This window comes from Mus musculus, chromosome 17, assembly GCF_000001635.26.
Source record: "Mus musculus strain C57BL/6J chromosome 17, GRCm38.p6 C57BL/6J".
Lineage (NCBI taxonomy): Eukaryota > Metazoa > Chordata > Mammalia > Rodentia > Muridae > Mus > Mus musculus.
This window is the reverse complement of record NC_000083.6, coordinates 4648529-4720617: the sequence shown is the minus strand read 5'-3', so window position 1 is coordinate 4720617 and position 72089 is coordinate 4648529. Positions and strand designations below refer to the sequence as shown.

At 40.2% G+C, this 72089-nt stretch overlaps 1 non-coding gene across 1 annotated transcript; it reads right to left on the bottom strand.

Annotated features, from left to right (window-relative positions):
- Positions 1 to 42491: 42491 nt before the first annotated feature.
- Positions 42492 to 42598, bottom strand: Gm23186. Its single transcript, XR_003952470.1, has one exon. It is a non-coding gene; the product is annotated as a U6 spliceosomal RNA (small nuclear RNA).
- Between the last annotated feature and the right edge of the window lie 29491 nt (positions 42599 to 72089).

The following is a 72089-nucleotide window of genomic DNA, read 5'->3' as shown; positions in this document are numbered from 1 at the left end:
CCCTAGCATACACAGGACCTTGTGATCACTGGAGAGCATGTGGGTGACAGAAGCAACAGAGCTTCTTGGACAGGGTCCCATAGGACCTTCATCCTCAGCCAGGAGGCAGAGCTGAGACCCAGACCCCTGGGCACCTTCCTTACCAGAGGAGAGTCACCTAAAGGGAGGGCTCTGACCCCAGGACTCAGGAGGTGGATTAGAGTTCCAGACTTCTGGACAACTGCCCTACAAGAGGAGAGCTTGCCTGCAGAGAGTGCTCTGACCACTGGACTCAGGTGAGAGTTGGATTCCCAGGAGTGCTGACAGAGGCGAACAGAATCACAGGAGGAACAAGCTCCAGCCAGAGACAGCTAGAATATTGACACCAGAGATTACCAGATGGCGAAAGGGAAATGTAAGAATCTTACTAAGAGAAACCAAGAACACTGGGCATCATCAGAGCATAGTACGCCCACCGCAGTGAGTCCTGGATACCCCAACACACCAGAAAAGCAAGATTCAGATTTAAAATCATATCTCATGATGGTGGTAGAAGGTTTTAAGAAGGGCATTAATAACTCACTTAAAGAAATACAGGAGAACACTGCTAAACAGGTAGAAAGCCTTAAAGAATTACAGGAGAACACTGCTAAACAGGTAGAAGTCCTTAAAGAGGAAACACAAAAATCCCTTAAAGAATTAAAGGAAAACACAACCAAACAGGTGATGGAATTGAACAAAACCATCCAAGATATATAAAGGGAAGTAGAAACAAAAAACAAACAAACAAACAAATAAACAACAACAACAACAACAACAAAAACAGAGGGAGACAACTCTGGATTAGAAACCCCAGGAAAGAAATAAAGAACCAAAGATGCAAGCATCAGCAACAGAATAAAAGAGATGGAAGAGAGAATCTCAGATGCAGAAGATGCTATAGAGAACATGGACACAAAGAAAATGCAAAATGCAAAAAGATCCTAACTCAAAACATCCAGGAAATCCAGGACACAATGAGAAGACCAAACCTTTGGATAATAGGAGTAGATGAGAATGAACATTTCAACTCAAAGGACCAGCAAATATCTTCAACAAAATTACGAAAGAAAACTGCCCAAACCTAAAGAAAGCGATGCCCATGAACATACAAGAAGCCTACAGAACTCCAATTAGATTGGACGAGAAAAGAAATTCCTCCCAACACATAATAATCAGAACAACAAATGCACTAAATAAATACAATATAAAAAGCAGTAAGGGAAAAAGGTCAAGTAACATATAAAGGTAGGCATACTAGAATTACTCCAGACTTCTCACCAGAGACTATGAAAGCCAGAAGATCCTGGACAGATGTTATACAGACACTAAGAGAACACAAATGCCAGCCCAGGCTACTGTACCCAGCAAAACTCTCAATTACCATAGATGAAGAAACCAAAGTATTCCATGACAAAACCAAATTCCCACAATATCTTTCCACAAATCCAGCCCTTCAAAGGATAATAAAGGGAAAACACCAACACAAAGATGGAAACTACACCCTAGAAAAAGCAAGAAAGTAATCCAACAAACCTAACAGAAGACAGCCACAACAGAAATCCCAACTTTAACAATAAAAATAACAGGAAGCAACAATTACTTTAATTTCTCTTAACATCAATGGACTCAATTCCCCAATAAAAAGAGATAGACTAACAGACTGGCTACACAAACAGGACCCAACATTTTGCTGCTTACAGGAAACCCACCTCAGGGAAAAAGACAGACACTACCTCAGAGTGAAAGGCTGGAAAACAATTTTCCAAGCAAATAGTCTGAAGAAAGAAGCTGGAGTAGGCATTCTAATATCAAATAAAATTGACTTCTAACCCAAAGTTATCAAAAAAGACGAGGGGCACTTCATACTCATCAAAGTTAAAATCTTCCAAGAGGAACTCTCAATTCTGAATATCTATGCTCCAAATGCAAGGGCAGCCACATTCATTAAAGAAACTTTAGTAAAGCTCAAAGCACACAGTGCACCTCACACAATAATAGTGGGAGACTTCAACACCCCACTCTCACCAATGGACAGATCCTAGAAACAGAAACTAAAGAGAGACACATGGACACTAACAGAATTTATGAAAGAAATGGATTTAACAGTTATCTACAGAACGTATTATCCTAAATCAAAAGGATATACATTTTTCTCAGCAAAACTGTCCCTATAATCAGTCACAAAACAGGCCTCAACAGATACAAAAATATTGAAATTATCCCATGCATCCTATCAGATCACCACGGACTAAGGCTGATCTTCAATAACAGCATAAATAATAGAAAGCCAACATTCACGTGGAAACTGAACAACACTCTACTCAATGATACCTTGGTAAGGGAAAAAATAAAGAAAGAAATTAAAGACTTTTTAGAGTTTAATGAAAATGAAGCCACAACATACCCAAACTTATGGGACACAATGAAAGCATTTCTAAGAGGAAAACTCATAGCCCCGAGTGCCTCCAAAAAGAAACTAGAGAGAGCATACACTAACAGTCTGACAACAAACATAGAAGCTCTAGAACGAAAGAAAGCAAATTCACCCAAGAGGAGTAGACTGCAGGAAATAATCAAACTTAGGGCTGAAATCAACCAAGTGGAAACAAAAAGAACTATTCAAAGAATCAACCAAACCAGGAGCTGGTTCTTTGAGAAAATCAACAAGATAGATAAACCCTTAGCTAGACTCACTAGAGGGCACAGGGACAGTATCCTAATTAACAAAATTAGAAATGAAAAAGGAGACATAACAAAAGAACCTGAGGAAATCAAAAACATCATCAGATCCTACTACAAAAGGCTATACTCAAAAAAAAAAAAAAAAGTGGAAAACCTAAATGAAATGGACAACTTCCTAGACAGATACCCGGCACCAAAGTTAAATCAGGATCAGGTTAATGATCTAAACAGTCCTATATCCCCTAAAGAAATAGAAGCAGTCATTAATAGTCTCCCAAGCAAAAAAATCCCAGGACCAGATGAGTTTAGTGCAGAGTTCTATCAGACCTTCAAAGAAGACCTAGTTCCAACTCTCCTCAAACTATTCCACAAAATAGAAACAGTAGGTACTCTACCCAATTCATTCTATGAAGCCACAATTACTCTGATACCTAAACCACGCAAAGATCCAACAAAGAAAGAAAACTTCAGACCAATTTCCCTTATGAATATCGATGCAAAAGTACTCAATAAAACCCTCACAAACTGAATCCAAGAACACATCAAAACAATCATCCATCCTGATCAAGTAGGTTTCATCCCAGGGATGCTGGGATGGTTTAATATATGGAAATCCATCAACGTAATCCAGTATATAAACAAACTCAAATACAAAAACCACATGATCATCTCATTAGATGCTGAGAAAGCATTTCACAAAAATCTAACACCCCTTCATGATAAAAGTCATGGAAAGATCAGGAATTCAAGGCCCATACCTAAACATGATAAAAGCAATATACAGCAAACCAGTAGCCAACATCAAACTAAATGGAGAGAAACTCAAAGCAAACCCACTAAAATCAGGGACTAGACAAGGCTGCCCACTTTCTCCCTACCTATTCATTATAGTACTTTAAGTACTAGCCAGAGCAATTCGACAACAAACGGAGATCAAGGGGATACAAATTGGAAAGGAAGAAGTCAAAATATCACTATTTGCAGCTGATATGATAGTATATATAAGTGACCCTAAAAATTCCATCAGAGAACTTCTAAACCTGATAAACAGCTTCAGTGCAGTAGCTGGATATAAAATTAACTCAAACAAGTCAATGGCCTTTCTCTACACAAGGATAAACAGGATGAGAAAGAAATTATAGAAACAACAACATTCACAATAGTAACAAATAATATAAAATACCTTGGTGTGACTCTAACTAAGGAAGTGAAAGATCTGTATGACAAGAACTTCAACTCTCTGAAGAAAGAAATTGAAGAAGATCTCAGAAGATGGAAAGATCTAGCATGCTCATGGATCGGCAAGATTATTATAGTAAAAATGCCTATCTTGCCAAAAGCAATCTACAGATTCAATGCAATCCCATCAAAATTCCAACTCAATTCTTCACTGAGTTAGAAAGGGTAATTTGCAAATTCATCTGGAATAACAAAAAACCTAAGATAGCAAAACTATTCTCAACAATAAAAGAACCTTTGGGGGAATCACCATGCCTGACCTCAAGCTGTACTACAGAGCAATTGTGATAAAAACTGCATGGTACTGGTATAGCGACAGGAAAGTAGACCAATGGAATAGAATTGAAGACCCAGAAATGAACCCACACACCTATGGTTACTTGATCTTTGACAAGGGAGCTAAAACCATCCAGTGGAAAAAAGACAGCATTTTCACCAAATGGTGCTGGCACAACTGGTGGTTATCATATAGAAGAATGCAAATTGATCCATTCTTATCTCCTTGTACAAAGCTGAAGTCTAAGTGGATCAAAGAACTTGACATAAAACCAGAAACACTGAAATTTATAGAGGAGAAAGTGGGGAAAACCCTCGAAGATATGGGCACAGGGGAAAATTTCCTAAACAGTACAGCAATGTAAGATCAAGAATCGACAAATGGGACCTCATAAAATTGCAAAGCTTCTATAAGGCAAAATATACTCTCAATAAGACAAAAAGGCCACCAAAAGATTGGGAAAGGATTTTTACCAATCCTAAATCTGACTAATATCCAATATATACAAAGAGCTATAGAAGCTGGACTCCAGAAATTAAAATAACCATTTTAAGAAATGGAGTACAGAGTTAAACAAAGGATTCTTAACTGAGGAATACCGAAGGGCTGAGAAGCACTTGAAGAAATTTTCAACATCCTTAGTCATCAGGGAAATGCAAATCAAAACAACCCTGAGATTCTACCTCACACCATTCAGATGGCTAGGATCAAAAATTCAGGTGACAGCAGATGCTGGCGAGGATGTGGAGAAAGAGGAACACTCCTCCATTGATGGTGGGATTGCAAGCTTGTACAACCACTCTGGAAATCAGTCTGGTGGTTCCTCAGAAAATTGGACATAGTACTTCTGGAAGATCCCACAATACCTCTCCTGGGCATATACCCAGAAGATGTTCCAACTAGTAATAAGGACACATGCTCCACTATGTTCACATCAGCTCTATTTATAATAGCCAGAAGCTGGAAAGGACCCAGGTGTCCCTCAGCTGAGGAATGGATACAGAAAATGTGGTACAATTACACAATGGAGTACTACTCAGCTATTAAAAACAATGAATTTATGAAATTCTTGGGCTAATGGATGTATCCTTAGTGAGGTAACCCAGTCACAAAAGAACTCACATGATATGTACTCACTGATAAGTGGATATTAGCCCAGAATCCTAGAATACCCACGATATAATTTGCAAAACACAAGAAAAACAAGAAGAAGGCAGACCAACACATGGATACTTCATTCCTTCTTAGAATAGGGAACAAAATACCCACGGAAGGAGTTACAGAGACAAAGTTTGGTGTTAAGATGAAAGGATGGACCATCCAGAGCCTGCCCCACTCAGGGATCCATCCTATAATCAGCCACCAAATGTAGACACTATTGTATATGCCAGCAAGATTATGCTCAAAGGACCCTGATATAGCTGTCTCTTGTGAGACAGTGCCTGGCAAATACAGAAGTGGATGCTCACAGTCATCTATTGGATGGAACACAGGGCCCCCAATGGAGGAGCTAGAGAAAGTACCCAAGGAGCTGAAGGGGTCTGCAACCCTATAGGTGGAACAACAATATGAACTAACCAGTACCCCCAGAGCTCATGTCTCTAGTTGCCTACTAGGCTATCTTTGGGAACAGAGGCCCCTTTGTCTTGCAAACTTTATATACCCCAGTACAGGGGAAAGCCAGGGCCAAGAAGTGGGAGTGGGTGGGTAGGGGAGCAGGGTGGGGGGAGGGTATAGGGGACTTTCGGGATAGCATTTGAAATGTAAATAAAGAAAACATCTAATAAAAAAATTTAAAAAAGAAAAAAATGAATCTGTCTCAAAACAATAAGGGAAGCAATTGAGTAAGATGTATCTTGAGCTCTGGTCTCTATACCTAGGCTTACATATGTTTATATGTGGATGTTTATATATGTATGTTTATATGTTGACACTTATTTGTCCCCCTGCCTCAAGCACCAAGAGTTTCATGGCTCTCACATGAGATCCACACCCCCAGGTTTGATGTAAGATGATGTCGATGGGATGTTCTGTGTGGTTCACTGATTGGCTTGTGAAGGTTGGTCCCCAGACTTGAGCTGTTACACATTTGTCAGGACCATACAGCGGGCTTTTCACTCACTGTTTGAACTCATCTTTCCAACATGGCAATTCCTATCACCCCCACTTTACAGGGACAGAAACTGAGGGCCTGGGATTTGAGGTAGCTTGACAGTTGGCTGTGATAGTTGGCAATTAGACTGGACTTAAAGTCACCTAGAAGATTAGTGAGGCATGCCTTTCAGTGTGCCTGGGATGGAGTTTTCAGAGTGGATTTACCGAGCGGGGAAGAATAGGAAGAAGCCAGCCAGTTGTTGGCATCCTGCTCTCTGCTTTTGTCTGCTGCACTGGGGCAGTTATTCTCTATCGCATGTTCCCAGTACCATTACATTTAAGTGTGCATGGCCAAGCAACCAGGGGCCTCTTAGGTTGTGTCTTGTCAGGTATCTTTTTAACAGTGATGGAAAAGGTAACTGATAACTGACTGTCTCACAGGTGAGGTTCCTAAGCCAGTCAGCCTGACTCTGGAGTTCTGACAACTAGGTAGCCTGAAAGTATGTGAGGCCAGTTCCTCTGAGAGCTGAACAGGGGCCAGGAATTGAGAAAGCTCTTCCCTAATGCATCTAGACGCACGTGGTTTAAAAGAGGGACCTTCCTGGCCAGATGCAATGATGTGAAGCTTTCAGAACAGTGGGTGGATCAAGAGGCTCAGGTTGGGTAAGAGAGAAGGAAACCTTTTTTATTTTTTAAGGTTCATTTAGTTTTTAAATTATATGTATATGTGCAGGTCTACATGTGGTTTATGAAGTCCTTGGCAGAAGTCATATGAGGATGTTGGATCCCCTGGAGCCAGAGTTACAGGTTGTTGTGAGTCAACCAACATAGGTGTTGAGTGACTGAATGGGGACAGAATTCCATTCCTCTGCAAGAATAATACATACTCTTAAGCTCTGAGCCACGTTGCTAGCCCCCCCCCAAAGGAAGTATTTTCACAATAAGAAAATTAAAGGGAAATAGTATAGTAAGGATAAAAGCAAAGATTAAAAATTGAAGGGAGAGAGTAGAAAGAGAATGAGAGAGAAGAAAATGGAAAAGAAATTCAATTAAGAAATGAACAGCCACGAGGGAATAATAGTGCATAGGACCCCACAGGTATTGAACTGTGCTGATGGTGAATGGACTGTCTCAGAGTGGACCCCCACATATTGCTAATGATTCCCATTTTTAGAGAGCATCTCCTGCTGGGCCAGCCATGATCATGATCGCGGTTTCCATCCAGGGATCCAGCCGTGCTTAACAGCAAGGGAAGGGACACTCTTAGTGTGGGGCAGGAAATGTTTCCTCTCAGACAGGAGCTGCAGCTGTGCTGTTCAGAGGAAGTGCTGGTCCAAGCACAATGCAGTGACCACTTCGGAATGTTGAATGTCTGAGGAAGAAGTGCTCATCAACAGTGATATAGAAGCCTTTCCATGACACACAGCTAGAGTCCAAAGATAGGTGGAAGTATAACCACATCAAGCATTTGAAGTATTTTGCAATAACAAGAAATGATCTCACCCAACCTAAACAGAAAACTATGTTTGTGAGACTTGGCTTTATATAAATTATTGGTACCTCTATGCAAGCTAAGCTCACTAAATTAAGAAAAGCACTGAACGTAAAGAAATTTCTACACTCAAAACCAAAGTTCTGAAACAGAATCTATAATAGATTTGTGATGATTACCTGTGGTCATTAATTTGGTTGCATAATACCTAGGGCATTCTTAAAGTACATGCTAGGGTATGTCTGAAGACATTCCAGAGTAGATTCTAGAGGGAAGGTGGTCCATCCTATGGGCTGTGGTTTTGGACTGAGTAAGAAGAGAAAAATAAGAAAGCTGGTAGAATGTTATCCTCATCACTTTTCTGATTCTTGGTCCATCAAGATATGAGCAAGCATCTCCTGTTCCTGTTACCATGGCCACAAGCCATTCCCAGTGACATGCCTTCCTCTCCATAATGAACTGAACCTTCAAGCTGAGAGCAATGAGACTCTTTGCTCCCTTAAGTTGCTTCTTGTCAGATATTATTTGGTTATAGCAATGAGAGAATATAAGGTTGTACTACTCTATCTTCTACTGATTTTTAATCTTTTTAAAATTAAATTTATTTATTTATTATGCTACAACCCAACACCAACCCTTCCTTTCCTCCCAGTATCCCTTCTGCAAGCTCTTCCCCCATTCCCCTTAGAAGGGGAAGCCCTCCACCTCTGGGTTGTCAACCCCCTATGCTCCTCCCTACCCTCCTCAGACTCCACACATGAAGTGGGATTAGGCACATCATCTCCCACTGAGGCCAGACAAGGTTGTTTGTTTAGGGGTGCAAGATCCATAGACAGACAGGTAAGCAACAGGCTCAGAGACAACCCCTGTTCCAGTTGTTGGGGGATCTACATGAAGAACAAGAAGCTCATCTGCCACATATGTTCGGGGGTCTAGGTCTAGCCTGTGCTTGCTCTTTGTTTGGTGATTCAATCTCTGGGGCCCCCCCAAGGGTCCAGGTTCATTGACTTGATTTCTTTTTTTGAGACACTATCTTCTTAAGCAGTTCAGGCTAACTTTGAATTTGCTATCTCCTCCTTCCACCTTCCAGAGTGGTTAGCTAACAAGCATGATGTACCACCACACTCAGCACTATGCATTTTAAAAGATGCTTGTTAATATGCTCATATCATTTCCTATCCATTTTCACCAGAATTAAACAAACATCCTGTTAGCGTATGATCCACTAGGCCAACCTTGTAATTGTATAGTTGGAAAATATTTTGTAAACCTCCGTCACCCGACCTGAGTAGCAAGAACCCAGAGAGGAAGGGGGAAAGATCAAACAAGATCAGGAGGGTTTAGTCTAGCTAGTTTTTTTCCTCTTAAAAGTTCAGATCAATATATGGTTGATACAGTCAAGCATCACACAATCAATTGAAAAATTAAGACCAAAGAAAAGAGACACCTTGTTGATCGCATATGGAAAGAGAGGCCTCATTATGTAGATGTGGCCTAAGTCTACCCGAGTAAATGCAGTAAAGAACAAATAGGAAAATTGAGGCAATTTCCTGAATTATTCAAGGAAAAAAATTCCTCTCTGCTTCAATTATTCATACAGTACTTTTCTTTGAAATGAGGAGAGAGAGGAAAATGGGGTGGGGTGGGGGGGAGTAAAGAAAGCAAGCTTGATTGCGTTAATTCGCCATTTCATTTTGTAGATTAAGGCACCTCTGTAGATGTTATTCCTTAACCCACCCTGTTTACTTCTTGACAAACTATTTCTTTCCCGTTGTGCATATGCAGTTTACCCACCCTACGATTTTCTCTAGTTAAACGATGGGAATTTGAACTGCTACTATTCTTTTTTCCCCACATAAGTAGGATGCATATAAAAAAGCTAATTTCCCAGTAATTCAACTTCCACAAACATTCCACCCACAGGGCAGTGAGTTAGAAGAAAATAGAATCCTTCCTAAAGATGTAAATCATAACCATCATCAAAAGATACAACATATACTACTGTTTATATAACTCACCTTCCCTCCCTGCTGCTAGGAATTATCAGTGTTTGGACCTAGAGTGGAAAGGGTTGAACATATAGCACAAAAGTCCCCAAAGTTTTTCTACCAGTTACCAGCATAGGTGACAAACAGGGAGAATCTGGCTAGGAGGAGCTAACTCTGGCTATATGTTGACTTAGGACCACATTCTGGAGGAAAGCAGTGCTAATAGAAAATGTGGAACCCATTTTCATGCGCTAGAAGGAAAGTGCTTTGAGAAAGGAATATACTGTGTAGACACATATAATATTGCTCTGTGGGTAAATGCCAACTTCATGTGCTAGTCATCTTCTCTTTTAAAATTTTATATATATATACACACATACACACATGTGTTTGTGATTTGTCTGTCTGTAGTATATATTGTATATTACACATAGAACATATGTAATATATACTATAAATTATATATTATATATAATATAGATGGGTGATTTGCATATATGTGTGTGTGTGTGTATGTGTACTCATGCCCCTATATAAGCTCAGCTCACTAAGTTGAGAAAAGCATCAAATGACAATGAAATGACATTTCTACACTCAAAAACCAATATTCTGAAGCAGAATCTATAACAGGTTTGTGATTTTTTTTTTTTTAGGTTTTTTTTTTTTTTTTTTTTTTTTTTTTTTTTTTTTTAGTTTTTTCGAGACAGGGTTTCTCTGTGTGGCCTTGGCTATCCTGGAACTCACTCTGTAAAACAGGCTGGCCTTGAACTCAGAAATTTCCCTGCCTCTGCCTCCCAAGTGCTGGGATCAAAGGCGTGCAATACCACGCCCGGCATGATGATTATTTCTGATCATCAATTTGACTGAGTAAAAAATACCTAGGCCATTAATAAGGTACATGTTAGGGTATGTCTGAGCACATTCCAGAGTAGATTCTGGAGGAAAGATGCTCCATTCTATGGGCTATGGTTTTGGATTGAGTAAGAAGAGAAAAGGAAGAAATGTAAGTTGGAACTCACCACACATATACACACACACATATATACATATGTGTACACACACACATACACACACGCGCACACACACACATATATATATATACATACACACATAATACATATATACACATGCATTCACATACATATATACATATGTATACACATACATACACACATACATATGTACATACATACCTACACACATGTATGCATATCTGTTTAATTTGCCTGTATGTATATGTCTCTGTACCATATGTGTGCAGTATCCATGGAGGCAGAAGATGACACCTGGAATTGGAATTTCAGATGGTTGGGAGCTGCCATATGGGTGCTGGGAACCAAACCCAGGACCTCTGCAGCAAGTTCTCTTAACCACTGGGCCATCTTTCCAGTCTCAGCGTGCCAGTTGTTTTAAGATCCACTCATGTGCTCCAGATAGTGAGGAGCAGTAGGAAGGATTCCTCTGAGAAACAGAACTTTGCAGGAGATTGTAATAGCAAACAGTTACATGGGCAGAAGGAAGAAAGACGTTAAGCAGATCATGAACTCTGCTCTTCCAGGGTAAGACGGTAAAAGCCCTGTTCAGTGGTTGCTCGTGGTGTTCCCAAGGGAGAGCATAAAACAGATTGAGCAGCAATCAACTGGGCTTAAAGTTCATCCAACTTGTGTCAGATAGGCTTCTTTCTTGGATCATTGCTATGTTTAGGCCCTTATATGACATGAGTCTCATGGCTATGTAATTTGCCCTGAGAGAAGAGACGGGTGGTATCTCAGACCTAGGCTTAGCTTGCTGGAGGTGGAGCATCTCAGAGAAAAGCTCAGAGTACTAACTGTAGTGTATCTCTGGCTGACAATGTGCAGTCCCCCCTCTTTGGCTCTTCTGGCTGATTAGAAGCCTGGGTCTTCCTTTGCAATGCCATTTCTAACTCAGTCATGCTGAACTGGATGGAGCCCCTAGTGAGAGGTGCCTGAGTATTAGTGTTTCTCCTACACCTTGTTTGAAAACTACTAAATTATACTATTGAATTAAACTATGAGATGCTTGAATCAGATACTATTCATCTTTATACACACATAATTTTGCGTATCAGGCTTTCAGAAAAGCACATGAGGAAAAGAATCTCTTAATTATCCCCGCTCTGAGCTAATAATGAGGGAAATGATAGGTTATGCTTTTTAAATAATTTTATGGTAACAACTATGGTTTTGTGCAAGTTTTTAGGATTATTGCATAACTATCACTTTGTGGAGTTTTGAGAAATTGGAATATCATGAAGTGTTTTAATAAAAACCTACCATCCTGATAACTGTTAACACAGTTCCTTTGTCAAGTGTGAAAGTCTTCTATTTGAGAATACTTGCTTCCAAGTGTTTTTTTGGGGGGTTGAGGGGGAGTGACAACAGCATTTTCTACACCTCAAGAGAAGGAGGAAATCAAGAGACTTATTTGCCAGGGAGTAGATACACCAAATTCTAGCAAACAGCACATAACTGATTAAAAATATAATCTCGACGTTGTATTTGTGTCTGGATTCAAAGTGTAGGATAAATAATGTTTCAGTGAAACATAGATATAACCTCTGGCAATCTGATGCAAAGCCCATGCTTTCTACATTCCTGGGCACAAATTCCTTCCTCCCTTTTGTAATATGCTATCTGGAAAAAAGTGAACGTCACTAGGACTATCAATTTGTAGGCTTTCCCAGTAAGCTGGAGCAGAGAAGATACATCTGAACCAGCGCAGCCTTACAACGTGTTTGGTAGGATGTCTGAGGCTGTGGAATTTTGGACTTAGTGACCGTCTTTGGCTGGGTTCCTCCTTATGACTCCATGGAAAGCTGTTACCACTTTGCCCCTCTGAGTTTAATTTGCTTTAGTCTTGAGGTGGAGATTATTTTATTTTATTTTTTAAGACTCATTTTATTTAGAGAACACTGTCGCTGTCTGCAGACACACCAGAAGAGGGCATTGTATCCCATTAGGGATGGTTGTAAGCACTATGTGGTTGCTGGGAATTGAACTCAGAACCTCTGGAAGAGTAGTCAGTGCTATTAACCACTGAGCCATCTCTCCAGCCCCTGCAGCTTTAGCTTTGATGTATGTAGATGATGATGTCAACCATCTGTTACATATGTGCAGAAAAAGATGTCCTGGCTCATGTGTTCAATGAACCCCGACATGTACCCCAACCTGTTGGTCAATTTGACATTTTATCTAACCAAGAGTTTCTAGAAGGAATAGTCCTATGGAGTTTTCTAATTTATTGTTTGGCCTCCTATTCTTTACTGCTGGCTACTACTTCTTGAGAAAGCAAGGGAATGGAATAGCAAGAAAGGAAAAGGAAGGAGACATAAAGAGAAAGGGAAAAAATGAGAAAGGAAAGAAGAGAAAAAACTTGCTCAGCTTTCAGAAACAAATACCTTCCCTCTCCTCCTCATTCCACCTCATGGCTTAATGAGTCTCGCCCAGGTCAGGTGATCCAGAGTACTTTATGTACAATAGGCCCAAACACAGAAAACGGCCATTGCCATTTATTTATTAGTATTGTTTAAGGATTTCATACATGCATATGATATGTTTTGATCAGCTCCAAGCCCCCATTCTGGGTTCCTTCTTCCAGCCTTTTCTAACTGGGCTCATTCATAGCACTTCTACAGAGCATCAAACTTCATTGTGCCAAAATTGGCAGTAGGTCACGTTTGCTCAGTGGCTACATTACAGATACATGCTTTTGCTCTCCAGCATGTGTTGCTCGTAGTGGTTTGAGAAACGTCCCCAGGCTACCGATTCTAAGCCACCAAAGCTAGGTCTGCCAAATAGGCAACAGGGACACAGAATAAAGGTGACCATTTCACTCTTGGACCATAGGCTCAGCACTGGCTATTTTATTATATGTATGGAAGGAAGTACTATCAGTGGTTAGGTTTTAGCATTTACTGCTTAAGGTAAAATGGAAAAATAGCTCTCAGATATTGGAAGAGTAAGTGAATAATAGCCGCCAGTTGGTTTTACAATGTGGTGGTGTTTGAATTTGATATACTGGCACTGAACTACTATCCAAAATTACATATTTATGCATTAGATGTACTCAACTTCTGGTACAGTTTCATTTTTAACCAAGTGCAGAAAAAAAGTAGCTGGTGACTCTGATTTTTGTCCTGAGGTTGGTCATGACAGTGATTGAGTGTGGCCCTGGGGCAAGTGGGGTTCATGGAAACACAGATAGAAACAAGCTGGAAAGAAGTCATTTACTGAGGCTAACTCCCCAAATCTCCTCAAACGCAAAGGCTTCATTCTGTCACTGTCAATCTCAACCAAGATAAACTGACCACCTACTATGCCTGCAAGGAACTATGATAGCATTTTTTGCAATTTGATACAGTAGGAGTTTTGAAGGCCAACTTGAGGTGATATTAATTATATACTCTTAACCAGAGTGTTTTATTTGTAGCTTTGAAGGTTATTGGTGTGTGTGTGTATGTGTGTGGTGTTTGGTTACATTTCATAATTTGGTGATGTTTCAAAGAGATATGTGAGAATAAATGTCAACTAAATTAGAAGATTTCTCAAATGAGTTCTCCTTGCCAGATGAGTTTTATATAGCAATCATTTGTGCAAAAGCTGCACGTTTTCCTCCAGAGATTTTTCTTCCATGCTACAACATGGTTCATGTCTGTGATCTCTGTACCCAGAAGGCTGATGCAACAGTAAGTGGTATCCTAAGTTTGATGCCAGCCGGAACTACATAGTGAGACATGGTTAAAACTAGAAAAAAAGTTCACTTCTACAACAGAAGCACTTCAGGACCTGAGGTGGGGGTGGGGGAAGAATAAATGAATGACAGTAACACCCAATCAATCCTGGAGACCGAACGACTCCAGTTTGGTTTATAAAGACTTCCTGTCTAGGAATCAACTAACATCCAATGGCATGTATGTATTGCAATGCTGCTAGATAGGTAGACAATAATCTAGCTATCTCCCCTCTTCCAGCTTGGTCTTTGTGGTGCTGGGGATGAAGCCCCAGGTTCCGAGTCTTCTAGAAAAGCTGAGCTTCTGCCCATGGTGCCTACGACCAAGTTACAGCTTCCCTTCCCTTCAACCTTTTCCCACTGCTGCCTCATTTAGCTTCAGCCCAACCCTCTGATTGGTTAGCTTTTGTGTGCTACAGCATGAGTGCTTGTGTGTACATACTTGTGTGTGCATGTACTTGAGTGTGAGGCTGCAAATGCACATGTGTGTAACATCGGGTGTCTTCCTCAATCACTCTCCACCTTATTTTTGTGAGACAGGATCCATCACTGAACCTGAAACTTGCCTAGTCAATTAGATTGGCTGTCTAGCAAGGCCACTGGCTCCCTAGTGCTCTGCCTGGTCTTTACACATATGTTCCAGGGCACTTAAGTCTTCAAGCTTGGTGACAAGCACTTTAATTAAAAAAAATTATTTGTATGTGAGTGTTTGCCGGCTTTTCTGTTTGTGTGCCACGCGTGTGTAGGTGTTTGTGTGCCACGCATGTGTAGGTGTTTGTGGATGCCTAGATAGGGCACCGGGTCCCCTGGAAGTGAAGTTACAGATAGTTGTAATTCTTTTGATGCGGGTGCTAGGAAACCTGAATCTTCTGCATGTCTTCAGCCCTGGAGATGAGAACTTTATTGACTGAGCCACCTCCCCAGCCCCTCATTCCTCTCCTGTTGAATGGGAGAGTGGTTGTCTGTCTGTGGTGGGTAATATATATCCAGCTTGGACCAAGATTAGCCAACAGGAGATAAGCATGGACTCCTTGTCAATGGTGATATGGATAGCAAAGCTATTGGCTACCAGGACACATGTTAGACTAGAGTTTGTGAGACATAAATAATATACAAGATGCTTATAAATATGGTGGCTATTTAATGAGAAATCCAACTGTATAATGATTGCTGAGATAGGGAAAAGAGAAAATAAACAAAATTAGTATATTACCATAAAATTAAAATACATAATAGTTTTAATTTCTCTTTCTGTCAAACTCACTAACATTCCAGTATAAATGTTTAAGTTTTTTCTTTTTTTTCTTCCCACTTTCTGGGAATAATAGTATAAAAATGAAATGGAAGATTTTTTTAAAAATAGGATAAAGAGGAGAATCTAAGATATTCCTTATTCTTCCTTTGATAAATTAAGGAGTCACTGAAAATATTTGAAGACCACAGGCCATATCTTTATTAACAAAAGTGTAGAAATTATGTGTGATATACATAGCAAATATTGTTTAATTAGGGGAATTTAAGATTCTACATTTAATACTCAAGGTCAGTAAATTTAAATCACAATAAAAGGAAATTAATTTAGTTCATTTAAATTATATGTATATGTATACAACCATGTGTGGACATGTGTGCCATTGCACATATATGAAGATAGAAGAACAGAGTTTGCTGCAAGAGTGTATATCTTAGGAATGTCAGAAGCTACACTTAGAGTCTCACCACCATGACTACCTATACCTAAGTTGAACAAAGGCAACCCCATAGACATACTAATGTGACTGGGGAAATGCGAAACTCTCATGGCTCTGACCTTAAATAAGGAACTACAGATACTGAAAGAATGTGGAGAGTGGAGAAATAGTCTTTCCTTCAGGGAAAGTTCACCAACTGGTTACCCCGTACCAAGTGGTAAGTCCTGAAGACATATGCACTAATAACATTATACAGATTAAGCAGCTTATATTTAGGAATAGATGTATATATCCAAGTACACCAACTGGTTACCCAGTACCAAATGATCGGTCCTGAAACATATATACCAGTAACATTATACAAACTGAGTAGGTTATATTTAGGAATATATATATATATATATATATGTATATATATATATATACATATACATATACATATACACATATTCATCATATATATCATATCATCATATACACCATATACATAATATAAATCATACACGTATATATCATATATACCATACATATCATATACATCATATATAAATCAAAAAATCATACAAATACACATATATCATGCCATATATCATATAAATCATACACATATGCATCATATATACCATATACATTATATAAATCATACAAATCATACACATATACATTATATATACCACATATATAATGTATACCATATAAATCATATATATACACATATACAGCATATCATCATATACATCATACACATGCACATACACATATATGCATGTAACAACAGTCGGAAAAAGTCTATGAGGTTGAAAAGGAGGAAGAAGGGTTAAAGGAAGGAAGGAAAGGGACAAATGATATAATTTCAAAATTATCACAGAATAAAATATTGCCTACTTTAAATCATGAAAGAACTCAAATGCCCATGTGAGAACAGGAGTTAATGTAAATAATATATATTCTGCTATACATTATTATGATGTCTTGATGCAATATATTACTTCGTGAATTGCCAATAGTGTTTTGGGGGTGTAAAACATTGTAATGGGACCAAATGCCCCAGGAACCTATTCCAAACTGTTTTCATAAACTCAGGATTTATTGTTCCCAGGCATATTTTTGAACCTTTAACATACTGTAATTATAAAATCTAGAATAATATAACATATAGTATCAGTTTTAAAAATGTAACCTTTTTGTTAGCAGCATATTACCATATTCCTCTGCTGACTGTGTTGGTTCAACATTATGCATGAGAATTATTCATGGGGCTGGATATAGCTTTAGTGCATTGTCTATCTGGGGTTTTGTTGAATGGACATGCATGGTTTTATTTACCCATTCTCCTACCGAGGGACATTGGAGTTGTTTGCATTTTTTGTTGTACATATAATGCTGAGCCCATTATGCCTGCCTGTACAGATGCATGTCTTTCCCTAGAGTATGATTCTGGACGAATAGCCCATCAGTCCCCTGGGGTCCATGCTGTTTTCTTTTAGAGGGTCTTCAAGGTTGAAACCATTTTCATAATAAGGTTGAGATATGATCTGCCTTTTTCTCTGTGCCTATATTTGCACCCACAGTGAAAGGCAATGACTGGTCACATCAAAGTGGAGCCTAGTGTAAATCAGCTGCAGAAACCATGCTGGTAGTTTTGAATCTTCACTGCCTTGTGCTGGCTAAATATCCTCAGAGTGAAAAACACGAGGAGTCATATCTTCAGCCCTTAAATGCTTCCTAGAACTCCTGGTGCAATAGTGGGAAAGGTGGCCAGAAGAATTACCGCTCATGTGTCATAGTAGTTCAAGTTACTGGCCAGCCCTTTCCCCAGATCTTCATGCTGTGAAGGACAATGGGCAGATGAAATACACTACGGTTACACAACACTCACAGGCACTCAGACAGCTAGTGGGCTGCCTCATAGTGTGTGTCTATAACAAAGTCTCTTAGTCCAGATGACTATAAATGATAGAAAGTTTATTTGTTCTCAGACTTGGAGCTTGAAAAATGTAAAAAACGGTTGCTGGCAGGTTTACTGTCTGGCAGGACTCTTGTCTTTGCATCCCAGATGGTGCCTTGAGAAAGAGTAAATGTTTGAGCATCCTCTGAATTCCTAACCTGGCTCAGGAGATCTCAGCTATCTGGACTTGCTTTCGCATGCCTTGTTTCCATCTCTCACAGGCTCCAGCTCCTTAAATGTCACATAGCCTGTTGAGTTTTACTATGTGAGTTCTGGGAGACCTGTCTAAAAAAATGATTAAGATGTACTTTCACCTCAGTGAGAATTGGCGGTGGATGTGACCAGTCATAAAACTCAAGCCTCAAAAAAAAAAAAAAAAAAAAGAAAGAAAGAAAGAAAGAAAGAAAAAGGAAAAAAAAAGTTAACAATTTAGTGAAATCAGTCACTCTAGAATTACTGAATAATTTTATGTTGGGCCAAATAGTAATGTTAACAGAACATTTTATATTGTATAACAAAGGTGCTCACATTTGGAAGAGCCATTGAAAAAGTAATTTCATAACTCAGTCTTTTCTTGGTGACAAATCTGTGATATTGCAAAATTATGCAAGGGCAAAAGATCTATTCCATATGTTAGGCTAAATTCTTTCAAATACTTTGACCAAAACATCATCAATACTATCCCTGTGGGCTGTAGAGGTAGCCTTTGCTTTGAAAAATCTGTTAACTGAAATTGTCATTTCAACATGTGAGAGATAACTTATTGGGATATTAATTGTAAATACTTTACAATTTCTCATTCCTGCTTTCTCCTATACTGAGTACTGGTAGATGCAAGACACGTAAAAGCTCTTTGCGATTTTTAATCATTAACGAAGTGAAAGGATTCAAAGACAGGATATTTCAGTTGCAATTGTTATGGGGAGAAACTGCAGGGGTGGGGCTACTGGGAGGTGTTCAAAGGGCCCTGGAGGCTGGTAAGACATTTATATTTCACACTAGGATGGGAAAACATTATTTCCTCATATTCTCATCAGAATTCTGTTTGTTAGACTCTAAAGTTTCCTAATCTGAATGTATGGACTGCTACCTCACCGCTCCGTTAGCATCTGTAGTGAGTCTGACCTTTACTGGCCTTTTTGGTGTGCTGGCTTTATCAATGGCCCATTCAAGACCTGTGCTCTGCTACCTCGCCCGGCGTGCTTCCTAGGCGGTTCTCCTTCTTTGCTTTACTGTTTGATCCATAGGTGTTCTTTAAACTCCTTAGCTTCTTGTAGTCTTTTCTTATATAATAACTTTCCTTTTAATCTTAATCACATTTTTGCTAAACTTTTTTTTTTGTAGTACAATCAATTTGTCAACATTTTCTTTTTGATTTGATTTTACATTGTCTAAGAGTTCTTTCTGCCCACTCCAGACATCCCTACTCCTCAGTTTTCTTTCTACAATGGTTAGGTTTGCTTCTTCACCCTCAGGCCTGCAAGCATCTTATACTGCATGTAGCACACAGTGTGAGGAGGGGATCAACATGCAGCCCCACTGTTATGATCAACTTCCCAGGGCTTTTTAATGTCCAGAGAGAGCATCGTTTCCCTGTTGGTCTGTATTGCCCTGCCTATCACATATGTATTTCTGCTAATGCCTGTGTCTAGGGAATCACGTGTCTATCCCTCCACATGTGCCTTTGCTTCTATCTTTTACTTGATAATAATTCTTATATGGTAAGGATTTATCCTACTTCATTCTTCAAGACTCTCTTTCCTGTTCTTAGCTTTTTGGTATAGAGGCAAAATCAGCTGATGCATAGAGTTCTCTGATAAAGCTCATTTGGTCTTTAATTTGTAACATTATTTGAGATAATCAAAGTAGTATAATTAATCTTAAAATCCTTGAGGTATTTCTTAATCCTTTGACAAATGCTTGTAATTTTCTATGTAAAGATCTCACATCTTTTGGTAAGTTTATTCCTTGGGATCTAAAGAATATTCACTCAGTGAGGTTTTATGCATTTATGTTGATTTTTATATCCAGTACTCTTTTTAAATATTTACTCTATTTTAATAATTCATCTGTAGATCCTTTAGAGTATCTATGTAGACTTTAACATCATTTGTGACTAAACTTCACATACTTCATTATTCTATTGAATTCCTGAGTCTTGTGGTATAACAAATAGAAGAATTGATCATTACTTTTGCATCACTTCTGACTTTTACTAAATGCTTATAAAGTCACACAATTAGGTATAGCTTTCAGTAAGCATGACTTCCAGGGATGCTTCACTTTTTTATACTGAACATGTTTTTCAACAATTAGCCTTGAATCATGTTGGTTTTGTCTTCATCTGTTACATGATGTATTTTTAGTAAGCATTTTTACTACAGAATGTATTAGTAGTTTGTATGACGACGAACCCATTAGTGAATTATTTGATATGGAACCTTCTTTGATAGTTTTTGTAGTCAAATGTATTTGAGCACCATCTTTAGGGTATTATTCACAAATATTTTTATTACGACTTCATGTATTTATCTCTTGACATTTTTAAACCATCACCTATTTAAGCCACTGCTGTATAGTCTTCTGATCCCACAGCACTTTGTCCGCTTTTGGTGCTCTGCTTTTAATCATGGGAATAAGTCACGTGCCTTCTTCCTTTTTCAGAATCAGAAACAGGTTGGGGATTTTCTTGTTGTTGCCAGTCTTAGGAGATTGGGGTGGATTTATTTGTAATAGAGTCTGGCTGTACAGTCATTCGGCTTCACTTTCCATCACCAGTTCAACCTCTTTACTTATTTATTTAACCTTTCTTTGTTTATTCTTGGGTCATTACTGGAAATTTATTTTCTTCCAGAAACTAGTGTCTTGTTCTTAGATATTATGTGAATGTGCTTTTGGTGCTGTTTGGTATCATGGAAGCGACTCCTAAGGGAGGGGGCTTTCATATCAGTTCCAACTTAGGGACCTCTGGACCCTGAGACTGAAGAGCATGATGTCTTTAGCAATGTGGCTCCCACCTCTGGGGAGCAATTAAGGGCATACAATACCATAGAGCAAGTATGGAAATGAGAGGACAACCAGCAGGAGACAATTCTTTCTTCTGCCATAAGGCTCCCAGGACATCAGGCTGGGTGGTAAACACTTTTACCTGTTGAGCCATCTCATTGGCTAGACCTGTATTTAATACTTAGATGCATATAAGCCAGCTTTGGATTTTATCTGTTATTTCTATTTTAAAATTTCTTTTCTTTTTTTGATTATAATTACATCATTTCTTCAATCCCTTTCTTCCCTCCAAATCCTCCCAAATCCACTTCCTTGCTTTCTTTCAAACTCTTGTCATTAAATGTTGTTACTCTCTCTGTCTGTCTGTCTCTCTGTCTGTCTCTGTGTCTCTATGTCTCTTTCTCTCTCTCTCTCTCTCTGTCTCTCTGTCTCTCTCTTACCTGCTAAGTCTATATAATGTTATTTATGTGTATGTTTTTCAGGGATGATCATCAGGTATTAATAACCTGATTGGTGTGTTCCTCCCTGAGAAAGACCATTTCCTCCACTCAGAGGGTTCCTTAGTTGCCTGTGGGTTATATGTAGTGTTGAAGCTTCACGGTCTTTTCCTCATCCATCTTAGCATGTTTTTTTTTTCTTTTATTGGATATTTTCTTTATTTACATTTCAAATATTAACCCCATTCCAGGTTTCTCCTCCAGAAACCTATCCCATTCCCCCTCCTGCTGCTTCTATGAGGGTGCTGCCTACCTACCACCCACTCCTGTCTTCACGCCCTGGCATTCCCCTACACTGGAGCATCAAACCTTCATGGGACCAAGGGTCACTCCTCCCATTGATGTCCAACAAGGCCATCCTCTGCTACATACGTATCTGTTGAGGCCTGTTTTGTGACAGATTATATGGTCAGTTTTGGAGAAGGTACCATGAGGTGCTGAGAAGAAGGTATATTCTTTTGTTTTAGGATGAAATGTTCTATAGATACCTGTTAAATCTATTTGGTCCATAACTTCTCTTAGTTTCACTGTGTCTCTGTTTAGCTTCTGTTTCCATGATCTGTCCATTGATGAGAGTGTGGTATTTCAGTCTCTTACTATTATTGTGTGAGGTGCAATGTATGCTTTGAGCTTTAGTAAAACTTCTTTTTTGAATTCGGGTGTCCTTGCATTTGCATAGATGTTTAGAATTGAGAATTCTTCTTGGTAGGTTTTTCCTTTGATGAGTATGAAATATCCTTCCTTATCTTTTTTGATAACTTTTGGTTGACAGCCTAATTTATTTGATATTAGAACTACTCCAGCTTGTTTATTGGGACTATTTTCTTGGAAATTTGTTTTCCAGCCCTTTACTCTGAGGTAGTATTTGTCTTTGTCACTGAGGTGTGTTTCCTGTATGCATCAAAATGCTGGGTCCTGTTTATGAATTCAGTCTGTTAATCTATGTCATTTTATTGGGGAATTGAGTCCATTGATATTAAGAGATTAAGGAAACATCATTGTTGCTTCCTGTTATTTTTGTTGTTAGAGGTGGAATTATGTTTGTATGGCTATCTTCTTTTTTGTTTGTTGAAAGAAGGTTACTTTCTTGATTTTTCTATGCTGTAGTTTCCCCTCTTGTTTTTGAGTTTTCCATCTATTATCCTTTGTAGAGCTGGATTTGTGGAAAGATATTGTGTAAATTTGGTTTTGTCATGGAATATCTTGGTTTCTAGATTAATGGTAATTGAGAATTTTGCTGGGAATAGTAGCCTGGGATGGTATTTGTGTTCTCTTAGGGTCTGTATGATGTCTGCCCAGGATCTTCTAGCTTTCATAGACTCTGTTGAGAAGTCTGGTGTATTTCTGATAGGTCTGGCTTTATATGTTATTTGATATTTTTCCCTTACTGCTTTTAATATTCTTTCTTTATTTTGTGCATTTGGTGTTTTAACTATTTGGTGTGACAGGAGGAATTTCTTCTCTGATCCAATCTTTGGAGTTCTGTAGGCTTCTTATATGTTTATGGGCATCTCTTTCTTTAGGTTAGGGAAGTTTTTTTCTATAGTTTTGTTGAAGATATTTACTGTCCCTTTAAGTTGGGAATCTTAGTTCTCTTCTATGCAAATTATCCTTAGGTTTGGTCTTCTCAATGTGTCCTGGATTTCCTGAATGTTTGGGTTAGGAGCTTTTTGCATTTTGTATTTTCTTTGACTGTTGTGTTAATATTTTCTAAGGTATCTTCTGCACCTGAGTTTCTCTCTTCTATCTCTTGTATTCTGTTGGTGATGCTTGCATCTATGACTCCTGATCTTTTTTCTAGGTGTTTTTTGTTTGTTTGTTTGTTTTTGTTCACCTGTTTGGTTGTGTTTTCCTGTAATTCTTTTTTTTTTTTGCATCTAAAATAATTTTTTTAATTAGGTATTTTCTTCATTTACATTTCAAATGCTATCCCAAAAGTCCCCCATACCCTCCCTACCGACTCCCCTCCCCCCCACTCCCACTTCTTGGCCCTAGCATTCCCCTGTACTGAGGCATATAAAGTTTGCAAGACCAAGGGGCTTCTCTTGCCAATGATGGCCATCTTCTGCTACTTATGCAGCTAGAGACATGAGCTAGAGACATAAGCTCCGGGGGTTACTGGTTAGTTCATATTGTTGTTCTACCTATAAGGTTGCAGACCCTTTTAGCTCCTTGGTTACTTTCTCTAGCTCCTCCATTGGGGGCCCTATATTCCATCCAATAGCTGACTGAGAGCATCCACATCTGTGTTTGCCAGGCACCATCATAACCTCTCAAGAGACAGCTATATCAGGGTCCTGGTGTCAGCGTTTGGAGACAAATTATGGGATGGATCACCGGGTGTTGCAATCTCTAGATGGTCCATCCTTTTGTCTCAGCTCCAAATTTGTCTTTGTAACTCCTTCCATGGGTGTTTTGTTCTCAATTCCAAGAAGGGGCAAAGTGTCCACACTTTGTTCTTCCTTCTTCTTGAGTTCCATGTGTTTTGCAAATTGTATCTTGTATCATGGGTATTCTAAGTTTCTGGGCTAATATCCACTTATCAGTGAGTACATATCATGTGAGTTCTTTTGTGATTGGGTTACCTCACTCAGGATGATACCCTCCAGGTCTATCCATTTGCCTAGGAATTTCATAAATTCATTCTTTTTAATAGCTGAGTAGTACTCCATTGTGTAAATGTACCACATTTTCTGTATCCATTCCTCTGTTGAGGGACATCTGGGTTCTTTCCAGTTTCTGGCTATTATAAATATGACTGCTATGAACATGGTGGAACATGTATCCTTATTACCAGTTGGAACATCTTCTGGGTATATGCCCAGGAGAGGTATTGTGGGATCCTCCAGTAGTACTAAGTCCAATTTTTTGAGGAACTGCCAGACTGATTTCCAGAGTGGTTGTATAAGCTTGCAATCCCACCAACAATGGAGGAGTGTTCCTCTTTCTCCATATCCTCGCCAGCATCTGCTGTCACCTGAATTTTTGATCTTAGCCATTCTGACTTGTGTGAGGTGGAATCTCAGGGTTGTTTTGATTTACATTTCCCTGATGATTAAGGATGCTGACCATTTATTCAGGTGCTTCTCAGCCATTTGATATTCCTCAGGTAAGAATTCATTTTTAGCTCTGAGCACATTTTTTAATTGGTTATTTGATTTTCTGGACTCCACCTTCTTGAACTCTTTATATATATTGGATATTAGTTCCCTATCTGATTTAGGATTGGTAAAGATCCTTTCCCAAACTGTTGGTGTCCGTTTTGTCTTATTGACAGTGTCATTTGCCTTACAGAAGCTTTGCAATTTTATGAAGTTCCTTTTGTCAATTCTCCATCTTACAGCACAAGCCATTGATGTTCTGTTCAGGAATTTTCCCACTGTGCCTATATCTTCGAGGCTTTTCCTGATTTTCTACTCTATAAGTTTCAGTGTCTCTGGTTTTATGTGGAGTTCCTTGATCCACTTAGGTTTGACCTTAATACAAGGAGATAAGAATGAATCAATTCGAATTCTTCTACATGATAACCGCCAGTAGTGCCAGTACCATTTGTTGAAAATGCTTTTTTCCACTGGATGGTTTTAGCTCTCTAGACAAAGATCAAGTGACCATAGGTGTGTGGGTTCATTTCTGAATCTTCAATTCTATTACATTGGTCTACTTGCCTGTCACTATACCAGTACCATGCAGTTTTTATCACAATTGCTCTGTAGTACAGCTTTAGGTCAGGCATGGTGATTCCACCATAGGTTCTTTTATCATTGAGAAGAGTTTTTGCTATCCTAGGTTTTTTGTTTTTCTAGATGAATTTTCAAATTGCCCTTTCTAATTGGTTTAAGAATTGAGTTGGAATTTTGATGGAGATTGCATTGAATCTGTAGATTGCTTTTGGCAAGATAGTCATTTTGACTATATTAATCCTGCAAATCCATGAGCATGGGAGATCTTTCCATCTTCTGAGATCTTCTTCAATTTCTTTCTTCAGAGACTTGATGTTCTTGTCATGCAGATCTTTCACTTCCTTAGAGTCACACACAAGGTATTTTATATTATTTGTGTCTATTGTGAAGGGTCATTGTCATCTACTCCTATTATCCGTAGGTTTTGTCTTCTCATTGTGTCCTGGATTTCCTGGATGTTTTGAGTTAGGATCTTTTTGCATTTTGCATTTTCTTGATTGTTGTGCCCATGTTCTCTATGGAATCTTCTGCACCTGAGATACTCTCTTCCATCTCTTGTATTCTGTTGCTGATGCTCGCATCTATGGTTCCAGATTTCTTTCCTAGGGTTTCTATCTCCAGTGTTGTCTCCTTTTGAGTTTTCTTTATTGTTTCTACTTCCCTTTTTAGGTCTTGTATGTTTTTGTTCAATTCCTTCACCTGTTTGGTTGTGTTTTCCTGTTTTTCTTTAAGGACTTCTACCTCTTTAGCAGTGTTCTCCTGTATTTAAGTGAGTTATTGAAGTCCTTCTTGATGTCCTCTACCATTATCATGAGATATGCTTTTAAATCCGAGTCTAGCTTTTTGGGTGTGTTGGTGTATCCAGGACTGGCTGAGGTGGGAGTGCTGGGTTCTGATGATGGTTAGTGGTCTTGGTTTCTGTTAGTAAGATTCTTAAGTTTGCCTTTCGCCATCTGGTAATCTCTGGAGTTAGTTGTCTCTGGTTAGAGCTTGTTCCTCCTGTGATTCTGTTAGCCTCTTTCATCAGACCTGGGAGACTAGCTCTCTCCTGAGTTTCAGTGGTCAGAGTACTCTCTGCAGGCAAGCTCTGCTCTTGCAGGGAAGGTGCACAGATATCTGGCATTCGGTCCTGCCTCCTGGCCGAAGATAAAGGCCCAAAACTGGGCCTGTCCCAGAACCTGTGTACCTTCTGTAGTCCGCACTCTCACCTGCACAGACTAGTCTCTGAGAGATCCAGGACCAGAGATGGCTCCCCCAGGTGGTCCAGCAAAGCCCTCTGGGGCAGGGTGGACACCTCTCCTCTGGCGGGGAAGGGCATGCCCGGATGTCTGGAGCCTGAAATGGGGTCTGCCCCAAAAGCTGTGTTGCTTCTGCCTGTCCCACTCTCTGTATCTCTTCTGTAGTCCACACTCTCACCTGTGCAGACTAGTCTCTGAGGGATGGGGAACCAAGATGGCTCCCCCAGGTGTTCTGGCCTTCCTGTAATTCTTTAGGGGATTTTTGTGTTTCCTCTTTAAAAGCATCTACCTATTTACCTGTGTTCTCCTGTATTTCTTTAAGGGAATTATTTATATCCTTCTTAAAGTCCTCTATCATCATCATGAGATGTGATTTTAAATCAGAGTCTTGCTTTTCCAGTTTGCTGGAGTATCCATGTCTTGCTGTGGTGGGAGAACTGGGTTCTGATGATGCCAATTAGCCTTGGTTTTAGTTTCTTATGTTCTTGCCCTTGCCTCCTGCCATATGGTTATCTCTGGTGTTAGCTGGCCTTGCTGTCTATGTGGCTCATCCCTCCTAAAAGCTTGTGTGTCAGCACTCCTGGGAGAAATTTGGGTATGGAGAGCTGTGGTATAGGGTGAGCTCTGGGTGCAGATGGAAACTGGAAGGATCCTGTCCCAGTTTGCTTCTTGGTTCCTGTGTCCTTAGGGCTCCTGGCATGTCCCTTTTGGGCAGAAGTGGCAGTCTTACCTGTGCTCACAGGTGTGTCACCACTCCTGGGATATCAGCTCTTTTCCAGTGGGATTTGGGTATGGAAAGCTGTGGCACAGGGTCAGCTCTGGGAGCGTATGTAAACTGGAAACCCATGTTAGTATGTCTATTGTTGTCCATATTCAGCTCATGCTTGGACAGTCATATTGCTGTGACTTAATTGGTGTGGCTCCTGACATTCCCAGGAGAGACTGTCTCACAGAAAACCCCATGATCCTCTGACCCTTACAATCATTTTGTAATGTTCTCTGGGCCTTAGGTGCAGGAGTTACCTTGTAGATATTTCTGTTGGGACTAGGATCCACAACTCTCTATTGTGATTGGCTGTGGTTTTCTCTAATAATCTCTACCACAAAGAGAATTTTCCTTGAGGAAGGGTGAGGAACCCATTTGTTTGTAAGTATAAGGACAAATATTTAGAATGTAGTTAGAATAGAAGAAGGAGGGTAACATAACTATAAGGATGTCTGAGAAAGTCATCAGCAATCATACTATTAACCATCTACCTTAAAAACTCAACCCAATAATACATTCAAGTCTGTGTATAAATATACATATGTAATTTATTTAAATTTTCTCATCTGGGATGACAATGCTCCCTGTAAGACCCAAGGACTATCTAATAAAAATCCTCAACCCTAGAGGTGAGAAGTCCTCTTGTGAGTTGTTGGTCAGAGTTGTTCAGCAGACTACTAAAACACACAGTCTATGCCCTTGATGGCTCCCCAGAGGTAGAAGATAAGTCCCAATTGCTGAAGACATGCACTTCAGTCTCAAGGTCCACAGGCCCCTAGGTAGGAACTGACATGAAAGCCTTTTCCCTGAGGACTAACTTTCATGGTACCAAACAGCACCATGCAAGCTTCCAAAAGAGGGAAGCAACAGACAGCCTATGTCTATGAACCACATAGATAACTGGAGTGGCATGATAACTATAAGAGTGCTGCAGTGCCATGCGTACCTTGGCTGGTGACTGACTGCTAAAGTGGAAACTTCTAGTTGTTTGGAAAGTTGGTTATATCAAATGATGTTTTGCTGGAGCATACAGTTGAAAAGATGTCTTGCTAAAGCAGACACATGAACGAACGTTCTCCTGAAGCAAACACGGGTGAAAGGATGTTTTTATATAGCAAACACATGAAAAGACCTGCAATCAAGGATTATAACTATGACCCTACAGACAGTGGGAGACGAGCACTGAACATTGGCTTGTTTTGTTCCACTATGCTCACGGTGCTTTGCTAACAACATGCATGCATTGGTTTGCCTCACATAGCATTTTTGAGCTTAACTTGTGGTAATGCTGCCATTTAGAAAAACTCACCCAAGAACTGCTCATGAGGTTCCTACAGCAGCTTGCCACTTCCACGGCCTTGTCTCAGGTCCATTGGCAAGTCTTGTGGTTTTTCCAGGATTGAACTATAGCTCCCTGGTGTCTGCCTGCCTAGAGGACTGGTCTGCAGCTGCTCAGTTGTATTTGGTGTTTGTTACGGGATTGAACCGACAAGAAAGAAGATCAAGCTTACCCTCAAAGAACTATTGCTGAACAGGTCCACTTCCCCACATCCTAATATCTTTTCTCTCCCACTAACTGTGGGGTGGTGGGCTAGAAGAAAGATTGAATCCTTATTAAAAGTAGGCTGCAAAAAATTTATGCCTACAGACAGCTCTCTAGTTGGACTTAAGACCCGGTCAGTAAGAGAGAGACCATCTTGGTACTGAAATCCTAAGCAATTATCCGGGGCTAGTAAAGTCACAGTTCTTGGAGAAGAACCTCCAACTACAACTTCAGTAAAGCAGCATGGTCCTTCACTACATTTGTTATCATTTTATGACTGTTCTTTAATTATAATCTTATTTTGGGCACATTTTCCCCTTCTTTAGATTTACTATTTTTCCAGAATTTCAAATTGAATATTCATTCAAATCTTTCTGGTTTCTGGTAACTGATTTTAATGTCATAAGTTTATCTTTAAATTATAGCTTAGCTCACCCATACATTTTAATAAGTAATAATTTCTTACTAATTTGGATTTTACTTAACTGTTCATTTTAATGTATCCAAACATACGTTTTGTTGTGTCTTTGTTGATTTCTAATCTAGTTGATATCACTGTCAGGGAGTTATGAGTGTGATTCATCTTTGAAATCCTGGTCTTGGGCCAATATTTGTAGACATTCCACATGTTCACAAAAAGGAGTTAGCCTTTTGTGGCATGTGATTCTCTTTGTTCCTACTAGATCAAGCTGGTCAATTTTGCTGTGCCAAACATATACATTCTAACTAGTACTAATTACCCTCTATAATTATCAATTTGTCTGTGCAAATTTCCCTATTTCTGCTTTACATGTTATAAAGTTATGCCATGCATGCTGATTTCATCATGCACTGGACTGTCCTTATTTCTTTGTATTAATGTTTTGTGACCTTTGTATTTTTTTGTCTGTTATCAGTGTAGAAATACCAGCTTCGTTTTGTGAAGTATTTGAGAAGCACAAATGTGTCTTGTCCTTGATTGGTATCCATCTGTATGATATCGCTCTAGGTATGTCTTTTGTTAGTAGTATGTGGCTAGATTAGAAAATGAACAGGATAGGTCAGAGAGGTAGTCCAGGAGTTATGAGCACTGGCTGCATTTCTAGACCCTGGCTTAACTTCCAGCACTGTATCAGGTGATTCACAACCACTGGTAACTCCAGCTCCAGAAAACCTAATACCCTCTTCTGGCCTTGGGTGTTCCCCACATTTGCACACACACACACACACACACACACACACACACACACACACACACACACACACACACACAGCATATGCAGATAAACAAAAATATATAAATATTTTAAAAAATAAAACCCCAGTAGCAGGACACTTTGGACACGTTCCCCACATGCTTGCTTGTGCACTGGGAATATTTCTCCCACCTTTTGTGTCCTGCTCAGCCATCCTTCCTTGTACCCCGTTTCCTGTTCCTCAATTGTATTGAAGTGGTGTGCTCTGTTTCTCTTTCTTGGATTTTCTTTTCTTCAGATGCTATAAAAGCTTCCAAGAAAATTTCTAGTGTTAATAATTAATCTTAAAGGTTCATATTTAGGTGCTGGAGAGATGGCCCAGAAGTCATACTTCTCAGAAGTAAGAAGAATACATTTTTCTCATACAGAGGGCCAGAAATTGGTTCTCAGAAGCCATATTGGGCAGGTCACAGCCACCTGTAATTTCAGGGAATCTGTTGCTTCTTCTGGACTATGAGGGGACTGCACACACATCACACACATACAGAGACAGACACATGTACTCACACACGCATGTACACACACACATACACATGCAGACACTCAGACACACATATCACATACATGCATGCACACACACATGCATTTCACCACACACCCACATCATACATGCATACATGCTCAAGTGATCATACAAAGTAAATCTTTACTAAGTTTCTTTCTTAATCATACTTTAATAAAAAACAAAGCCTGGAGCTATTAAGTGTTACCTTCTTCAAATAACACTTGTCTTAACTAATGTAGAGTTATCAGCTCTTATTTTTATAGGAACTGACTTAGTCAGTCACCAGTGAATTGAGCTGACCTTTTAAATAAAGTCCTATATCTCAACGTCTATATTTTCTTTTAAAATAAAATATGTTTTATAGATGAGCATGTGTGTATTTTTGTGAGTGGGTATTATGTGTCATGTGCCATGTGCAATGTAGGAGCCTGCAGAGGTCAGAAGAGGTTGTGAGTGTCCCTGGAGCTGGAGTTACAGGTGGTTGTGAGATCCCTGGCATGGGTGCTGGGAACTGAACCTAGGTCCTCTGCAAGAGCGGCAAGTACTCTTAACCACTGAGCCACCTCTCTAGCCCCAGATTCTCCATTTTCAACATTTACTTATTTTTTTTTATTGAACCTCTCCTCTTTTAAAACAAAGTACCTTTTTTTTTTTTTTTTAGAAAGCACTCCTTTAAAAGCAAAACACAGCCCTAGTTTTCACATGCTTTAAAATGTTTTTTATGTTGTTATTACTTTTAAATAATAATTTGGAGATGATTTGGGATTTTTTATACTGTTAGAATATCAAAGTCTGAGTAATGTATAACGAACATAACATGTAAATCTAAGTTTGAGTGACGGGGATGGCTAAGGTGTTGGGAGACTTAGTTGCTTTAAATCACCCAGTTCTTAACTTTTTTGGGTTAATTATTTTTCCATGTTGTAGTGAAAAGACAACTTTGTGGAGTTGGTTCTCTCCTTTCACTGTGGGTTCTAGGCATAGATTTCAGGCTACTGGGTTGGCACTTTTACCTGATGGCCCAAGGCTCTATTCTTGAGTCATGTATTGGCCCCTCTCCAACAGAGAGTTACAGGTTACCCACTTACCTCAGTCACATTCTTCTTTCTCTGGTAACTCTTCTTCAGACTCTTCATAGTCTGTCCTTAAAAAAATATAGGAGCAGGGACAGAGACTGGAAAATTCCAGGAGAGAGAGAGAGAGAGAGAGAGAGAGAGAGAGAGAGCTCCCTCCCTCCCTTTGGTCTCTTTACCTTCCTCTTGAAGATCTTGCCTCTAAGACTATAATACTCAGGTATGGATATGGAATTTACTTCTGTCCACCAGTGCTTCTTAGCATTTTAGCATCTAGTAAAGGGTATCTAACTCTGAAGCATTTCCAGTTGTCTTCTAGTAGCCGCTTCATAGACAGATGTTTGAGAACAGGAAGGACACTGCGTCTTTTAGAACCCCATCATGGGTCACTGCCCTCTGGGGACAGTGATGGAGTGAGGCACCACTATGTCAATCAAAAGAAGTCAGGCTTTCCATTCCTCTTGCGCATGTTCCAAGTGAAGTATTTGCTCAGACACCACCTTACCATGAGACTTCGCAGATGAAACATTCTTTGTCTTGTAGACATTCATATACACAACGTCAATATGTTTATTCACACTAATGGGTTGATGGTATGGTTCAGGCCTTGATAATGATTCTTAATGGTAAAGCTTCATGTCTGTAGCTGGCTTGCTACCAGGGCAACACGTTTTTAGCAATTACGTCATTTTTGTGGGCTTCCCTGTCTTGGTTTTGGGCTTACTTTAAGTTATCCAGTTCTTAACTTTTCTGGGTTAATTCTTTTTTTCCTTTCCTTATAATTGAATATATATTCTAATTTGTTCTGTTTGTGGGTATATGGTGTCCCTTATGTGGAAAAGACAAGATTTAAGTCTCTTTCGGAAAATTCAGGATAGTATCATAATCTGATGCTGAGAAGAGCTATCTGTCATGTCGGCACCAAAATTTCACTGCAGTCCCCTGGGAATGTAATGTAATAACAACAAGCGGCTTCTTAACTGTAATCAAGAAACAGTCCACATGTTATTTGAAGAAAAATGGAAATCCAGGAGGTAAACAAGTAGATTCTCCACATACTATAATCACACCTTCCTGTTAGTGTTATTGCTGTGGGCTAGCCTACATACAGAACTTGTTTGCTATTTGAGTCTCTATTTTTATAGTGCATAATTTTAGAAATAGAATTGGACCAGAAGCAAGTGATAAATATGTATATTTTGTTTAAGTTTTAAGGGGAAAAGTATAAAATAACAGATCTGGTTTTGGCTTATAAAATTTTGTTTAAAATTAAACGAACAGCCTCCCTTAATGTTAATAGTTATCATTTTAAATGATATTAATATCCTTCAAGGACTGGGGTATGGTCTGTTCTTGGGTTCTATTTAAAGTTTATGTTGCAATAGTTACTTTTTTTTTTTTTTTTTTTTTTGGTTGCTGTAATTAAATACTTTATAGAGTCAGGCCAAGGCACGAGAAGATCTGTCTTGACACTTGCTTTCAGTCGATTTTGTCCATGGTTGCTTGGCCTCGGGTGCTTAAGCAAAAACATCATGGCAGTAGGAATCGGTAGGAGAGGAGAGCGATTCACTTCCTGGTAGACCGGAAGTCAGGAGTGGGCAGGCTGTCAGAGGTAGGAAGGGGTCATGGACCGGGTATCAGTTCCTTCTTCTGGAGTTTCTAGGACCTCCCAAAAGAGCATCACCAGCAGGGAATCTAGACTTTAAGACAGGGACCCGTGGGAGACAGTTCAGATTCAAGCCGTATGCTATTATTTCCTCCAAACAGTTAATCATGGAAAAATACGTCAATTTAAATATTATCACAGTTGGGACCCAGACTTGGAGATATACCCCAAGTGCCACAGATAAATATCTACAGGCAGTTTGGGGCTCACTCACAGCCCTAGTTCTGTTAAGGTTAAGAGCAGTCTCATTGGCACAGCAGCAGGAGAATGAGCTCATGCCAACATTCTTTTAGGGAGATGGTTTGTCAATGCATGTCCAAATCCTTGAAATTCATGTAGTTGAATTCCTCACAGAACTTATCAGACGGCATTGCACAGTATTTATGTGTAAGGCTGTACAGCACCATATAAAATAGCAATAAATTGAAAGATATGAATGCTAAAATGAAATCAAGGAGCGATTAAATAGATTCAGCTGGTGGGATGAAATGCCACCATTAAAACCTTTATGCTTGCATATGGCTAGAAAAAATAGTCAAAGTCAAAGCCATACATAGGACGATATTCATATATGGGATATGGTTTATGACAGTGTTCTCTTATAGTGCTGAATGTACTGCACAGAGTTTACCAGTAAGTACCACAGGAAGCTCTGTAGTGTATCCCTGAGGAGTATGAGACCTGAAACTGAGCTTCGTGGCTTTAGATTATACCTCAAACATTTGCTACCAGGAGACATCTGACACAGTATTGAATACAGTTTACTCACCTTGATGATGGGACCAAAACCAACACTTTGCCATTGGGCTTTTGTAAGGATTGTAAGCACACGAGTTAACGTGCAGGGCACCACCTCTCTGCAGCTTGGCACACAGGAAACACTCTGTGGGTAGTAGTATTGTTTTTATGATCTAGGCACTATGCTACCAGATGGGTTAATAATAGGAAAACTCATAGACTAGAACAGCAGTTCTCAATCTATCACTTGCGACCCTGTGGGGGTAACATATCAGATATCCCACATATCGGATTTTTACATTATGATTCAAAACAGTAGCAAAATTACAATTATGAAGTAAAAATGAAAATAATTTTATGGTTGGGGACCGGCCACCACAATATGAAGAGCTGTGTTAGAGAGTCACAGCATTAGGAAGGTTGAGGACCATGGTCTAGAGGGTGGAAAACATTTTTTTTCTTCGAGACAGGGTTTCTCTGTATAGCCCTGGCTGTTCTGGAACTCACTTTGTAGACAGAGCTGGCCTTGAACTCAGAAATCTGACTGTCTCTCTCTCCCAAGTGCTGGGATTAAAGGCGTGCGCCACCACTGCCCGGCAAACATTTCTAATAATCAAATTTCTAATGAAAATCATGACACGTGGAATGAAAACCAACAAGGTATTCTTGGACTAACTGGGGAAGAATATAGTTAGATTGTTAGTCTTCTGTAGCAGAATACCAAAGGACACTGGCTATTTTATAATAAAAGAATTTCTTTTCCAAAATTGGGGAAGTCCAAGATTGGGGAGTTGACTTCTGGTAAGGGCCTTCAGACTGTGTCATGAGGGAAAGCAGAAGGGTAAAGTATATACCCGTGTAAGAAAAGGCAAGGGGTAGTGTGTGTCAGATTCACTTTAATACCAAGACTGACCCATGTCTGTGATAATGACACTAAGTATACATCCCTTGTGGTGTAATTACCTGTTAACAGCGCCTCCCATTGGGGATTAAGCTTATGAACACATGGACTTTAGGGACATATTCAGATCCTAGGACCCATAGAGCTGAATAATGCCTCCAATGGGAAGTTACAGTCATCTGGAAACATGAGTGATTTCAGGTGCACAGGGAATAACATCCTGGTGGAGACTACAGAACTGTTACTTTAGGTCTGTGAAGAGGGTCAGGGTGCAGGCATTCAGTGGTGAAGCGAAAATAGACTACTCTGAGTGGTGGCATTTACCTCCCCCACACCATACTATAAGGACCCATGGGTAGACAAAGGAAGAACAAGTGACATGTGGAGTCTTCAGAGATCTTTGGTCAGGGTGGGTGGAAGACAGTGCTGGTGGGACCAGGATGATGGAAGAAATGATTTGTGAAGGGAACAGACACTAGCCATTGTGGGGAAAGAAGGGAAAGAAAGGCATCATGGAGAGAGAGGGAAAGGTCTAGGTTGAGTTATGGAGAAGCTGAGTGGCCAGAGGTCTCCCTGGGTGGGGTCAAGGAAAAGACGGTAGGTCAGGATGCAATATCTCCTCCTCCTACCTTCATGTGGCATATGTAATATCTCTAATTAAAAATAAAGGACATTCCTGTGGGGATGGTGCTATGGTCTCAGCTGATGAACTGAGAGCTAGCTGATGAGCAGAGCCTCCCTAAACTTTGGACCTTTTTAAAGTCACACCACAGTAGCCTTGACTATATAAGCAACATGCATTGCTGAGGCTCTTTGTGTTTCTGTCCTTGCCTTGATCTAAAACTCTGTGCCAACCAGAATGATCATGTCATACTCTGTTGTCACTTCAGAGTGATTTTCTAGGACTTATTTCTACGATTGCTCATAGGAAGAAAAGAAGTTTGTGAGTATATGTTAGGATGGGAGAGAATGAAGAAAGGGGAGAGAGGGAGGCAGTGTGGTCAAAGACTTCATGGGGATCAGAATTAGTGCTTAGAAGCCTGGGGCAAGGAAGGATGGGGGAGGGTAAGGAGAATAGTGGGGAAGACCAAGATAGGTTGGGGGAGAGTAAGGACAGAATGAGGAGGGCAAGGAGAGAAGGGGAGAGCAAGGAAATATTACTATATATAAACCTGTTTTTCTGTACCCACATCTACAACAATAATGAATTTTATTTTACATTTATTCATGTTTTTTCAATAAGAGAAGTTTAATTATATTCTATGTAATCTCTAATTGGCAAGAACATTTAAAGGCTCATTTTAGAGAGATCTGTCTGAATGATATTAAAATAAAATACTTTAGCATTTAGTGAGTTAATCCTCCAATCTGAATGACGGATCTTTCAGTGCAGTGGCTGATGCTGAGAGCCGGGGTTTCACAAGGATGTCTTCCTGTGTCTTGGATGCTTGTTCTCCTCCATATGAACATGACCAGTTGGATTTTAGTGAGAGACCTGTGGTTTTTGAGGACTGAACTGAGATGCATCCCCAACAGGAGGAGCCATCATTTTCTGTCTTTATTTGTAAGAAACTTTAGATACTTACTCTGAACAGGATAGATTAGCTCCCCGTGGCTGCTATAACAATTGACTGCAAACAAGTGGCTTTACACAGCAGAAAATTTCTTGCTTCACTCATAGTCCTATAGGTTGGAAGTCTTCACTGATGTGTTCACAAGACTGCATGCCTTCAGGCTCTAGTGCAGAATCCTTTCTTTGCCTCGTTTAGCATCTGAAGGCTGCAGACATTTCTTTCTGCACAGCACATCTCTCTCATCTCTTCTTCCAGGGTCACATGGCCTCTTTGTCTTCATTCTCTGTGTGAGTTCTCTATCGCCCGAGCTTTTGTCCCTGCCGGCAAGAACACACTCAGGACAACCGGAATCTTCTGCGGCAAAGCTTTTATTGCTTACTTATCAGGAGGGAAGACCCCGAACCGGAAAAATGGTGCTGCTTATATAGCCCGCAGTGTGACGTTTCAGCACCTGATGTGGCGTGACAGCTCCTGATTCGTTGCTCGTCCATCACCCGGTTACTAGGCGCGAGATGGGCAGTGACTAGGCGTGAGTTCACTCTTGCACTTGCGCATAAGGCTTGTTTACTAGTTAGGCACAGTGGAAGCCAGCGCCATCTTATAATGGCGATTGCTCATGGCATGCACGTGATTGCTCGCGGCACGGCTCTCCACAGTTCTCTGCTTCATTCCTGCCACTTAATGTAGGACCCACCTTGACAATATAGGATAGTCTCATCTTCTCATCTTAACTTAAGCCCATTTACATAGACCATCATTTAATAAGGTCCCAGCCACAGATCTTAGGAATTAGGATGTGAATATATCTTTCTTTAATGTAGGAAGCACCATTCAACTCAAGATGATTGTTTGTTTTTTTTGTTTTTGTTTTTGTTTTTTATTGGATATTTTCTTCATTTACATTTCAAATGCTATCCCAAAAGTCCCCTATACCCTCCCCCCCCCCCACCGCCCTGCTCCCCTACCCACTCACTCCTACTTCTTGGCCCTGACTTTCCCCTGTACTGGGGCATATAAAGTTTGCTAGACCAAGGGTCCTCTCTTCCCAATGATGGCCAATTAGGCCATCTTCTGCTACATTTGCAGCTAGAGACATGAGCTCTAGGAGTACTGGTTAGTTCATATTGTTGTTCCACCTATAGGGTTGCAGACCCCTTCAGCTCTTGGGTACTTTCTCTAGCTTCTACATTAGGGGTACTGTGTTCTATCCTATAGATGACTGTGAGCATCTACTTCTGTATTTGCCAGGTACTGGCAAAGCCTCACATGAGACAGCTATATCAGGGTCCTTTCAGGAAAATCTTGCTGGCATATACAATAGTGTCTGCATTTGGTGGCTGATTATGGGATAGATTCCCCGGGTGGGGTAGTCTCTGGATGGTCCATCCTTTCATCTTAGCTCTAAACTTTGTCTCTGCAACTCCTTCCATGGATATTTTATTCCCTATTCTAGGGAGGAATGAAGTATCCACGAGTTGGTCTTCCTTCTTGATTTTCTTGTGTTTTGGAAGGTGCATCTTGGGTATTCTAGGTTTCTTGGCTAATATCCACTTATCAGTGAGTGCATATCAAGTGACTTCTTTTGTGATTGGGTTACCTCATTCAGGATGATATCCTCCAGATACATCCATTTGCCCAAGGATTTCATAATTTCATTGTTTTTAATAGCTGAGTAGTACTCCATTGTGTAATTATACCACATTTTCTGTATCCATTCCTCTGTTGAGGGACATCTGGGTTCTTTCCAGCTTCTGACTATTATAAATAGGGCTGCTATGAACATAGTGGAGCATGTGTCCTTATTACCAGTTGGAACATCTTCTGGGTATATGCCCAGGAGAGGTATTGCTGGATCTACTGGTAGGTAGTACTATGTCCAGTTTTCTAAGGAACCGCCAGACTGATTTCCAGAGTGGTTATACAAGCTTGCAATCCCACCAGCAATGGAAGAGTGTTCCTCTTTCTCCACATCCTTGCCAGCATCTGCTGTCAACTGAATTTTTGATGTTAGCCATTCTGACTGGTGTGAGGTAGATTCTCAAGGTTGTTTTGGTTTGCGTTTTCCTGGTGATTGAGGATGTTGAACAATTTTCTAGGTGCTTCTCAGCCCTTTGGTATTCCTCGGTTGAGAATTCTTTGTTTAGCTCTATACCCCCTTTTTAAAATGGGGTTATTTGAATTTCTGGAGTTCAGCTTCTTGAGCTCTTTGTATATATTGGATATTAGTCCCCTATCATATTTAGGATTGGTAAAAACTCCTTCCCAATCTGTTGGTGGCCTTTTGTCTTATTGGCAGTATCTTTTGCCCCACAGAAGCTTTGCAATTTTGTGAGGTCCCATTTGTCAATTCTTGATCTCACAGCACAGGCCATTGCTATTCTGTTTAGGAATTTTTCCCCTGTGCCAATATCTTCGAGGTTTTCCCCACTTTCTCCTCTTTAAATTTCAGTGTCTCTGGTTTTATGTGGAGGTCCTTGATCCACTTAGACTTGAGCTTTCTACAAGGAGATATGAGCTTTCTACAAGGAGAATGGATCAATTCACATTCTTCTACATGATAACTGCCAGTTGTGCCAGCACCATTTGTTGAAAATGCTGTCTTTTTTCCACTGGATGGTTTTAGTTCCATTGTCAAAGACCACGTGACCATAGGTGTGTGGGTTCATTTCTTGGTCAATTCTATTCCATTGATCTACCTGTCTGTCACTATACCAGTACCATGCAGTTTTTATCACAATTGCTCTGTAGTACAGCTTGAGGTCAGGTATGGTGATTCAACTAGAGGTTCTTTTATTGTTGAGAATAGTTTTTGCTATCCTAGGTTTTTTTGTTGTTCCAGATAAATTTGCAAATTGCCCTTTCTAACTCAGTGTAGAATTGAGTTGGAATTTTGATGGGGATTGCATTAAATGTGTAGATTGCTTTCGGCAAGATAGCCATTTTTACTATATTAATCCTGCCAATCCATGAGCATGAGGCATCTTTCCATCTTCTGAGATCTTCAATTTCTTTCTTCAGAGACTTGAAGTTCTTGTCATACAGATCTTCCACTTCCTTAGTTAGAGTCACACCAAGGTATTTTATATTATTTGTGACTATTGTGAAGGGTATTGTTTCTCTAATTTCTTTCTCATCTTGTTTATCCTTTGTGTAGAGAAAGGCCAGTGATTTGTTTGGGTTAATTTCATATCCAGCTACTGTGCTGATGCTGTTTATCAGGTTTAGGAGTTCTCTGGTGGAATTTTTAGGGTCACTTATATATACTATCATATCATCTGCAAATAGTGATATTTTGACTTCTTCCTTTCCAATTTGTATCCCCTTGATCTCCTTTTGTTGTCAAATTCCTCTGGCTATTATCTTTAAGTACTATATTGAATAGGTAGGGAGAAAGTGGGCAGCCTTGTCTAGTCCCTGATTTTAGTGGGATTGCTTCCAGCTTCTTTCCATTTACTTTGATGTTGGCTATTGGTTTGCTGTATATTGCTTTTATTATGTTTAGATATGGGCCTTGAATTTCTGATCTTTCCATGACTTTTATCATGAAGGGTTGTTAGATTTTGTAAAATGCTTTCTCAGCAAATAATGAGATGATCATGTGATTTTTGTCTTTGAATTTGTTTTTATAGTGGATTACGTTGATGCATTTCCGTATATTAAACCATCCCTGCATCCCTGGGATGAAGCCTACTTGGTAATGAAGGATGATCGATTTGATGTGGTCTTGGATTCGGTTAGGGAGAATTTTATTGAGTATTTTTGCATCGATATTCATAATGGAAATTGCTCTGAAGTTCTCTTTCTTTGTTGGATCTTTGCGTGGTTTAGGTATCAGAGTAATTGTGGCTTCATAGAATGAATTGGGTAGAGTACCTTCTGTTTCTATTTTGTGGAATAGTTTGAGGAGGGTTGGAATTAGGTCTTCTTTGAAGGTCTGGTAGAACACCCATCTGGTCCTTTGCTTTTTTTTTTTTTTTTTTTTTTTTTTTTTTTGGTTGGGAGACTATTGATTACTGCTTCTATTCCTTTAGAGGAAATGAGACTGTTAAGATCATTAATCAGATCCTGATTTAACTTTGGTACCTGGTATCTGTCTAGGAAGTTGTTCATTTCATCCAGGTTTTCCAGTTTTGTTGAGTATAGCCTTTTGTAGTAGGATGCTGTTTTGGATTTCCTCAGGTTCTGTTGTTATGTCTCCTTTTTCATTTCTGATTTTGTAAATTAAGTTACTGTCCTTGTGCCCTCTATTCTGTCTAGCTAAGGGTTTATGTATATTGTCGATTTTCTCAAAGAACCAGCTCCTGGTTTGGTTGTTTCTTTGTATAGTTCTTTTTGTTTCCACTTGGTTGATTTCTGCCCTAAGTTTGATTATTTTCTCCCATCTACTCCTCTTGGGTGAATTTTCTTCCTTTCATTCTAGAGCTTTTAGGTGTGTTGTCAAGCTGCTAATGTGTGCTCTCTCTAGTTTCTTTTTGGAGGCACTCAGGGCTATGAGTTTTCCTCTTAGGAGTGCCTTCATTGTGTCCCATAAGTTTGGGTATGTTGTGGCTTCATTTTCATTTAACTCTAAAAGGTCTTTAATTTCTTTCTTTATTTCTTCCTTGACCAAGGTATCGTTGAGTAGAGTGTTATTCAGCTTCCATGTGAATGTTGGCTTTCTATTATTTATGTTGTTATTGAAGATCAGCCTTAGTCCATGGTGATCTGATAGGATGCATGGGATAATTTCAATATTTTTGTATCTGTTGAGGCCTGTTTTGTGACCAATTATATGGTCAATTTTGGAGGAGGTACCATGAGGTGCTGAGAAGAAGGTATATCCTTTTGTTTTAGGATAAAATGTTCTATAGATATCTGTTAAGTCCATTTGTTTCATAACTTCTGTTAGTTTCACTGTGTCCCTGTTTAGTTTCTGTTTCCACGATCTGTCCATTGATGAAAGTGGTGTGTTGAAGTCTTCCACTATTATTCTGTGAGGTGCAATGTGTGCTTTGAGCTTTATTAAAGCTTCTTTAATGAATGTAGCTGCCCTTGCATTTGGAGCATAGATATTTAGAACTGAGAGTTCATCTTGGTAGATTTTACCTTTGATGAGTATGAAGTGCCCCTCCTTGTCTTTTTTGATAACTTTGTATTGGAAGTCAATTTTATTCGATATTAGAATGGCTACTCCAGCTTGTTTCTTTGGACCATTTGCTTGGAAAAATTTTTTTCCAGCCTTTCACTCTGAGGTAGTTTCTGTCCTTTTCCCTGAGGTGGGTTTCCTGTAAGCAACAAAATGTTGGGTCCTGTTTGTGTAGTCAGTCCGTTAGTCTATGTTTTTTTAATTGGGGAATTGAGTCCATTGATGTTAAGAGAAATCAAAGAAAAGTAATTGTTGCTTCCTGTCATTTTTGTTGTTAAAGTTGGGAATCTGTTCTTGTAGCTGTCTTCTGTTAGGTTTGTTGAAGGATTACTTTCTTGCTTTTTCTAGGGTGTAGTTTCCATCTTTGTGTTGGTGTTTTCCCTTTATTATCCTTTGAAGGGCTGGATTCCTGGAAAGATATTGTGGGAATTTGGTTTTGTCATGGAATACTTTGGTTTCTCCATCCATGGTAATTGAGAGTTTTGCTGTGTATAGTGGCCTGGGCTGGCATTTGTGTTCTCTTAGTGTCTGTATAACATCTGTCCAGATCTTTTGGCTTTCATAGTCTGTGGTGAGAAGTCTGGAGTATTTCTTTTTCTTTCTTTTTTTTTTTTTTTTTTTTTGGTTTTCAAGACAGGGTTTCTCTGTAGCCCTGGCTTTCCTGGAACTCACTTTGTAGACCAGGCTGGCCTCAAACTCAGAAATCCGCCTGCCTCTGCCTCCCAAGTGCTAGGATTAAAGGCATGCGCCACCATGCCCGGCTAAAAATATGGAAAGCTTCACGAATTTGCATTTCATCCTTGCACAGAGGCCATGCTAATATTCTCTGTATCTTTCCAATTTTAGTATATGTGTTGCTGAAGAGAGCACTCCCTTACTGCTTTTAATATTGTCTTTATTTAGTGCATTTGTTGTTTTGATTATTATGTGTCGGGAGGAAGTTCTTTTCTGGTCCAGTCTATTTGGAATTCTGTAGGCTTCTTGTATGTTCATGGACATCTCTTTCTTTAGGTATGGGGAGTTTTCTTCTATAATTTTGTTGAAGATATTTGTGGCCCTTTAAGTTGAAAATCTTCATTCTCATCTACTCCTATTATCCATAGGTTTGGTCTTCTCATTGTGTCCTGGATTTCCTGGATGTTTAGAGTTAGGATCTTTTTGCATTTTGCATTTTCTTTTATTGTTGTGTCCATGTTTCCTATGCAATCTTCTGCACCTGAGATTCTCTCTTCCATATCTTGTATTCTGTTGCTGATGCTCGTATCTATGGTTCCAGATTTCTTTCTTAGGGTTTCTATCTCTAGAGTTGTCTCCCTTTGGGTTTTCTTCATTGTTTCTACTTCTATTTTTAGATCTTGGATGATTTTGTTCAATTCCATCACCTGTTTGGTTGTGTTTTCCTGCAATTCTTTAAGGGATTTTTGTGTTCCTCTACCTGTTTAGCAGTGTTTGCCTGTAGTTCTTTAAGGACTTCTACCTGTTTAGCAGTGCTCTCTTATAATTCCTTGAGGGATTTTTGTGTTTCCTTTTTAAGGTCTTCTACTTGTTTAGCAGTATTCTCTTGTAATTCCTTGAGGGCGTTTTGTGCTTCCTCTTTATGGGTTTCTACCTCTTTAGCACTGTTCTCCTGTATTTCTTTAAGTGAGTTATTAATGCCTTTCTTTAAATCTTCTACCACCATCATGAGATATGATTTTAAATCTGCGTCTTGCTTTTCGGGTGTTCTGGGGTTTCCAGGACTCATTGTGGTGGGCGTACTGGGTTCTGATGATGCCCAGTGTTCTTGGTTTCTGTTAGTAAGATTCTTACGTTTGCCTTTTGCTATATGGAAATCTCTGGTGTTAATGATCAAGCTGTCTCTGGTTGGAGCTTGTTCCTCCTGTGATTCTGTTAGCCTCTGTCAGCACTCCTGGGAGTCCAACTCTCACCTGAGTCCCAGTGGTCCGAGCACTCTCTGTAGGCAAGCTCTCCTCTTTCAGGGCAGGTGTCCAGCAGTCTGGAACTCTGATCCACCTCCTGAGTTCTGGGGTCAGAACCCTCCCTGTAGGCTGACTATCCTCTGTCAAGGAATTTGCACAGGGGTCTATCTCAGCTCTGCCTTCTGGCTGAGGATGAAGGCCTGAGGGGACCCTGACCAAGAAGCTTTGCTGCTTCTATCATCCATGTGCTCTCAGGTGATCAGGGGGTCCTGGGTGTGCCAGGGGTCCTGCAGAGTGGAGAGTCCTCTGGTGCCCTAGATGCTCTCGACTGGGTTCATGCAGAAGATGGTGGGGCTGGCCCTGACCCGAATGGATCCCAGCCTCTGGTTGGGTGGGGTTCCTCTGTCCCTGTTCCTGCTGGCACAAGACCCTCTGAGATCCTTTGAAGCTGATGCTGTGTTCTATTCACCAGTGTTCCCAAGGTGATCCTGAGATCCTGCAGCATGGAGAGCACTCTGGAGACCTTAGCAGCCTCCGCTGGGCTCAGAAGGAAGATCAAGATGATTGTTTTTTGTTTTTTTTTTAAGATTTTATTTTCATTTTGTTTTAAATTATATGTATGTATGTATAGGTTTGTATAACCTGAGTGTACTTCCCACAGGGGCCAGAAGGAAGTGTCTGGTTCCCCTGGGTTGTGGACAGGCCATCTGAGCCACCTGATATGGGAGCTGGCAGCTAAACTAGGGTCCTTTGGAAGAGTGGGAAGTACTCTTAACTGCTGAGCTATCTTTCCACACTCCCATTACAAAGAAATTTTGATGAGTCTTTATGTAGAAAAACTTACTCTAGCTCATCCTGCAATGGTTTGGCTGTCCCCACCAAAACTCATGTTGAAATCAAGGAGTCCTTATTGTGCTAGAATAAACACTTGACAGTTCTATCTGGGGAGTGGTATCTTTAGGAGATCAATATGTTTAAATGAGACCATTACATGTTGAGCCTCATCCAGGAATCTGGCTTTGCTAGAAGAGGAGAGACCTGAGCTAGGTGCTGTGATATCACGATATCCTGCAGCCTCCATGTGATGCCCTATAATACCTAGAGACTCTAAGAAGTTTCCACTAGCAAGAATCCCTCATCAGAAACCAGAACTCTATTAGAGTTGCCAGTCTCTGTAACCATGAGCTGTGTAAATTCTACATTCATATTAAAGGAATTTGGCTGTGGTGTTCAGTCACAGCATCAGACAGTGTGTCAAGATAATTCACAACATTCTTGGGCATAAAAGATTAAGGCTTGATTATTCACACAAACTAGCCTTCTGTGTATTTGTTTAATGTTAAAGAAGTCCACTTAGTGAATTGATCCTTTTACTGAAGTGACACACATTAGCTGAAGAACTAGGAATGCACCAACCTGCAGATAGGTGGAGAGTCTGGACTTACGTAGCTCGGTGTTGGCCTTGGATGGGCTTCCTGTGTGAGGGAGGAGATGTGGTGTTAAGAATTTGTCATGGAGAACATTGTAGCCCCCATCTCCGAGCAGAACTTAGCAGAGGAAGGTAGGAAGAAGCCTGGACCAGGGCCAGATCTCCCTGGGACTTCTGAGGGGGGAGAGAAAAGATAGAAGGATGATGGGAGGTGACCAGGGAAGAGATCCTTCACTAAAGCCCACCAGTGGCTTACTTAATCCATCACAGAAGAAGGTCAGCCTGCCAGGACTATTTCCGGATTCTCTGCCACTGTTGTCCCCAAGCCCCAGGAGTTAACGGACAGGAAACAGCTAGGCAGACAATTGCATCTTAAAGTGCTCTTCTCCTAACAATTGTAGGTTTAAAAGGCATTTGCCTTGTAGAGTTAGCTTTTTAATTTTATTTTTTATTTTTAGCTTGTAAGCCCTCAGTTCACAAATGCCAGGGCTACAGTGAAAATTAATGTGAAGGTCTCCAAGATCATGGGGTGGGGGTCATTTTCCATCATCACATGACCCAGCTTGTTGAAGTAGCTTAGCCTTGGATTCCCCAGGGTTCCTGAAAGTGGAGGATTTTAAAGGTCAGTTGCATGAGAGAGGATCCTGCATGCTCCAACTAGAAAGAGGTTCATTGCTTTTTACCTGCTTTAGGTGCACTGGCTTTCCTGATTGCCATTAAGGGGGGAGAGCAGGGGATGGGAACTAAGGTGTCTGAGCATTTTCTGTGGGCCTGTGTTTCCTCATTTACTGCTCTCAGTCAATGAGAGTAGTAAACCAGGCTCTGGATAAGGACTCTGAGAAGTAAAGGCACACAAGGATGCCCCTCATTGCAGGCTGATTCTCATGTTGATGCTGAAGCCCCTCGAGAAGCTCCTGAAGCCCTTCTCTTTCCTCTCACACATTTTTCCATGGTTTGCTTCCCTAATTCCCACCCCAAGTTCATTTCTCCCTCCCCTTTACTGAGTCTGCTTCAGGCACCATGAATCTCTCTCCTTTGGGTTCTAGTTTCTCTACTGCCCTTCCTTCTGGAATGTTGTACTCTCATTTTAGTCTATATGCTTCTTAACACCTTCCTGGTCTTGGTCTGATGATATCTCTTCTATGGTCCTTCTCTGATAGTTCCTTCTTGGAACTATCACATGTTTCCTCATCACGCATTGCATTTTCTTCATAGCCTGCACCGGCTCTCTGATATGTTTACCCAGTAAGCAAATTCCTTATTTTTCACTGTACCTTCTGGCAGGGTTTATAGTGAGCCATACATACATACATACATATGTACATGTATGTATGTATGTATATATGTATGTACGTATGTATGTATGTATTATGTATATATCTTGATGGGTGATCTTAGAGTATGTCTCAGATAATCCTCACATAGTGTGTGTATGTATGCATGTAAATATATATATACACACACACACACACACACACATACGTATGTGTAGTAAAAACAAATCAATGAATGGATTCATTACCTTCTTAGTGACATTTAGACATTTTGGCAGCACCTTATGGTTAGCTGTGGTGCTTTTATATTCAGAATTCAGAAAGTGTCTCATAACACACATCTTCTATAATGTCTAGATCTTCCGAAGGGAAGCAGAAGTATACCACCTTGGAAAACAAGGCGATCAGGCAATCCAAATTGCACGCCTCTCACCTCAACTGCTGCTTGACTCCCACTCAAGCTGAATATTTATATCAATGATCAGTGGTCATCTTCCCATTTTAAGCTTTCTTGTCTCTTTCACCTAGCAGAATTAGGCATTGCTTTCTGTATGCATCCAGCATGCTCTGTCTACACTTACCTCATTTGTTTTTATAGTGCTCAGGAGAGGACCTGACCCTGAGTGCTCTATATCTGCTTACTGAAGGAGGGTGGCAATCCACAGGTGTCTGGGCTAGCTGGCTTGCTTGACTCTGTCACTAAAGCTATATCACAGGGATGCATTTCAGATTGCCTTTCCCCAAACCCCAGTCAGTATAGTGGAGAAGCCAAGGAGCCTGGGATTTCAGAAATCGTGATGGGTGATCTCAGAGTGTGTCACGGATAATCCTCACATGAATAATTGAGAGTTGACTGTGCCCTCATCAATTTGTCATGGAGGTCAGCCTTGTTTCATTAGAATGTAACTTCCTGCAGGTACAGCTTTTGTTCATTTATGTCTGAATTAATTTTTTTTAAAAGTACAGCATCAAAAATAGTATGGGTGTTCAGAATGGGGAGGGTGAATTCATCAAGTGTATCCGGTTCCCAAGTGACCAAAGGCGAAGCTGGTGTTCAGGAAACCCATTTGCTCTCATTAATAAAACAATCTTATCCATATTAAAGTAACAGTAGATGGAAGATGGGAAAGGATCTATTAGTGTGGTCCAGCTGTGGACCTCTAAGATCGTTCCTTCCTTCACAGAGCTCATGAATAATAAAATAAATCGCTGTGACACTGGGGAATAAGCTGTAAAGTGTCACCAAATGCCAGGAACAAAATCCACCCAAAGTGCTCTTTTTCTTCCTGAGGACAAGCCTAAAAGAACTTTTCTGATTACCTGACAGTCCATTTAATCCCCAGGAAACATTCCTTTGTTAGAGTTTCAAGGAGAATTACTTGAAATAATCCTTTGTACAATGTGCCTGGTTCTATTTTAGTTTTAAAATCGTGTCCCCTTTCTTTTTGAATTTGTTTAAAAAAAAAAAAAAAGACGACATCTAATCAATGGCCGAGTAGAGGTGGTTTGGCCGAGTCTGGGTTTCTTTCTCTTCAGGATAAAGTTACCTTTTGTGCAGAGGTCCTTTAAAAAGAGACTTGAAAGATTCCAAGAGCTGAGCAAGAATAATAAAAAGGCCTGAGTGTTATAATTAAACTGCGTAGACTTAACCATCTCTCTTGAGTATTATTGAAGAGAAGTAAGTTTTTTGACTAGTTCCATGTATGATGCTCACAGTGACCTAGATTTTAGGAGCAATGGACATTTCTTAGATACATGCTTGGAAGAATTTCCAGCCTCCAGTCAAGAGGAGATGTGGTCCTCCAAGTATTAGGCCTTGTTAGCCACATGTCAACAGGACTGTGGAGATGAATGTTTAAGGCAAGAATTTGATGTTCTGGGAGCCATTTAAATTTGCCCATGCTCATGCCTACCATACATCAAACATAATGAGAAAACACATCAAGGGGATTTCAGCCTCGAAAATCAGGTGATGTGTAGGTTTACACATGGGCTCTGCCAAGTATAGAGTCAAGAGCCTTTGAGTGAGTGTGTTGGTGGCCAACCTTGCCTGGTTCTAGAGTGTGAGTGATAAACATTTGTTCAACTCAAGCTCATTAGGCCCAGGGACCTAATTGTACAGCTCCCTCATGTTTCTAATTAAAGAACTTACTATCTTTTTTTAATCTCCCTCCCATTTTCCTCTCTTTCTACTCCTGGTGATGACTAAAGAAGTTGGGGGTTGGAGAAGGGGTGGGCAAGTAGAACTTCAGTGCAATTCCATCAACCCAGTTCCTTTTTTCTGACCAGTGTTTCAATCCCAAATCCCAATGTCTAAATGAATGAATGAATGAACAGTCAACTCAGATACCACAATCCAATTCACTGTGTAGACAGCTTTTTCTTTTTCTCCTTTCTGAAATGGATTGCTTGAGTATTATTTTTTTCTTCCCAGTGATTGTTTTTGATATTTTAACAGCAATGTAAGAGTCAATCATGGCATCAATTTTTTTTTGAATATTGAAAATGTTTTCATAATCATTGAGTGGCCAGCAGGAAGGATGATCCTTGAACTATTAAGGTTAAAAAGTTGCCCGCACTTTCACTTGCTTAGAAAATGGCACTTTTCTTTAAAGCTATTTTTTTTAATTCCATTTACCTTATTTTGGGGTACAATGGTAGATTCGAGAGTACATTTTAAAACAAACGTTTAGTTAAAAATAATATCCAATTTGGCCTTAACTAGAGCATGGCAGGAATAACAAAAGACAGTTAATGTGATCTGAGCTCAGAGCTTGTGTGAAGTTGCCAGCACATTATCTTTGTATCTTTAACCACGAGGACTTCGCTTGCAGAAATGGCTCTTGACAAAGTTAAGTGGTCCTATACATTGTTTGGGAAATTGCCCTTATTTTGTGCACTTCTTGTTCCAGTAATGGAACCCATGAGCAGTAGATAATTGTAGCAGCCTCATCTATCAAATAATATTAGAAGTCAACAGCTATAATCTGAGCCACTTGCTTTCCACAGCTTTTCTCTATATTTTCTGTTCAAATTGTCAGTTGTTACCTCTAAGTGTCCCCATTCCCTATGGTTGATAGAAGCAGAAAGATTTAAGTAAATCAGGAGGTGAGCAGTGGGCCACAGCTGGCATGCCTCAGCAGATGATAGCAGCTCCCTGAAAAGGGAAAAATCATGGTTCTTTGTGCTGCATTGTATGCTACTATTATTGGTGCGGTAGCTGGGTGGAAGGATGTTTTTTAGAGATAGTCTGGGCAGTTAAAAACTGAGTTTTAGAGAGTCAGAAATAAACCTCTCATTACAGGAGAATAAACACACACAGCATTTCAGTATTCTGACCTACTTCCCTTCATCTTGCATACCCCTGAATTGGAAGTGGGGGCAGGGTTCCTATAAAAATCTTGGTTGTAGGTCCTTCTTCCATATAAAATGACTTTCCAAGTTAGGTTTGTCAACTTGACGCAAACCCGAGCTACCTGAGCAGAGAGTATTGACTGAGGGATTGCCCATATCACATTAGACCAAGGGCATGTCTGTGGGGGATTGCCTTGATTATTAATTAAATGTAGGCGGGGCCAGCTCACAATGGGATATACCATTCCCTGGCATACAGGGCATCCTGGGCTGTATAAGGAAGTGAGCAGAACCCATTGAGCAAGCCAGCAAACATGGTTCTTCTATGCCTCCTGCTGTTCTTCCTTAGCTGCGAGTCCTCTAACCAGAAGCTGCATGGAATAATAGGAAGGAGTCCCACCTTCAGTTTCCTGCTTAGGGTTCCTGACCTGGCTGCCCTCGGTGATGGCCTGTGACCTGGCAGTATAAGAAGATAAAGTAAACCATTTCCTTCCATAAGTTGCTCTTGGTCAGTGTTTTATAACAGCAATGAAAATAGGACACGGAACTATCCTATGCCCTGTAAACTTAGTTATTGATGTAAAATATTCATGGTATAGAAGAAAATGTCAGTTCTGCTGGAATCACTGTGGTAAACATCTTTGGGTTGTTTTCTGTAGAAAAACAGGTCAGAAAAATTTCCCAAACAATAAAGCAAACGCTTGAACATATCTTACTTAGAGGTAGATAATTTTAATGTATATAAAATATATAAAATTAAATACTAAATGTATAAAATGTATGTATCTATATTTTATACATGAATGATATATAGTGAATTAATATGTTTGTTTATGATTATATGTAATATGTAAAATTATATGGTTATATCATGTATGTTACATAATATCTTGATTTTTCCTTCCCCTAATATATTTCTATGTTCATAAGTATTCATTTATAACAGGACAGTTGATTAGCTACAATATATCCCATTAATTACATTTTCTACTATTGGACAAGTAGAAGATTTAAAAATTTTTACGTTGTAAATAATGCTTTAATGACTTATCTTGGTAGCTAAGATCTGATCAATGTTTGTGATAATGTTTTAAATTAAAACTATGAGGAGGCTTTATTTTTGGTTGAAATGCCTTGCATTTTCAGAAGGCAGAAAGGGAAGAAGAAATGTCTCCTCCAATAAGCCCTGTGAGAAAGTCACTTTTCATTCTTTCTGCCAGCACCAACTCTGCCAATCCTTTTTCGATTGGTACAGCCCCAGAGAGGAGGCTGAGGCAAACAAAAGAGTGGGGCACTATGAGTCCTTGGCGCCTTTGGTGGCAGCACTGTGGGGGAGCAGCTTAGGAAGAAGCATGGCGCCCGTTTGGGTAGCAGGTCACTTGTAGCTGGGGAAAGGCACAGGGCACTTGGATGAGCAGATGGTCCAGCCAGCATCTGACAGTGAGGTTGCATGGGTAAGTAGGGCTTAGATGTTTCATCTTAGCACTGTGATGAGCTACCACAGAATCTACAGTGTGCTGTTCATTCTAATGGGTTGAAACTTGCTTTTCTGTCATGCTTTTCTGCTATGGACTAATTATGAGTGGAGTTTTCCCAATGGAATTGTAAATACTTTGGGGATAGAACAATGGAGATCCACAGGGGACAGTAGGGTCAAGGTAGAGAGAGGAGACAGATAAATGCCCCCTCCTCCAACACTGAAAGCACTCACTGTGTGCTTCTGTTTTTATACATGATTTCACTTAAGAGAGATCCAGGACTACTAACACTATGCCCACCTCATTTGAAGTCACCCATTTAAACATGCAGTGCAAGTGATCAAAAGTCTATTATGTATGTTTGCATGTATTTATTTTTAGAGATACTTTTTCAGGGGGCATTGAAGTGACTGATAGTTTCCCAACTTGACTATTAGATCTCCCAACACAAACTGTTCTGAGGCAGGTTTGTCATTACAAGCCATGGGTGCCTAGAAAATGGGAAAAGGCAGTTGGCATCCCTATGCATTCTAGCAGCTGGTGGGCAGTAATTTATTCTCAGGGACTGGTCCTTCCATGGCTTCTTGCACTGCACTTTGCCTAAGCAGAAGGCTGGATGAAAAAAAAAAAAAAGCTGCTGGAGGCTCTTTGTGGTGCCCAGTGGTAAAGCATTTTACTTAACTGGAAATTTCCTGTACTGGGAACTCTGGGGCCCAGTGGCAGCTGTGCAGTTAAGCCTCTGATCGCTGTAGCATCCTCTTCCTGGCTAATGGAAAAGCTGTGTTTCTGTTTCTGTTATTGGATGAGGGCACTGGGCCAGGGCATGGGTACATTTCTCTCACAATCTGTGCTTCGTTCTGAATGCCCTTTGCTCCTAGTGATACGCCTTTTCCTATATGGCATCTTAACAAGTGTGTTTACATGGTTCAACAGTCATTCAGTACACTTACAAATGAAGGAAGGGTGATAATTTATGCGGTTATATGATGAAAAACTAACAATTAATTAATTAGAGAGGTGTCATGTGGTTCTTTGATGTCTGTTGTCTACACAAAAGATATTCAATAGCAGGGATTCAAAATGGCAGTCATATTTGAAATTGTACTATTTCAGGTGGATATTGATGCAGGCAACCCAGGTGTTCGGCCAGAATGAGGGGGGGGGCGGGGAGATATCTGGTCACCCTGGAAACCACCTTAAGATTGAGTGGAAAACTGGAAGGAGGATCATCTGAATCTTCCTCTGTGTGGATAATACAGGAGAGTAGGTTAAGGTAGAGAGATCAACTGTGAATATGTGTATCACTGTTAGCACACTGTTCTCCAAACTAGATCTAAACTGCTGGAGAGGGGCTGGAGACATGGCTCACTGGGGAAAATGTTTGCCACACAAGTTTAAGGACCCAAGTTTCGATCCCTGTTAGCCCCATGAAAGCAAAGTCTGGAAGCAGGTACCTATAACTTGAGTGCTGTGTGTGTGTGGGGGGTGCGGTTGAGGCAAACAGATTCTAGAGCTTTGCTGGTCAACTAGTTTACCTCAGATGGTGAGGTACGTGCTCATTGAGAGACCCTGTCTCATAAAATAAAGTGGAAAAGTGATTGAGGAAGACATCCTGATGTAGCCTGTGGCCCACAACTGCATGCATGTGTGCACACATGTGCACATGCACTCTCTCTCTCACACACATATCACATCACACACACCATACACACCACATACGCACATACCACGCATACACACACACATACCACACCCACCCATACACATATCATTTATACACTCAAACATACACACTCACACATACCCCACACACATAAACACACATGTACTCCACACATCAAATAGGTACATACACACACACCACACACATAGTCACACACACACATACCACACACACACACACATCACACACATACTCATACACATATACACACCACATACACACTCACACACACACCCATATACATACACACACGTATGCACACCACACACATATACACATAGTACATACCACACATACATAAACATACCACATACACACTCATACACACACACACACACACACACACACACACACACACAGTACCAGGGAATACTTGTTTAATGACCATAGATTTGGGCATTAGGATTTTCACAATAAATAGAGATTAAAAGTTGACACGATGAAAATTCTAACATTAATGTGCTAATACCTAAGCAATTTGGCACAGGGATAAACAAATTTAAGCAAATCTTGAGTACTAAGATAATTTATTCAGGGCTGAAGAGATGGCTCAGTGGTTAAGAGCACTGACTGCTCTTCCAGAGGTCCTGAATTCAAATCCCAGCAATCACATGGTGGCTCACAACCATTTGTAATGGGATACAAAGCACAGTTCTAATGTGTGTCTGAAGGCAGTTACAATGTACTCATATAAATAAAAATAAATAAATCTTAAAAGGAAAAAAGAGGTGATTTATTCCTGGACTACTAGGCACCCAAGCCTCTCTCACCAACACTGCAAGGCATTTATAATTAATCTCATTTTATAGATGAGTGAACAAAGACTCAGCCAGGTTAAATGAAACAGCTAATAAGTGGTAAAGGTGAGACACAAGCAGGCCAATGGAACACCCCAGGCCAGTGTGCTAAAGCCCCCCAGCCACACCAGCCCCTTCTCTGGAAGTGTGCTCTTATTTCTGGAGCAGAGAGAGATCTGACTCACCGAATTTAAAGTATGACTGCGTTGATTACAGATAGTGATATTTAATGCTGTTCACTTCATTCCTTTAGAGTGGGGGTGAGGGTGGGCTGGGGAGCGGGAGGGGAACTCCATTCATGTGCATTTGATTGCTTTGCCCTTTTTGTGTCTGTTTTGTGCATGGAGGTTTATATCCATGTGTTGATTTTCTTCATTATCTGAGTCTTACACACCTAATGGTCCTTATTAGTATGCTTAGTGACCTTTAAATTTTTATTTATTTATTTATTTATTTATTTATTTATTTATTTATTTATTTTTGCAATAAGAAGGCACCCTACACAGTTCACCTTAGTAGCTTTCGCTTGGTTAAATGCCCCCAGTGACCATACCACAGCCGTTCATACTCGTGTATGTGGATGCTATTCTTGCTATTACTGCTGGAGTGACAGTGTCTCTGAGGTATTTGAATGATGCAACCTGTTCAAGTTTAATGCTATCTATTATGAACTCGCTGCCTGCTGTTAATAACTGGAAGGAATTGATTTTGTTTTTGGCTCTCTTATCTCAAGCCCATACATTTTGCTTACGCTATTGACTATTCTGATCATTTCATGCACCATCTCTTTAGAAGATGTATAAATCAATGTCAGCCATGAAACTTAAGTTGTTTATTAGCCTGCCATGTAGGTTTACACCTTCGAGGGATCCATCTAATGTGGTTGGTGTCAGGCATCGCCAACAATTGTTGACCAGGTTTGATGAAGAAGGACAGCCTTGGAGCATGTCACTTCTGGGGTAGGAAAGTTCATTCAATTATTTATTTGGGTCACATGTTATACTTGACTGGATGCACTATATAATGATGTTAATTAACTTCTTCAGGGTGTTAAATTAGTTTGGGACTGCTGTGATTACAGCGTGGCATAAACAGGACCCTCTGTGCTAGGAGATGCTTTGGGGTTTTGCACACCAGAAGGATATTTTGTACTGGATTAGTGCAAATGAAACGGTATTGCTTACATTTGAGTGGAACTCGATAGGAGACCCATACGGGCTTCAGATCAATTTCACACTTAAATCACGAAATCAAAAAACAAGCACAGGAGCCTAAGAGCCTGTCCATCATCTCACACAATTACCGAGTTCTTTCTGCACTACCCGAAGAGCATCAAATTGCACCTCTAATCCAATAAAATGTGTTTTCTACAATTAAGGCAATTATGAAATATGCCCTGCAAAATCCATTCTTGAGGTTCAGATTCAATATGTTTTTTTGTGCATAAAGAAAAATTTGAATTCATTTATACTGTATTTCCTCCCTGTTTTTTGCAGTGTGTGTGTGTGTGTGTGTGTGTGTGTGTGTGTGTAGGTGCACACAGGTGTGCATGTATGTGTACACATATGTGAGGTGAGAGGTTTCTTATTGTAGGGTTGTATGGGACCATAGAACTGATAGTGAATTTCTGGGGTAATGCGTGTGTCCACTAGTATTCAGAGGCTGCTTCTTCTTATGTGTATGGTAGATTTATTTGGGCAGGTCACCCTTAGTACACGAGTCCTTGGACTTACCTGCAACCTCAAAAATCTGCCTAGAAGTCAAAATTTAATTTTAGAAGAAAAAATGCTAAAGCATCTTTAAGAATTTGTCTTAGGCATTTTTGATTCAATTCAATCAAATATAAGTTCAAGAAAAAATTGTGTTTTAAATTATACATTTATGGCAAGAGATGTCCTGTAGAGGATTTGAGTTGTCCTCTGTCTTCAGATGCCCATCCTGCACAACAGACTGTGTCTTGAAATATGACACATTTAGAGAAAAGGATTTTAAAACATGATAGCTTTAGACTGGGATGGATCGAATTCAACAATAAATCATGAGAAGAACATAAGAAAGAAACCATGAGAAGATGGAAGGCTTCTATTGCTGGAAAGTACCATATAGGTTGCTAGGAGAGAAAAGTTATCAATTGTTTTGATCAGGTGTGGGGTCTGAATGTACTACTACCAACCTACCAGGTAAGATGTGCCCACTGGTGTAATCGTGGCTTGCTTGTTACGGGTGTAACCCACTGCTTTCTGTGGGTCCGTGTTCCAGAAGTAAAACATGGGGGGCTTGACTGTGTTTATCCCAGTGCCTCCCCGCAGTGGGTGCTGGGCTTCAGGGAAGAACTCGGGGGTAGGAAAGTGCAGTCTGAGATGTGAGAAAGCTGAAGTCGGTATTCCCTGGCTCTGCTGGAGACGCACAGAGAAGTCAGGAATAAAGTATTGGGGGGTCCACTGGCCAACAACAAGGCCAGGACTAGGCACTTCCAAACTCCTGGATATTCAGGTACTGCGGAGTCTTGAGGAGTTGAGAGCAGATTCTGTGGCCTATGGGCTGAGGACAGTGACCAGCCTGGGCCAGGAGAAATGGGGAACTCTGTCTTAGCTCAGTGGCAGTGATGGTGATTGACTTTAGCTTGGCAGTGGTTATGGTTGCGAGCATGGGTGGGCCTTCTACAGGAGATTTAGGTAACAGCTCTATAGGCGAAGGCCTGCTCTGTGTTCCCTATGGCGGTAGTAGATGAAAGAGACAGTCCTTGGTTCTAAACTGTTTATTGGTTATTCATTGTGGGAAAAGGATGTGTACAGTACCAACTTCTTAGTCTGAAACTGAGACTAAATACCTTTTACAGGAAGGAATGTCTGGGAAGAAGAGCTTATTGGCTAAACCCTTAGGGCCTCTAGGTACCTCATTAGCATGGATAACTCTGTTCTGGGCCAATTTGACCACAGGTCATGTTTCCATAAGTAGGAAGTGTGACTCATGTTCCAACCCAGGAATTTGGCAGGGAGCAGGGAGGCAGTCACTGTCTCAGGTGTGTACCCACCGAATTTCCCAGGGTCTCAGACATGCTCCATCCACCAAGCTTCCTGGCATGGTCAAATAACCCCCCAAAGGCCCTTTTCATTGAACTTTGGGGCTCATATTTCAGCATGAGTGTGGAGGGACACATATTTAACCAGAACATCATGTTGTATTAATATTCAATATTGTGATGTTCACATCTGCCTTGTATGATGCTACAAATGTTTATTCCCTCTAATTTTCTATGATATTCAGGAAGAGTATACATAGTTTACTATCATGTGATATTAGGTAATAAATAGAAATTGCTATTAATTTTTTTGGCAGTGATAATTGTGTTGTCATATACTCTACAGTTCTTACAGTTTGTCAATGGTTCTGCTTACTTATTACAATATTTACACCGAGAACCTATTGAAGGTAGTGGCTCTCTTCACATTTGCAAAGAATTTCAGAATTTTCACTCATGTTTTAAGTGGCCAAACTGATAACAATCCTGTCTCTATACCATAGAAGATGGGTTCCATTCATCCCTTTTCACAATAGGCACCTCCAAGGCCACACGGTCAACCAGGAGACCACCAGGCTGCTCCTGGAGAATGGTCACCCTTCTGATATATCATAGGTGTTCCAACAAGGGCTGAGTGAGCAAATGCATGCAATACCAGTGTGTACTACAGAGATCTCATTTACTTAGCTACCATTACAGATGCCAACACAGTCTTTCAAAGGCAGGAGAATATTCCCCCATATCTTAAAATGTAGGTGCCATGGCGTTTGGAACCATTTCTTGCTCAGCTTTAAATTTGCTACAATGCTCAGCAAGCACAGACATTCATTTATAGTCAACTTTCCAAATATGCTAAATCAAACTGCTCGGCATCCTTCGCTGCGAGAAAAAAAAAATTCTGTTTTGTTTCACAATTTGGATACCAAATTGTCTATGCAGAAGAAATTGAAGCCATGGGAGAAGTCATTCCTACCAAGCCAAAATTCAATGATTCTAACAGCCCGTACTGTGATATCTGCTTACATTCTAGTATGTTTTTGAATGAAAATATGTTGTTCAGTGGATGCTTCCAGGTTCAAATGCTTTCCTGGGGAATATAGCGTTGAGCCAAGCTTACAGTGGGGGATACTTATATCACTGTGTTTATTACCATGCATTTGACTTCACTTTTAGCAGGATTTGTTATTTAAGACTAGGATTAAAATGCATTATAATTTCATAATAAAATATGCCTCTAAAACCATTAGGACTTTAAAAGTACTTCACTCCTGTCTAACTCTCTTTCTACCATTCTGGTTAAAGTCTCACACAAGGCAATGGACTTTTGAAATGGCTCTGTACAATGCATACTAATTATGAAATCTGAAGAGCTGTCAACTCTGAAACGCCAAGTGCAGGTAATCATACACTAACATTTAATCTTGGCTAAGATGATCTTGTGTACCCCAGATCTTGGCTCATTCATGATTCCCACATTTAGATGACTCGATTCAATCTCTGTGTCTCGGCGGTCTTGCTTTGCCTATCCTCTCGACATTATACTTAATGGGGAGCAGAATGGGAGAGTTAGACGGGCTCGACTGGGGACTAGATTGGGCTGTTGGATCACTCCTTAGCTAGTGGGATGTTTGTTAGGGGATTACTGAGCCCAATTGAGCCACTATTCTGCCATCTGTTAATGTGACTAATCATAGCCACATCCCAGCATTGCCATAAGAGTGCAGTTGAAACAAATAACATCTGAAATATGCTTAGCTCAGGCCTTGGCACAAAGCTTAACAAATAAATGGCAAGCATGATTTTTGTTGGAGATGATCAAGCCTGAAACCATCAAAGTTTATTTCATTTAATGAATATCTGTTGCTCTACAGCTTAGAATATAACATACATAGCTCATTGTGTCTTCCTTTTTGGAAATGTCTCTACACAGCAAAGTTATGGCTAAGAGTTATCTTAGAATAGTCTGAGCCACATCACAGGCACAAACTCTGACTGAGCTCATCCAATGTCTAACTTGGCATTTCTTGGTTAAATATTGTAGACTGCCCATACATCTTTAACTTCTTTTCCTTTCCACATTCAGTTCAAATGGTGGTAAAGAAATATCAATAGACACATCCAAGGGACCAAGAGAAGATGAGTAGAGACATCAGCAAATAAGAGAATATTTCTTGACATTTGCAGTATGAACACAAGTGAATGAACTGAACAAAGACAAGCCCTTTAAATCATATAGAGATTGTCAGAATTTATGTTACTTTATAATTAACTCTGCTCTAACTTTAATTTTTTTCAAGGTCCATTTTTTAACTTCCCTTGTAGCCAACCACCCACCAGAGGTAGTGGGCAAGAAAGAACACAGGGGAAGTGGACCTGTTTAGAAAGGTTCTTTGGAGCAACTCCCATCTGTGTTGTCTAAAAATTGGCAGTTCAGTTCACAGGCCGGCAGGTAGCAGCTTGATCCACACACAAACACTTCACAGGTACCCCAGCAGTCCAGTTCTGTAGAGTCGGGTTAGCAACAGCAGAGACACAACCTAGTGAGACAGCCAGGCCTCAGCTTTGGCTCGAGTCAGCATGAGGGACCAACAGGAACACCAGGAGAAGTTCTCGGTTGTGACTCTCTCAGGGAAGTGAAGATTATCAAAGACTGGAGACCCAAAAGCATTACACAGCTAGTTCCAAATATCACATGTTCTCAACACGGGTCTTACCTCAGCATGTGCAGCCAATCAGCCCAAGTCCCCAGAGTCCTGACAAATGGAGCTCAACTAGGAAATGTGATACACTGCATGTTGTTAGCAAAGAATCCTTCATCGTGTGTCATTTCGAGTGTTTACTTTAGCAGAACATTGTCTCTCCTGTGTCTATTTCAGTGAAACATTCCTTCATGTGCCTGCTTTAGTCTTTCACCTGTGTCCACTTCAGAAAAACACTCCTTTACATGTTTACCCCAGCAAAACACCATCCAACACAACCAATCCTCCAAAGAACCCTTAGGTTTCCATTTCACTGTGGTGACTGACAGAACAATGACTTTGAGATTTAGCTTACTATGGAAGTCAGGGAGAGGCAAGACTCCAGACTGAGAAAAGACAATGTATATGTATGTGTATGTGTATGTGTGTTTGTGTGTGTGTGTATGTATATGCGTATGCGTATGCGTATGCGTATGCGTATGCGTATGCGTATGCGTATGCGTATGCGTATGCGTATGCGTATGCGTATGCGTATGCGTATGTGTATGTATATGTATATGTATATGTATATGTATACGTATATGTATATGTGTATATATACACAAACTTGAAGATTTAGTAATAATTACAGTAAGGAGCAGGGAGGGATGGAGAACCTAATGGCTCAAAGTAAATGTCTCTGTCTTCTATTCCTTGTTTCCTACTTTCAGAGGCAAGGGAGATGCATATTGAACCAGTACACGTAAAGTTGAACCTTGAGTGGTCTCCATGATAATGTGTATCCACCATCTGTTTTGAAGAATTTAGTCCCACATACATCTAACCAGGACAGAAATTGTGGATTATCCTCTAAATGAACAATCCAATTTTGCATATTCTGATGAAAGAATTAATTCATCTTGTTATTCCAGTACCTAAAATCATACTTAGCAAGTCCAACTCTGGCAACTGGGGCTCCCATCATCCAAGAACATGCACTCATTTATGGGTAGGTAAGAAACACTAAAGCCAACATAGAGGGAGAAGGAACCTTAGAGAAAACAGAGCAAGACAAGAAACTGAAGAAAATGCTACAAAACAGGTCTTGATTTTAATTAATTCAGAGAGAGGGAGCACTAGTGTGTACAGGAAAGAAGTTCAAGATACTATGAAAAGGAGCAGTCACCAAGGGTAGCTGCTGTTGGAAATGAAATTCCACCATGAAAATTGAAAGAGAAAGATTGAAGAAATTTTCTTTAAATAGAAAAAAAAATCACAGAATTTTCTATCACCCCAAAATATTGAAAACAAAACAGGAACCCCGCCCCCTTAGCTCCGAAAAGAAGATAAAACAGGTAAGAGTGAGAATGTTCCTGAAAGTCTAATGCATGACCATAAGTCCTCAGAAGAACACAGATGGAAGAGAGAAAGATATTGATGGACTAAGTTTGGAAAAATTTCTCCAACTGTCATCCACTCATCGTTTTATTTAAAGGATTTATCAAGCACAAATGATTAAGGAAACTATTTTAATACAGTTAAGATGTACCAGAATATAAGGGTAAGAGATCCTAGATATTTCCAGAAAGAGAAAGAGGGAGGGAAGGAAGGAAGGGAGGGAGGGGGAGGGGAAGGAGGAGGAAAGACTAAAGCATATGAGTTAGAGATGATGAAATGGTGAAAAACAGAGATTCTTGGCAAACCAAGGCAATGGAGAACAAAAGCATTGCATATAGCTTGTCTTTCCCTATCTTAAGAACTCTTGGAGGAAAATGACCCCAGGTTCATGGTGCTTACTGGAAGAGTTATATAGTGGTAAGGATGGAATGTATACGAATGGGTCCTGGGTGAAACTTGATAAAGACATTGCACTCTGATAAACCCTCTGATAACAAGCACTCCATTCATTTGGAAATCTGTATGTGACCTCATTCCTGTAACTTATGAATATAAAGCCTGAGTGTCCTTTAGAATGGTCACGTGATGTTTTATCACGTAATGACATTGAGTTCTGAGTAACTTGGGGTGTTTCTTTCCTTCTCATGTTATTTCCTAGACTCTCAATCTAAAACTTAAGGTACCCCACATCTTTCAGTGTTTGGTGGCTTCTGTGTGTTTTTTGTCTCTCCATCCTTGGGAGCCTCATCAGATCTATGTGGAATTTGGTGTTCCTTTAGTGCAGCTTATATTTGGCTTTAATCAAATGTAATACAGACAAGAAAAAAGTTAAATAATATAATTTAAACATCTTAGTGTTCAGAATGCCACTTACTTAGAAAAACAACCTCACATAAACAGTTGATTCTGTAGCTATAAAGTCTCATGGAAATATTCTTATCACTAGTATTTTAGAAGTGAACTTTCTTGTGGTCTTCCGGGGGACATGAACCTTATGCTTTGGTTTTACTTTATTGAGTATATTGTCCCTGAGGGATTAGTGGTGTGTGTTTCACATTAGGCCTGGCCTGCCATCTCCTGTGCTCCCGAATCCTTGAAGATCCTTGAAGTTCATCTAGTTGGCAAAGGATTTCAGTAGTGAGACTTTGGGGCTCTACAAATCATTCAGAGTCAGGCTTTTACCTGGACTTTAAAAAAATCAGATCAGCATGGCAGTCATATGTAGATTTATTAAGCATTCTAGTTTCACTAGTTGGAGGCCAGGAAGTAATTTCTAGGACGTGGAATGATATTACTACAATACCCACACTCAAAGCATCCTTTATAGACAATCAAGCAAAGAAAAATCATCCTGTTTTAAAATTTCTTGGAGTATAAGACTGATTGGACAGAGAGTGTATAATTAGGGGACCTTAATATTTTTACATATTAACAAAAGCAAAGAATGCTATCATTTACAATCATTTATCTTGTCTCTGAGACAGGAAGCTGGATTAGATGACCTAGTGAGGCCCCTTGAGTCCTGTCATTTCCATGATCATTGTGGGGGTGAAAAGCTAGACTTTCATATGGCTTTTCACTGAGAGGTTGTGAAAGGATATTATGAAGCCAGTGTAGTGTCTATCTGTCAATTCTAACTGCCTGTGGTGAAATTTCCAGGTAGTGAGTTTTACTCGGCAGGGTACAAATTTCTTTTTTTGTGTGATTTTTTTCTGCTTTCTTAGGCAGCTTTCGAAATCATATACAAAAATGTGTAAAGGATGGTTGCCTCCATTTGTGTCCCAGGGGATTCCCCTTTGGCGTCTCTGTAGATAAGATAGACGACACATCAGAACTAACAAAATCAATTTTCCATTAATAGCCGATAGTGGAGAGACTGTGAAAATTAAGAGACAGGGGACTACTTTCAGTATTCAGAAAGGTTCTGTCATTGTCATGAGTCGACAGGGTCTTTTGTAACATGACTGACATAAAAATATGCTCACCAGGAGTTATTCATTGATGTAGAATTTGATGTCTGGTGCCTCATTGGTTCTGCAAAGGTTCCAACTGTGTGACTTTAGCCTTTGCTTTTGGTCACTGATTCGCAGGGCAAGCTGCAGCACTGATTTCATCTGTGTTTCCCAAATTGATGGTAAAAAGTAATTTAAGATGCACAGAGATCACTACAATTATATGATAAATGTAAGAGGTGAATTGAAATAAGGAAGTAAACTATGATCTTATACTGGATAGGGGGGAAATGCCTGTATGGTCGATCTACCTGTGCTTTGAAAAATATTTTTATATCACTTGGTCTGTCTCTTAGCCTCCCAAGGTAAGCAAGGCACACATGTCTGTCCCCTTTCCTACTTATCCTTTCTGTCTCTATCTTATCTCACTGCGTCTTTCCCCCAAGACTGCTGACTCTTACTAAGCAAACCTTTATGGTGTTTTGAATGTGAATGGCCTATATAGGCTAATACGTTTAGAGATGAGATCCTCAGTTGGTAGAACGTTTTCAGAAGGAAAAGAAAGTATGACCTTCTTGGAGACGTGTCACTAAAAATGGTCTTTGATGCCTTGGTTTCTCATCACAGCAATAGAAACCTTAAGCAATATGACCAAATGTCTGGCAAAAGGGAACTTAATGAAAGGTAGAATTTATTTAAGTTCATGGTTTGAGAGTCCAGTCCATCATAATGGGGTAGGCTTGTCTCTTGCAACTTATAAAACAAAACATTTAATTAGGATTATGGTTTGAAAAGATTAGAATTCATGATGGTAGGTAGAGCAAAGAACCAACTGAGAGCTGACCTATTAATCCTTCAGAAAAGCAGCAGCAGCAGCAGCAGAGAGAGAGAGACAGAGACAGAGACAGAGACAGAGACAGAGACAGAGACAGAGAGAAACAGAGAGACAGAGAAAGAGATACAGACAGAGAGAAAGAGACAGAGAGACAGACAGACAGAGACAGGGATAGACAGAGATACAGACAGACTGAGAGAGAAAGAGAGGGTGGGGGAGAAAGAGAGAAAACACGGGGAACGTTGTGACTCTTCTGAGGCATCAAAGCTCATTGCTGGGTACTCCATCGCAGCAATAGGAAAAGTAAGGCAAGTGAGACTCCAAGTGCAAATGACAACACCAAGAAAATTAAGACTAGTACGAAAACAGTAAACTAAGCATGAACTGTTCTCCCATCCTGAATGAATGTCCAACAACATCATGACTTGCTTGCTATGATCTCTTCTGACGGATAAAATTAGAGATTTGTATTTTCCTTTTATCATTTTTTTCAATTTCCTATGAAAGTTACATATTCGAAAAGGATTTAAATTTATCAACTATAACGGAAGGCTGGTTTAACTGTCAACATGAGTGCTGGGCAGGAGAGGCAGGTTAGAGTCTTGGTCTGCACAGGTAATTATTGAACTTGCAGGTTAGTGTGTCACTATTCTTTGCAGCTTGCCTAGTTTAGGGCAAAGAGCTTTCTGGGCCCCTCGAACCACTTCTCCGGCTCGTGCTTTAGGTTTACAGAGGCCTCTTAATCTTTATTGGGCTCACGGTTCCTCATCTCTTCTGGACACAGTCTAATCCTTAAGGTATTTGAAGATGTCAGTGAACATGCAATGGGTTGGTTCCACTATGCTTTAGCACGGTCTGTCAGCTTATTGCAGGCCTCTGGTGGAGTCTGGCATTGCTTTCGAGTTTCCTATCACCATTTCAAGGCCACCTTTCTGACTTAAGATTATTTATTTTTCCTTTTACAGACAACCTATAATAGACAGCTGTTTTTCTATGTCTTATTTGTTTACTATAAACATACAGAATGGGCCAAAAAGAAAGAAAAAAATGCAGCACGAAGAGAAAACCTGATATTTTCTACCCTATGTCATAGGTTATTACTACTATTCCATACTTGTGAGTTGTGCATGCCCACGTTTGGAGGTCACCAGACAAAGGCTATTGAAATACCTTACAGTGTCCCATTAAGACATCTCATATGAAGAAAACAAACAGGCTTGTCCTCTGAAAGAATGTTCTAGCAAAGAGTTGACTGTGGCTACTCTCCTTAGACAGAGGGGTCTCTAAATAGTGTTTGTCCACTTCTGATTCTTCTAGCTTGCCATGTCAGGTTCCTATCAGACAGAATTAGGGAAGAGCAAAAATAATGAGATTCTTAAATTATGATAAAAGGAAAAGACGAATCTCTAATTAATTTTATCCATCTGAAGAGATCACAGGGAAGGAAATAGAAAGCATGATGGGACAGCCATGCAGGGAAAAATCTTCAGATGCGAGTGAGATTCTGTGATAAGCCCTAACTTTCTGGTAAGCATGTTAATGGGTCCTTTAATTAGCCTTGCTGGAAAGTTCACTGATGATATGCTGGGATAATGATCTTCTGTGCTCCAAAGTGTCTAGGCATTAACTTGCAAGGTGACTGAGCATACCAATGTGTATGTCCTGTGTTCCTAATGGGGTCTTGCCTCTATTTGACTCAATCAGGAAAAGGGGCACATGGGCGGGTCCCTCTCTTAAATGACAAAGACTGAGTAGGAGTCATGTCTCTCCTCTTTCCCCCTATCATCTATCTTCTTTCTCCCCAGTTCCTTTGAGACCCCAGCTTCAGAAAAGAGATGCTCGGAGTGAGCCTTCCAGAAGGGCTGACCCTTCCAGGAGAGTAAGAAGTTCTGTGCATGCTTTGGCTCAACATTCCTAAACATCCATTAGACTTGGAATCCACTCTGCTTTAGTGAATTGATTATGCATCTTTGCTTTTAAATTAAATGCTGTTTTATTATTTATTGTGTGCCTATGTACAGTCACATGCTGGTGCTTGTGTGTCACAGTGGTGTGTGCCCGTGGAGATCAGAGGACAGCTTCCGGGAGTTGTTTTTTTTTTTTTTTTTTTTTTTTTTTTTCCTTCTGCCTTACATTTTGAGGCAGGGTCTCTTCGTGCTTCTGCTACTTTTTAATTTTTAACTCTAGGCTAGCTGCCCAGGAGCTTCCTGGCAGTTTTCCTATCTCTGCTTCCTAACTCACCATAGGGTGTTAAGTTTGTGGATGCATGCAGCCAAGTTCAGCTTTTTAAGTGGGTTCTTAGACTGTAGCTAGATTATAAGGGTATACTTTTACTCGCTGAGCCATATCCTGGCCCACGAGTTAATTATACCTAGCATCCCATCTCAGTAATGTATGCATTTACTTGTAAACACCGTGTCCATATTTCACTTTATTACTGTGGTGTTCCCTGCCCCACTACTCTTCTTATGTGTAGGCTAGGTAAGGTGAAATATTGATTCAACAAGATGACTGAGTGGCTTGGCACTTGGCTAGGTGAGTTTGCTTAGAGCCAAGCCTGTGACTTAAGTTTTAAGCCAAGCTAATGGTACTATAGGCTTGGGCTCAGATTCCCATCCTTGCGTGGTTTGGTCCCAGCATGCTAATACATGCTGACTAGTGTGTACACAGCCTTTTTACCTTGCATAACTCCTTTTTGTGCCTCTGGCTGAAAGAAGCTAAACTGCAGCTAATTTATTCAGCATAAATTATGGCTAACCTTAGTGGAATAACACGTACTTTTGATCCTCTTTAGATATGGTGTCAAGGGGGAATAGTCTAGGCACAAAAGCTTTTCTGTACATTTTTTATTTAAATAAAATTTTAAATCTTGAGGACATCTGATAGTCCTCAAGGACATTAAATCTATAAAAACCAATGCCTGAATCATATCCTTAAAAATAGAAGCCATAGTTTGTTTTGTTAGTTACATTTTAAATGTCTAATTACTCTTCTTCATTTAATAATTCATTCTTGGATAACTAGAGACTTAAGCTGTGTAACATACTTAATATTTAAAAATATGGACATTTTCCTTAAGTACTGAATTCACAAGGATAGATTCTGAAGATGCAAGACATGGCTGTCTAGGTTATTTATTTATTGTATGTTTGATATGTGTGTCTGTGTGTGTATGTATGTTTGTGTGCGTGCATGCATACCACATGTATAAAGGTCAGAGGCCAGCTTTAAATGTCAGTCCATGCTTCCCACCGTATTGGAGACAGGATCGATCTTTTGTAGTTTGCTATTGTATCCTCCATGTTATCTGGCCTATATACTTCTGGGGAGTTTCTTGGCTCGGCCTCCCACCTCTGCATGAAAGACTGGGGATTACAGATGCATGCAACCATCTCTAACTTTTCTGGGGATGCATACTTAGATTCTCATGCCTGCCTGGCAAGGGCTGTACTTACTGAGCCACCTTTTAAATGGAAAGTGTGACGTTTTAACACGGCAAAACCAATTCAAACAGTTCCCATCAGGTCACAGGTCCTAGGTCTGCCTCCATGGCCAGCCATTCCTACCCCAGACTTACGGATCCTTTTTGAAAGAATCCATACTAGTGTGAGTTCTATAAATCATCTTTCCTTAATTTTCACAGGACCACTGGGCATCCTTATTACAGCACTTGGCAAATTCATTTACTTTATCTCACCCCTTAATCACTAAATGTTTGGTCATCACTACAAACAACTCTGTCTGGAAGTCTTCGGGCTGAGGTATAGGTAACACTTTAGAGAAGGCACTGAGGTGGACTTGTGTGGTCAAAAGGACTGCCTCTAACCTTTCATAGATATTGAGAAACATGATCTCTGGCTCCCCAACATCACATATGTAGGACTGTAACAAAAGTAGGCTCTTGTTATTGCAGAGGACCCCAGCTGAGATGAAGTAGGCAGGTCACATGCTCACAAGTTACTGCTGAAGCACATGCATGCTAAATTCACTTCAATATTTGCATGTATCATCTTTATCAGTCCTAAAAACAAACCCAGGAAAGAGGTACTGCTATCCTGTTCGAAGTCATGACTTGACACCAGTATTTGAGTTCTGTCAAAAATAGAGAAAAGCATGAGAGTCGCAGAGGCACTTTCCGAAGCTCTCCTCGTGGCTGGGAACGGTAGACATTGTTTCACACAGAATGTTCTGGGAGCCGTGCGAGGCATAAACAAACGCTGTCACTGTATGTTCTTGAATCCTTGAAAGGATTTTGAGGCAGCATTCTTTAGCATGATCTGAGGACCTGAGAGTCAAGAGTATTTCACCTGTAACTGCTTAGGTCGTGGTTCTGGCCCAACACAAATGTATCTCTTTCCAGTTTTGCTCCGCTTAAAGATGATCAAGTATATTTGATGAAAAAGAGAAAAACAAGATTAAATTCTAAGTCTCTAGAAAGATTACACCTAGCCAGTATTTTAAAATTTAATTATTACTTTCTCTGCATTCAGGTGTACCCATGTCAAGATGGGAGGAAGATGGGAAATGTTTAGTGGGAAAACTTAATATTTTAAAAATATTTTTGTATTATATGCATGTGCCTGAACATGCATGTTTGTGTGTGTGTGTGTGTGTGTGTGTGTGTGTGTGTTATGCCACAAACATGGGGATTTGAGGACAACTTAGTGATAGCTGGTTCCTGCTTTCCACTTTGTTGAGGTAGGGTCTCTTCTTGTGATCTCATAGATGAATCTCCCATGCCCCCCTCCTCTTTCCCCACAGGATAACTGAGATTACAGATGCTTACTTTTGCATCAGGTTTTGTGGGTTTAATGGTTTGGACTTAAGTCATGAGAATTGAGTGGCAAATGCTTTTACCCACTGGGTATCTCATTATCCTTGATAATGAATAATCTTACAAAATGTTTGCCTTAAAAAAGCACATTAACATGGCTGGGCATGGTGACACATGCCTTTAATCCCAGCACTCAGGAGGCAGAGGCAGGCGGATTTCTGAGTTCGAGGCCAGCCTGGTCTACAAACTGAGTTCCAGGACAGCCAGGGCTATACAGAGAAACCCTGTCTCGAAAACAAAACAAGCAAGCAAGCAAACAAACAAACAAAAACAAAAACAAAACAAAACAAACAACAACAACAACAACAACAACAAAAGGACATTAACTTTTTGACTACTTATGATCCAAAACACATAAGCGCATCTCGCCATTGCTTCAGCTTGGTGGTCTTATTCTGGCCTGTAAGGATGGGGGTTGCTGACTGGAGGCAGAATGCATAGATTTCCATTTTGGCCTCTTACGATCTCTGTGTGTCTGGTGTCAACATTCTCCTCTGTGAAATATGATCTTAACAGTAGTTAAGTCACAGGGTCCTCATAACCAGTAAATGGTTTCACCAGATAAACATCCCAAACCATTACAAGGTCTAGATATTGCTACTACCATGAAGTGTCTGCATTCAAAGCATGCCACTTCACACTGTGACGTCTTGGGAAAGTCTGAAAGAGTGACGTCTTAGTTGTCTAGAGCATCACAATCTAATTGATGAGTATAAGCCATGCATCAACGTGATTGGGTTTAGGCTCAGTCCGCAGGAGGACTCCTTACCTGGCACTGGGAACCTGCTCTCCCCGGCAGGGAACCTACGAGACTGTTCCTTGGGCATGGTGTTAAGCTACTGTCTAAGAGTTTGTGTTTAATGCCCACAGTTCAGTGCAAAGAGGAAGCTTCTGATGCGGCAGGTAGTTTATAAATGGACTCATAGCTGCTCATGCCAAGGATAAGTGATTGTAAGTGCTGAGTAATTACTCTTCCGTGGGCTTTCTGTGTTGCTGCCTCTGAACATCCTGGAAGGGAGGGCGGAACGGATGTAAAATCGTGGAATGGGAAGGAATGCTGCCATATTCACGAACTCACAGCACACACAAGACCTGCATAATATTGGACTCAGCCTTTTTTAGTCATGGACGAGGGAGAGAGAGGCTTATATGTCCTGACCCTTTCCTGAGGCGCTGTAGGCATTCAACGATTGCTGGGGAAGGAGAGAGAATAACCTCCCACCCATGCTCATGCAGGCAACCTTAATTAAATGGAATGAGCCACACACAGAAGAAGAAAGTCAAAGGGCACAAGGGAAGAGGAGGATAAGGAATAAAAGGATGATGGGGATGACGATGATGATGATGATGTGTGTGTGTGAGAGAGAGAGAGGGGAGAGAGAGAGAGAGAGAGAGAGAAAAGAGAGAGAGATTACAAAAGAATAAATGAATTTTAAAAATAAAGAATAAGGAAAGCTGAAATTTTTGAGTGGTAGCTTCCTGGAAGAAGTGAGATTTAACCTAAATAAAAACATACACTTCTTTCAATGGGGAACGGGATCTAAGTAGAAAAAAGCTGTTTGGGAAAAGACTATGCCATGTATACATTATCTACTGTTCTGTGCAAGGCAATATGCTAGGTCCTGGTGATAGTAGATACAAAAGAAGATCCCTATTTGTCAATAGCCTATTTCTGAGACAAAAAACTTACTAGACAATATGTTTGAGATAAGTGTTCAAGAAAAAGAGATAGTTATCTTATTTGATTTTATGGATTACTGTCGGTTGCTTTATGACATAATGATTGGATATATACATATATGAACAATGATTATTTAAGTATATGCATGACATACTGAGCAGAAAGAAACTGTCATTTTCAGAGACAATTTAAACATGGAAGAGCTCAAGCCTAAGCCTAAATGTGCGCTTAAATGCTGGTGACTTTCGATTTTTCTGTGCGTGGATTTTTCAAGAGAGGGTTTCTCTGTGTAGCCTTGGCTGTCCTGGAACTCTCTTTGTAGGCCATGCTGGCCTTGAACTCACAGAGATCCTCTTGTCCCTATGTCTAGAGTGCTGGGATTAAATGTGTGCTGCCACACCTGGCTTAACCTCATGACTTTTTTAACAAAAAAAATTTCATTTGATATGAATTTGTGTGTGTGTGTGCACATGTGCATTTAACATGTGCGTGTATGTGAAAGCCAACTTCAGGTGTCATTTTTTCACTTTTTGTAAGCTAGCCACCCACCTATATTCTGGGGACAGGATAACTAATTGACCTGGAGCTCTCTGAGTAGGGTAGGCTAGCTGGTCAGAAAACCCCAGGAATCTATGTCTCTCTTCTTTCCCAGTACGGGGATTATAATTGTTTGCTACTATGTCTGGCAGTTTTTTCAATGTGTGGTGTGAGGCCTGACCTCAGGTTCCCATACTTACGTGGACAAGCAAGTACTTTCTTAATTGAGTCATATACCCAGTCCTTTAATCTAGACGGACTCTATGTCAACAGCTTCATATCACACTTGGAATTATGTATTTTCAGATATATTTTCCTTCTTCTATTTGGTATTGGTCACTCAACAAGTGCTATGGAGTCTCCATGCAATAGGTAATGTGCTGGACAGCCAATGAGGACACAGTACTCAGACTGCCAGCGTTCTTGACCTCATGGGGGTTTTAGTTTTTTGATCTGTGTTAAAATAAAACTAATGAGCAGAGACCATACTCCAAACATTTACATTCTTAGGTAAACCAATTGGGTTCTCAAAGGGTGGTATGAGGTAAACAGAATGACAAGTTATTGGTGAATGATCAGGGATTTCAAGGGGAGGCAAGGAATGATTGACAGCCGTTTCCCCAAATCTGATACAGGGTTTCTCTGTGTAGCCCTGGCTGTCCTGGAGCTCACTCTGTAGACCAGGCTGGACTCCAACTCAATGGTACACCTGCCTCTGCCTCCTGAGTTCTGGGATTAAGGGCATGCACCACTATTGCTTGGCAAATCTTAAGGGCAGAAGGAAGCCACCTCAGCCACAGGGCAGGAGGGCAGAGAGTTCTCTACCAATTGGTCATGCTACCTTTGGAGTAGAGAGTACTGAGGAAAATAGAATGAGGAGGAACAAGATTTGCTGGAGTTTACCTTCATATTGTGACCTACACTCGAAACACTTTAGGAACCATCTGGGAGTGGTAGCTGCTTTGAGTAAAGACTCATGTGTACAAAGCCAGAAAGGATTCTCTCCTGAGGAAGTGGAAAGTTGTCCCCAGGTGAAGGATGGAGGAATGGTCTGGAAGAAATGTAATGTTCCTTCTGCTTTGGTATGGTTTTCAAGTCAGGAAGGTATTTGTTTTTGTTGCTCACCATGTGCCCATCCAATGAATAAGCCATTAACTGAACTGGTAAATAAATAAGAAGAGAGTGACAGTAATGTTTTATGTGTGGACCTTATCATGTTCTCGGCATGACCAGCCACCTGTAACACGTTGGATACTTTGGGCCACAAAACTTTCTGGAAATGTGACTTACTCAAAACTTTCTGGTTGTTTACCTTCAAAATAAGGAAGACATTGAGCCTGAGAATGCCGGTGTCCTATTTTGTAATTCCGAGCTTACATCCACGGGCCTCTCGGGAATTTTGAAAAAAACGAATGTGCAAGGAGCAAGAGGCTGAGAACATGAAACAATC